This window comes from Bidens hawaiensis, unplaced genomic scaffold (genome assembly GCF_021521415.1).
Source record: "Bidens hawaiensis isolate Kalapana, Puna unplaced genomic scaffold, B.hawaiensis_p1.1 tig00005482_1, whole genome shotgun sequence".
NCBI classification, from domain to species: Eukaryota; Viridiplantae; Streptophyta; class Magnoliopsida; order Asterales; family Asteraceae; genus Bidens; species Bidens hawaiensis.
The window spans coordinates 701,005-773,093 of NW_027491351.1; the positions used below are offsets into that span (position 1 = coordinate 701,005).

The 72,089-nt window shown below is 37.4% G+C and overlaps 1 protein-coding gene across 1 annotated transcript; it reads left to right on the plus strand.

Moving 5' to 3' along the window:
- Nucleotides 1–16,603: 16,603 nt before the first annotated feature.
- LOC143629941 (protein FREE1-like) lies at nt 16,604–23,284 on the plus strand. Its single transcript, XM_077099085.1, has 9 exons — nt 16,604–17,485; nt 20,187–20,273; nt 20,360–20,491; nt 21,079–21,210; nt 21,381–21,446; nt 21,550–21,660; nt 21,773–21,868; nt 21,942–21,972; nt 22,895–23,284. The coding sequence occupies exons 1-9, from the start codon at nt 16,604–16,606 to the stop codon at nt 23,041–23,043; spliced, it is 1,686 nt and encodes a 561-aa protein (XP_076955200.1). The 3' UTR covers nt 23,044–23,284.
- The last annotated feature ends 48,805 nt before the right edge of the window (nt 23,285–72,089 follow it).

Here is a 72,089-nt window from a genome sequence, read left to right on the forward strand (position 1 = left end):
TGACTCGATTAAATAGTGTATTCTTGCCTACGTTTTTGATTAAATAAGTGACAACCTGTAAAATATGATAAATCTAAGTCCATAAATCGTCACTATTTTAGCTAAAACTAGCTTGATTTGTAGTTTCTAAATACATAGTTGGCGGTTCGGTCTGGAAAATCGAAACGGATCGTGAATGGCTTTAATTTAGGGTTTGTGTCCATGGAAGGGCCATGGAAAGATAAGTGGAAAGATAAGGTTGACAATATATTCGCACAAGGAAAATGATTAGTATAGAGGTAGGGTATCAAAAAGACTCAAATACCCTTAAGTACCACCAACGGGTTATAGAGGAGCCTCTCGCATATCACCCGCGGGACATACGGATCACCCACATATCACAGAAGAGGAAGAACGTCCTCATACCACGCGTGGAAGGATCCTGGCACCCTCATAAGTCATCCGCAGGACAAGACATTGGTCCGCCAATATGACTGGAGGGCAATGCCAACTGGACAGCTGTCAGCAACTAACTACACTCTAGAAGAACGTCCACGATTGTTACTTGAGGAATACGTGACTTGCCCACCAATGAAAGAAGGACACCTGGCCAGTTTGTTATAACCGTGCACATGGCCAGGGTGCAATTCGTCCTATCATTAGGTGACGCGTGTCCAGGTTGTTGTACCCATGCACATGGGACGTATAGCTCAACCTATCATAAAAGGACACGCGTCCAGGAAGTTATTAAGATCTTCTAGAAGAGGACAGCTGGCCCAATCACCTTCCTACCTCCTTCGGCTATAAATACATTGTCAACCTGCATGAGGTATTCATCCACACTCACTCACTTGCATTTTGACTACACTTAGTCTACTTTACTTCAGTAATATCTTGACTACGAACGTTACTGATTCTCACGCCGGATGGTAGTTACAGGAAGACCCCCCCCCACCTTGTCCTTCCTGTAACGAGACTCACGGTATCTGTTTTGCAGGTTCCGGTCATTGGACTTTGGGAAGTTGTGCTCATACTGTGTTAGTAGTTATCGTATTTTACCCTGTGGACTCATTGAATCCAGGACCCATACCAGGGAATTGGATCCGTGTTTCTTCATTGGCGCCATCCGTTTTGGTGTTAGAACTGCACAATTTTTTCTTCGTTGGTTTTTTCGGTTCGTTTAAAGTATGAGTAAACTTCCTGAAGGGCCGACAGGAACTCCTGTACAAACACCACGTGTCGATAATACTGAAGCACCCGAAGGTTTTGCTTTCAGTATTTTTGCACGTGGCTTGGCTTCGGGTTCACGTGCCACCGGTGTAACGCCGGAAGGTCGTACCCTTGAGCGTGTTGTTGCACCAGCCGGACCAACTCCCACCGATTTGGGACGTGTTACGGCTTCGGAGGGTTCCAATTTGGCAGGTCAAGGACGAATTACGAGAGAGACTCGCCGTACTAGATCAATTATGGATCTGGAAGGTGATCCGGAGACTCTGAACTAGCAAGATCTCATCGTCATGAATCCAGATCTAGAGGAATGTTGTCTCCGGATGAATGGTTCCGCCTGCAACAAGAAAGTTTGGCGGCCGAATAAGAACGCAGGGTGCGTAATGAACGTTATCATGCCCGTGCTTTGACTTACGAAGAGTCTCCTCAGTGATCTCTTTCTCCTCCTCCAACGGTGAGAGGAAGTCAAATTCGTTATAGCCAACAAACTGATCAAGAATTCATTGAGCCACGAAGGCTACAACCTCGTCCTCGTATAGACATGCGGATGCCTTCCTATTTGGACGAATATGACAGTTATGACTCAACCTATCACCCGGAAGACAACTTCTATATGGGTAATAGTAGGATGAGTTCAAGGGCAAGAAGCATTCGTCCGCGTGATGTCGCCCGCCATACCGAATATCACAGCGATGCTGAGGAAGATTTCACCAAGCCATATCGTCCGGCAGCTTTTGCCGAAAAGTCGAAATTTATAGCTAGCATTGCGACAACACCCTTTCCTATCAATGCTAAGATACCTACAACGGTGGGTAGATACAATGGCTTGACTGATCCTAGCGATCATCTGCAGAACTTCGTGGCAGTAGGTGGTGTGAGCGGATGGACGCTTCCCCTATTGGTGTCATATGTTCGCATTGACACTAACAGGGGCAGCGAGAGAATGGTTCGAAAAACTCCCTGATGGTTAAATTTCTAGTTGGGATGATCTGGTGAAGATATTCTCACAACAGTTCAGCCAACAGAAGAAGCACACGCGTGACCAATCAGAAATTCTAGATGTTGTCCGCCGGGATAATGAATCCATTGAAGATTTTATTACCAGGTTTAATGACGAAAGTCTGAACATTGGTGGGATAAGTAAGGACATGCTTCCCGGTGCCTTCCGCAAGAATGTCAAGTGTGACGAATTGATCCGCACACTCACTGGCCGTGATGGAATGCCAAAGGAGAGAGATGATCTTATGACCGCAGCAAAATTATTTTCTAATACTGAAAAAACATTAAGGAACAATAGTTCAAGACAAAAATTCAAAGTTGAGTTTCAAGCTCCACGACCCAATAAACAGGCAAAGGGGCCAATTTGGTCAAGACTTCAGCCAAATACAGAGGCATCAAAACCATTTGATGCAAGATCCCTCATCGGTAATAAGAACAAAACAGGACCCTCGAGTCGAGGTCCTCACAGGTGGACTCCTCTTTCGAAAACTCCTGCTGAAATCCTCACCACTGAAAACGTAAACTTCCGGAAGTCCCAGCCACTCATGAGGAGGTCATTCCTCGATACCAAAAAATATTGTTCGTTTCATAATGACATTGGTCATAATACGAACGAATGTAATGCTTTAAAAAGAGAAATTGAAGCGGCTGTAAAGTCCGGTAAGCTAGGACACCTAGTGAAAGATGGAAAGCCGGGGACTGGTAAAGCTCCTATGCGGGACAACCAGGGCCCATCCAAAAAACAAGTCAAGGACTTGAACGTCCATATGATCCAAGGCGGACGAAAGACGGGAGGAAAGAGAGGAGAATGTGATGAGGAAGAATGGAAAAACGAACCAGTGATTTTTCCACGAGTCAAAGGTGGTCCCAGTAACAAAAATCCCTTAATTATCACTGCTGCTTTTGGTCATTATCGTTCCCAATATGTTTTCTTTGACACTGGAAGTACATCGGACATCATGTACGAACAATGCTTCAATTGGATGACAAAGATAAAGAAACATTGAAACCTATTCATGCTCCAGTATCATGATTCAGAGGAGAAATAATGCATCCGCGTGGGGTGATTTCTTTCCCAGTTACCTTAAGCGATGGAGTTCGATCAAGGACTGAGGAGGTTTAATTTTTAGTTCTGGCGGCAATATCGAAACATGATATCATCCTCGGACGAGAAGCCATTGGTGACTTCAATGCTCATCCGTCAACTGCTCACGGCGCGGTAGGAGTTTTAACACCCACCGGCGTGGCAATAATTCATGTCAATTGACATTGCTTGGCAATTGAGAGTTCAAAGCCCAGCAAGATTCCAAAACAGACTCGACGAACTGAGCCCGAAAAGTGGGTTTTGAACAAGAAGTTCCCTGACCAAACTGTAACAATCGGATCTGCTGTATCCGAGATAGTAAGGACTTTTCGGAAGCAGCTGTTGTAAAAAAATATTGATGTCTTCGCGTGGCAACCCGCGGACGTGTCGGATGTCCCGCGGAGCATCGCAAAACACAAACTGAGGGTGAACCCTATGTTTACACCGATCATTAAAAAACAGCGTAAGATGGGTCCGGAACAAACAAAAGCAATGAATGAGCAAGTTCAGGACCTCTTGCAGGCTGGAATCATCCGACCAATTCAGTATCAAACCTGGGTCACCAATTCGGTTATAGTTCCTAAAAGCAACGGGACGTGGCGGATGTGCATAGATTTCAAGGATCTTAGCAAGGCGTGCCCCAAGGATTGCTATCCTTTACCCGAAATAGACCTCAAAGTTGATGTTGTGGCACCATTCAATTTCAAATGTTTCCTGGATGCCTACAAAGGCTATCATCAGATCCGCATGGCTGCGGACGATGAAGACAAAACAGCATTTCGCACCGATCAAGGCACTTTTTTGCTACAAAATGATGCCTTTCGGATTGAAGAATGCGGGTGCCACATATCAACGTTGATGGATGTAGCGTTTAAAGGACAAATTGGTTGTAATCTGGAAGTGTATATGGACGATCTTGTGATCAAAAGTGTTGAGGAAGACAAGATGTTGAGAGATATCGAAGAGACATTCGAAACCTTGAGAAACATCAACATGAAGCTGAATCCAGCTAAATGTTCGTTCTGGATGGAGGAAGGAAAATTTCTTGGAGTAATTGTCACGGGTGCGGGCTTCAAAGCTAATCCGAATAAAGTCCAAGCTGTAGCCCGCATGCCTTCTCCTTCCTCCCTCAAGGAAGTTCAGACACTCAATGGTCGATTGGTTGCTTTGAATCGTTTCTTAGCGAATCATGCAGCCAAGTCTTATCCTTTTGTAACAACATTGAGAAACTGCCTCAAGAAAGCACAATTCAGATGGACTGCGGAAGCAGAACAAGCTTTCTTGGAGGTCAAAAAATGTTTGATGGAACTGCCTACGTTGACAACACCTTATGCGGGAGAACTTCTAATAATGTATTTGTCAACATCAGACATTGCTATTGGAGCTGTCCTTCTGACGGATAGAAAAAACGTTCAAACACCGATCTATTACGTCAGCAGAACACTGTCAGACCCGGAGACGAGATATTCCATGCTAGAGAAACTAGTCTTGGCATTGGTCTATGCAGCACGACGCCTCCGCAGATACTTTCAGGGGCATCCCATCAACGTTTTAACCGGATACAAGCTCAAAAACGTCCTCAGCAAGCCGGAATTGTCTGGGCGATTGGCCAAATGGGCCATCGAACTAGGTGAACACGCGATAGAATATAAACCTAGACCAGCAATCAAAGGGCTGGTGTTGGCAGACTTCGTCACTGAAGTCCCGCAACACAAAGAGAAAGAATGTTGGATCGAGCAACAACCTCAAGCACCTCCGGAACAAGGACAGATTTGGTCTTTGTTTACGGACGGGGCTTCAAGCAGTGAGGGATGTGGCGCAGGCCTCAGGCTAGTCAATGCCATAAAGTTAGACTTCAAGAGTACTAAGAACGAGGCAGAATATGAAGCTTTTTTTGGTAGGCTTACGGATAGCCAAAAAGCTTGGGTTAAACATTTGGAAGCTCGTGTGGATTCCATGTTAATTGCGGGGCAGATTAACGATACATATGAAACAAAGAATGACATCATGGCTTCATATATATCATAGGCGAACTATTTGATGCTTCAGTTCTCCTCGTGCAAGGTCATTCACATAAAAAGAAGCGAGAACAAATCAGCAGATGCTCTTAGCAAATTGGCTTCAACAAACTTCGAACATTTTGCCAAAGATATCCGCATCGAAATATTGGAACGCCCGTCTGTCCCGCAAAATCAAGTTTTAGTGATCCAAACAGGAATAGAGTCTTGGATGACACCCATTACAGCATACTTGTCATCCGGAGCTCTCCCAGAAGGAAAAGCCACGGCTCGGAAGATTAAACACAAAGCCTTGAACTATCAGTTACACGATGGTGTTCTATACCGACGTTCCTTCCTCGGACCACTACTTCGTTGTGTGGACGCCGAGGACGCGAATTATCTAATTAGAGAGGTTCATGAAGGCATATGTGGTCTTCACGCTGAACCGCGCATGGTCGTAGCAAATATAATGATCGTCGGATATTATTGGCCAGGAACGCATGTGGATGCTGTGCACGAAATCAGAAAGTGTGACTCATGCCAGCATCATGCTCCTAACATGCTACGACCAAAGAACGAGTTAGTTCCAGTCACTTCGGCTTGGCCGTTCCAGAAATGGGCAATTGATATAATGAGACCTTTCCCCGAAGCCCCCGGACGTGTCAAATTCTTGATAGTAGTCATCGACTACTTCACAAAGTGGGTGGAAGCTAAACCGGTTGCTTCCATAACAGCAGCAAGTGTCAAGAAATTCTTGTGGGAATTCATAATATACCGGTTTGGGCTTCCTCTGGAACTCGTTAGCGATAACGGAACTCAGTTCGCGGACAGTGGGCTACAAGAATGGTTAAAAGAGTTACACATTTCTCAAGTTTTCACCTCTGTAGCCCACCCGCAGGCGAATGGTCTGGTTGAGAAAACCAACCGGACGATCAAGGAAGGAATCAAAGCAAGACCAGGGACTAAACAGACGGGTTGGGTCGACGAATTGCCCCACGTACTATGGGCCTTCCGCACCCAAAAGAATTCCAGCAATTCTGAAATCCCCTTTAGTCTAACTTATGGCACAGAGGCCATGATTCCAGCTGAGATTGGAATCCCATCCGCCCGAGTTTTACTGATTGAGGACAACGATCATGAACTCCGGATGAACCTTGACCTCCTCGAAGAGAGGAGAGAACTAGCATCGATCCGCGAGCACAGTTACAAACGACAGTTGCAAAAGTATTATAACTCGCGGGTCCAAAGATGTGAGTTTGATGCGGGAGACTATGTCTTCCGCAATAATGAAGCCTCCGGGAAAGTTGGCCCCAACTTGGGAAGGACCCTATAAAATTCAGAAAGTTTTATCTAAAGGTGCATACAAGTTAGAAAAGTTGGATGGGACTGAGACCCTAGAACTTGGAATGGGGCCCAACTAAAGAAATGTTACATATAGTTTGTTTTTCTTTTGGCCTGCGTGCCTAATTAGATATTCAAAATCTATGTAATTTCACTTCTTGTAATTCGGCTTAGGCCTCATTTATAGAAATTTTCATTTCAGTCGTTTAAGACTTGTATTGTTATGTAATCCTTTATTGGCCTACAAAGAAGATCCTCAAAACACTTATATTATGAAAAATAAACAAAGTGTACCGGATATAAAAATATGCATTCTTTATTCATACAAAAGGGATTCCAGAGATATGGAGAGGTTAATTACAAAGGAAAAGCAAAATCTATCTATGGTGCGACATCATTATGTCCCGCACCTTCGCCCTCCGCGTCCTCAGCATCTTCTTCATCTTCTTCGTCAAGTTCAAGAAAGGATTTTAGTTGCTTGATGCTGCCTTCCTTATCCGCAAGCTCGGATATCTGCTCCGTCAACGAAAATTTCAAAAAATCAAAATCCTTTGTCTTTTGTAGAAGGACGGCAGTAGTATCCTGGCAAGCCAAAATATACTCCTCAGGAATCCTGGAAGTTGAACCAAACTGGTAACCTTCCTCGAAACCCAGTTTGCACCCAGCTTGCTTGAATGCCTTCAGAAGAACAGCAACACAGTTTCCAAGCTCATCACTTACCCGAACATCGGCCATGACCTGTTGGAACAATTATGCATAAGTAACTTTAAACACTTTTAGATTATTTATAGAAAAAACAAGGTACATACCTTGGGGATAGCTTCCGATAGTAGCCATTTTTGGTCCGCCTTGGCCCAGACGAGATCCATCTTGTGGCCGGCACACTCTAAGGCCTATTCTCAGTTTTTGGCATTAAGGTCAGACAAACGCGTTTCCTTGGCCGCCGATTCAGCTCGTAGAGCCTCCACCAATTTGGCTTGCTCATCCATTGATTTGGCTTACTCATCAAACTGTTTCTGGAGAGCAATCATGGCATCCTCGGCAACAGATCGAGCAACCTTCTTCTCCTCCAAAGCCTGGCGGGCCTCTCGGGCCTCGTTCATAGCTTTAAGACCTTCCTCCTTGGCCTCAGACGCAGAGGCCGCCAGCTCGTCCCATTGCTCATTCATCGCCAACCAGTCCCTGGTTATTTCCTGGTTAATGGAAATAGTATTCGCCAAATAATAAGAATTGGAGTTCAATAATTCTTGGCGAATACTACGGCGGCGTCGCTCCCTCTCACCGGGAGGAAGACTCTCCCGCAAATATTCAAAACACAGGTCCACATCACGGAATGTTGAATCCTGACGTATGGACCAACGCGGTTGGTGCGGGGTAGGATCTTCCTCCTGAGGAGCTAGAGAAGTCTGAAGAGCGTGAGGAAACATGCTCACGCCTCCTTGATCCCTGAAGTGATGAACATTATAAGAAGGTGACATATTGACATGTTCAGTATTGTCAACCTCCTTATTCTTCAGAGGAGAATCATCCGCCACAACAACCGGATCCTTAGCAGTGTTAGGAGACGGCAGTGGAGGAAGAGAAGTTGAACCCTTCAATTCTGTGACACCTTCAGAAAGGTTATCCAGGTTCACTGAGAAACATTAACAGTGGGTTAGACACATTCTAATTCACAGCAGTCAGCAAATAAAAAGATTTTGCTTACCTAACGAAGGATCGTCCGCGTCAAGCTGATCCAAACGCGCTTCCAAAGCAGAAGGTTTTGCCTTCTTAGATTTCTTCTTAGGGGCGGCCTTGGCAGGATTCACCTTGCGCTTGCCAGCCACCTTTGAAACGTCCGCATCAGCAACTGGATGTCCACCTTCAGTGGTGACATCATCAGGTGGGGAACGGTTTTCCCCTGCAGCAGTGTCAACATCATCTTGACCCGCCGCCTGGCTAGTAGTGGCTCTCTGGCGGGTAAGACTTGCAGTTGAGTCCACAACGATGTTAGCATCGATTGAAAAACTTCCTTCGCAGAATGACGACTCTTCACTAGAGGAAAAGAGTACAATCACTCCGCTAGAAGTAATAGCAGTCACAGGTCGGGGTTTCAAAATGTCCTCACCTCTTTGGATGCAATCTTTAACATACTCCTCACCTTGGGCGTACATCGCCTCGGAATCTATTGGTTCCGGGCAAAACGCGATGGGAAACACAAAATTGGAGCAGGTGCGCTCAAGAAAAGGCACGTCCCTTTCAGTGATTGGGCGGCGCACCATCATCCCGCCCTCATGATCTAACAAAGTGCTGAAGGCGGAACCCTCACCTACACAAGTAATGATAACAGTCAGAAATCTGAGGCATATTAAAGGAAGAGAAAAAGTATTCCCAAACTTACTCTTGTTAGTCCACTCGTAGTAAGGTTCCAAAGAAGGAAATGGCCAAAGACGGCTCATCTTCGCACTCGCCATGGCTCCTTCATGGATTGGGCGCATGGGAGTTGGAGTGGTAGTCAAGGCTTTAAACCAGGAAAGCCCCTCGTGGGCGGAAGCCGGAACCACTGGCATGGTCTCTTCCGCGTTCCGACGGGTCATCGGGAAGGGAATAACCTCCTCCCGGATCCAGAAAAACTTAGGCTTCCAGCCATGAAGGCTGCGGATCCATTCCGTGCCTATAACGTTCTTCCCGGTGGAAGCAAAACTGTACCATCCATCGCGGAAGGTCATTTTGTAGAATACGACAAACATGCCGACAGATGGTTCGAAGTCTCGAACTTGACAACAGAATTCGAAGTGTCGAATTCGTAACATCCCGAAAGGATGGACCTGGGAGATATGAATCCCATAAGTTGTCAAGACCGACTGGACGAAGTTCGTCACCGGAATTCGGAAGTTTCCGGTCGTAAAATGGTCTATATACACAACCATCTTCTTAGGCGGTGGACTGGTGGAAACAGAACCTTTTGCCGGAAGTTCTAGCTCCCATTCAGGGGCCAGACCATAGACATTTACAACGTCATCAAAGTCCTTCTGTTTAAGGCCTACAATAACTTCACCAATGGTGGGAGTACCTTTGTTTTCTCCGGCCATCTAATATGAAGGAGAAAGAAATCTCAGAAAAGCTCTTATGCTTCGAGTGTTTGAAAGAAGAAGAGTTTGAAAATGATAAGCGTTGAATGAAATCACAAGTGGTATATTTATACTCATCGCAATTAATGCGACTGATGGAGTGCCAGAGGAGAGAGAAACTTCGGACCGTCAGATGACTGACACGTCAGGCGGGAGATTCAAGAAATTGAATACAGGCTGTCAAAAGCGTCATACACGTCTTGTCAATTACTCCTAAGAAGTCTCTTTCCGCCACGTCATCATGATTATCTAATTTTCAAAAATTTCAAATTTCAAAAATCTTTTAAGGATATTTTCCTTAAAATAGTTGGATACTAACAAAAAGACAGAAAAGCCCTTTCTCATTAGTTATCCAAAAAATGATTACAAAAGTGGAAAGGAAAATTGCAAGTTACATAACATCTAAACCTATTCTAAAGGGTTTGAGGTTGTTTTGTCTTTCGGATCCTTCAATGACGTTTCTTCCGAAGAGTCATCCTCAGACTCCTCCCCCAAATAGATCTTTAACTGTTGCACATTGTCATGAGCGGAAGCAAATTCCGGAAGCATGTCTTGAAGCGGGAAGTGTAGACCATCATGTTCCTTAACCCGTATCTTCCGCTCCTGCTTGACGTCAAGGCCGTGAAGAGGATGATCTTTGAATAAAAGGTTACTTTGAGCATAATTCATCCCTTCATGAAAGCCTATCACACGTCCAAGTGAAGAAGAGGCAGCCATTACATTGGCAAAGCTGTTAGTAAGCTCCTTACTTCCCTTGATATGGCGGACGACCTGTCATGGTAAAAATATAAGTTTTCATTATCAAATATGAGAAGTAAGCAATGAGCATCGAAGTGGAAAAAACTTACAGCATCAACCCCTCGAGTGAGGAACCACTGACGGTCCTGCTCCGCGCGTTCAGCTCGCGCCTGAAGTGCTTGGTACCCCCGCAGCCGTTCCTCATGATTCTGCAGGAGGGAGTCATAAGCAGCTTGAATCTCAAGAAAACTTTTGTCTTTAAGCTCAGTTTGCTCCCTCTGCAACTTCAACTCCGCCTCAAGCTCCTGGATTCGAGTGCCTTGAAGGGTCACTTGATTTTCCAAGGCCGAGTTTGCTTCTTGATCCCGGGCCAAATCTTCTTTCTCCTTTTAAGCCTTTGCCCGAGCAGCCTCAAGAAGGGAATTTTGCTTTTCACAAGCTTCATTCCATCGGCGAGCAGCTGCAGGATTGCGATCATGCTCACTCTTGAGGGCGTTCTCCGCGTCGGCCTGCTTCCATTTAGCAGTATGGGCCGCAACACGGTACTCCTCATTTTCTCACCTCGCAGCTTCAAGGGCTCGGGAGGATTCACCTAGCTTCCCGCCCATAGTACGCCATTCATGTAAAACCTCTTGATTACCGGCTAAGGCATTAGCCAGATGATAGGCTACATCGGTATGAAGGTCATGATGGGAAAGATCACGCTGGTGCACCATTTCGGCCGGTGGCACGCAGTGCTTCATAAAACCCATACAGACCCCAGGGTCAGTAAACCGGGATCCATTAGTAATGTCCCATGGAGGGACAAACAAATCATGCTTATCACCCAAGTTCGCGTCCCCATAATAGCGGGAACTTGAAGGTTCTTGGCGAACGGGGAAAGACGATGATTGTTGAGGAGGAGGTCGAAGAGGAGACCTATCGTCCTGAAACCTTCCTCATTAACATCAGGGTTGTCCTGCTGGTCTCCAGTAACACTCCTAGTCTGAAAAAGATAGTCGAAACGATTATCAGTCTCAGACTTGTTGTTGGGTTCTTCCGCCGAAATATCAACCGGAGGAGAGGTCGGTCGATCTTCCACATTAATATTTCCTGGAGGAGTAGAAGGCTTGTCCTTTGCCTCTCTTTCTGGAGAAGGAGATGGTTGCTTCTCAGTTTGAGGAGTTGGAGTAGGCAACTTCTCAGACACATCTTCCGGAAAGATCAGCGGATCTGCATAAAAGTTACACTTAGCTAGCAGCCCAAAAATAGTAAAGCATTTCAAGGGGTAATACATACCTTCCATCGTATCAATACGATCAAAAAGACTGTACTGTGGCTTCTTGGGACGATGAGTTTTTCGTTTCTTCTTTGAAGGTCCCGCCTCAGCGTCCGCAGTCTTGGTATCCGCTTGGCTTGCTTGAAAAGCCATGTAAGCTCTTTTCTTCTCCAATTCTGCCAATAAATGGGAGACATAAGAAGACTCAGGGGCATCGTCATCAGAATCACCCTCCTCTTGAGAGGCGGAAAAATCAGAGGCATCGCCATCATCATCACTCGATAAAATGGCGATCGTCCCATCAAAAGTACAAGCATTAAGCGGATGAGGGTTTAGAACATACGCACCTGTTTCAAAGGTCGCGTCCGAAACAATGGGTTCAGCCCGCACCTTCTTGGGAAAAAGGAATCAGAATTTGGTTTTCTCAAGGATGGGTAAGTCCCCCGCATCACGAATGCTCTTGCGGACGCAACCCCTATCCTCGAACAGAGCGTTAATCATAGAACTCCGACCTGAAAAGATAGAAGATAAGTCATAAAAAGGTCTAAGGTAAAGGAAAGGCAATAAAGGTAACTTACGTTCGTTTAGATCAACAAAGATGGGCTCCATAAATTCCGACGGCCACAAGCGGCTCATACCTGCCCACACCAGGGCTTCCTCAGGTAGCGCCCACATCGGTGTTGGTTCCGCCATTAGAGTACGGAACCAATCGCGCCCTTCCTGGGCAGCCGTGATAACATCTGGAGGAGCACTGTTAACTAGGCGACGGACCATAGTAGCAGGTACCATGTCCTCGGAGATCCAGAAAAACTTATTACGCCAGTCGGCGGACCCCTTTTCAACTTCATAACCAAGACTTCTATCGGAGAAGCCTTGGCATGTAAACCAACCGTCACGATTGGAAAACGGTAAAAGACCGGAAATCGGTCAACGTGTGGCACCAGATCACGTGCTATACATACAAATTCGTAGGGACGAATTCGCATGACAGCATGCGGGTGCAGCTGGGAGAGATGAATTCAATAGGCAGTTAGCACCTTCATGAAAAATTTCGTTATAGGAAAACGGAAATTCCTATAAACGAAATAATCCGAATAAACGGCCATTTTACCGGGCGGTGGTAAACTCGCTATGGAACCGGGAGAAGGAAACTTCGGCTCCCACTCTGGTGGAATACCATACGTCTCTAGCAATTTCTCAGATTCTGAATAGTTCCATGAAACTTCTATCTCGTCAATTTCAGTTTGAACATTCGACATTATCGAAGGATTAGGTAAGAAAATATGAGAAAGTTTAGTGATTTATCAGAGAGAAAGCAAAGGAGATAATCAACAAATAAAGGCGATAAACCTTTAATCAGAAAATTTCTCTCCCTATTTATACCCATCGCAATTAATGCGACATGATATGAACAATGGAGAGAGAAAGTCATCGCCTAATCATCAACCGCCACGTCACGCGGGAAAATCGAAAAAGAGAAAAAGTTACACAGTCGGTTACAGTGACAGCCGTCAAAAACGTTCCATCACCGGTTCACGCGCCTGCGAGTGGCCAACTTGTCTTTTTTTCATGATTATCTATACCAACAGAAGATATTTTCTACCTAACTTCAAAATTCAAAAAACCCCAAAATACATTAAGTCCAGAATTTCACCCGCATAAAGACTTCACACGGAAGAAACACTGGACTTGGGGGACTTATAGAGGTAGTGTACCAAAAAGACCCAAATACCCTTAAGTACCACCCACGGGTCATAGAGAGCCTCTCGCATATCACCCGCGGGACATATGGATCACCCGCACATCACAGAAGAGGAAGAACGTCCTCATACCACGCACGGAAGCATCCTGGCACCCTCAGAAGTCATCCGCAGGACAAGACATTGGTCCGCCAATATGACTGGAGGGCAATGCCAACTGGACAGCTGTCAACAACTAACTACACTCTAGAAGAACGTCCACGATTGTTACTTGAGGAATACGTGACTTGCCCACCAATGAAAGAAGGACACCTGGCCAGTTTGTTATAATCGTGCACATGGCCAGGGTGCAATTCGTCCTATCATTAGGTGACACGTGTCCAAGTTGTTATACCCATGCACATGGGACGTATAGCTCAACCTATCATAAGATGACACGCGTCCAGGCAATTATTAAGATCTTCTAGAAGAGGACAGCTGGCCCAATCACCTTCCTACCTCCTTCGGCTATAAATACCTTGTCAACCTGCATGAGGTATTCATCCACGCTCACTCACTTGCATTCTGACTACACTTAGTCTACTTTACTTCAGTAATCTCTTGACGAACGTTACTGATTCTGACGCCGGATGGTGGTTACAGGAAGACCCCCCCACCCTGTCCTTCCTGTAACGAGACTCACGGAATCTGTTTTGCAGGTTCTGGTCATTGGACTTTGGAAAGTTGTGCTCATACTGTGTTAGTAGTTATCATATTTTACTCTGTGGACTCATTAGATCCAGAACCCATATCAGGAGATTGGATCCGTGTTTCTTCAATTAGGTTTTGAGGTATGTTGGATCTATTTAGTGAACATGTCATGTTTTATTGTTTTGTAACTCGTTTAATTCAAAGAGGGTATTTTTGGACTCCTTGTCAATCCTAAGAATAAAAGGAAAAAAATTCCTTCTGACATATTTATCAATTATTTTATTTTATTCCAACCTCTCAAGTCTCAACTAACTTAAGGCCTACGTAAATTGCCTACAAATTATCTACAACTTGTTAACCCCTAAAATAAATTGTTTACATTGTTCATATTTAGGTTAGATATTTTAATTTAATTCGGTTTAATAGTATTTGGAGCCTCTTTATTCATACTTTTATACGCTATAAAGAAAAATAAAACAAAGAAAACAACTAAAATATCACTATATGGATTCTCTATAATAGAGAAAAGTTAATAGAAAACTATAATAGTCCTCTACATTTAGAGGCTCCTAGTCAACACTATATTCTATTATGAGTGTATAAAGGAAGAAAGAATAATAAAATAAGTTTTTATGAGTAGAATAAAACAAAAATGGAGAATTAGAGAATTGGATACGGAAGGTTTTGTTTGTAAGAAAAATATGTTTTTGAAAGGTTCCAATATGAATGTTCTAAGGTCTTTGTGACGAATAAATGTAATGGTCATGTGAGGTGAATAAATGTAACTGTCATGTTCGATTAATAAATTAACAATCTAACTCGTTAACCCGACGTAATTAACTTTCAATTGAAAAACTTAGCGTTTAACGAACCAAACTGGTTTTAAAAACTAGCTATTAGATGCTATCAATAAATGTGTGTGTATTATATATATATATATATATATATATATCTTAGAGTTATCGTATTCCTATGGATGAGTTAAAATAGTTGTCTAACTGTGTTTTGTTGTCCGTATTTCGACATTAGTTAGGGTTTATAAGGTTATATATGAAATTAAGTTTATAACAAGAGATACCAATAAATTATGAAAAGCACAAAAGCATTCAACATCAAAATACATTATGTTTTTTAAGCATTCTGAAAAAGCAATAGCTTTGACCAGAATATAGAACAATGTAGAGACAATCTGCAATAACACTATCATAATTCCTTATATTAAACCCTTCTAGATTGCTAAGATTTAGTTTTAGATATCAATAGATTTCTATTTCAACCTTGGATGGCTCAACATTTACCATTAATCATTAATTCTAGCCCTAATTCATCATCATCATCATTGATCTTTGAAGCAAGATCTACCCTTTCTTTCTCCTTAAAATAATGCCAAACCTTCAACAGATAATTGAAATCTACCCATGAATCCACTTCATTAACACTGAAATCTCATCTTGACCACCTAGAATTTTCAATCATTATTGAAGCTCACATACACAATTTTTGTTTATCGTGAGACTAAAAGCACTTTAGTTTAAAAAACAACACTTTTCTTCCAGTTCCAACACCATGATATACCTTATAGGCCTAATTACAAGCTACTTGTAGTTGTCAAACTTTTGCTTTTTTAATTGGGAGGTTTTAGGTTCAAATTCACGCATGAAAAATATTAGTTTGGAATGGTGTAAATGTAGGAATATGATATATTTGGCGCCAAGAGAAGGGAAGAAAAACACGACTTTAACTTGTTTAATGGTTTTATATTCTTTCTCTTATTTTTCTTGAACGACCAACAAACATGTTTAATGGTTTTATATTCGTACTCTTATTTTTCTTGAACGACCAACAAACATGGAATTGTCAGGGTACTCCGTATGAGGTAACGCAATGGAAAAAGGCTACCGCCAACTGACCCAATCAAGCCGTACAAAGTCCTTAAATGTCTTCAAGTTATCAATAATTCCCGGGAAAACATACCCGCCTGAAAGTCCACTGGTGGTAAAACCTGAACACCCTTAAGATTGTAACAGAGATCGCAAAAATCCCGGTTTTCCTTCATTGAGCCACACATGTCTTCTCTAAAGTATTATTTGTAGGGATTAGAGCATTCTCATCCAACCCCTATCCCTAAATCCAAAATTACAGTAAAACACACTACATTTTCTCTCTCATTTTTAATTAAATAATATTTTTTATATCTTTATCATTATCATTTCTCTTTCACACCCACAACCACTTTCAAAATATATTAAAAAATTATAGGGGGTGAACAATAGTTTTTTAAAGATAATAAAAAACAACTAGGATTTTTAAAATATAAAAGTTTTACACTCACAACACCATAAATCAGTCCGATCATTGCATTATCGTTTTTATTCTTATTAAAAAGTAAAAAAAAAAAGAAAAAGAAAGTAATCGGTGGGTCGTCGTTTACCTGTTGTACAAGAAAATCCAGAGTCTTCTTCTTCTTCTGATAACTCATGAATCAACCAGTCAATCAAACCACCAGCATCATCACCGGCGACCACCAATTTCCTCAAATCAATCAATCTTCAACCACCATCACCATGCATCAAGGCGATTACACCACTCCTTATTACCCCAATCACCCTCCAAACCCTAACTCCAATCCAACCACCGATCTCCACCACCAACCACCCTTAAATTACGCCTCTGCACCTCCCACCACCTACCACCCTCCACCGCCTTCTTCCGATTATTATCCACCTCCTCCTCCTACTCCCACTGCTCCCTCATATATCACACCTAATCCCCAATTCGACACCCCCTATCAATCTCAACCACCACCACCCTATAACAATCCACCTTACGATCAACAACACCCTAATTACACCCCTACCTCTCCGATCCCTCAATTCAATCACACCTCAACCTTCCAATACTCACCCTCACCCTCTCCCTCTCCCTCTCCCTATAATAATAATACTCATCCTTCCGTACCGGCTCAGGTATACGATACTTCTTATGACACTGCCTATGCTGGAAATAATCAGTATGCTCAACTAGGGGCTGGGGGAGATTATTACGGGAACCAGCCACCCGAGTCTAGTTACGGTGAAGCTGTTTATGCTTATCAAGGGGGTAAGGTTGAGCCTTACGGGTCTAGGGGTACTGGTTCCAAGTCTTCTATGTGGAAGGAACCGCAGCAGCAGCAGGTGTTGTTTGATGATTTTGGCCGCCCGATCGGTTTGCCCGGTAAGGATACGGACTTGCCTCCCAAGGTTGTGAAGGCGGTACCCAAGGCTGAGACGCAGGAGGATGTTAAAGGTGGGGTGCAGAAGTTTAGGGTTAAGTTGTTGGCTGAAAGCGGGGGGCAGAGTACCATGGATGTTCTTTGTCAGGTACGGTTTAGTGCTTTGCTGTTATTTTGTGTTATCGGGATACTATACGTTACATGTCAAGATAAGATTTTTCGTTTGCTATGAGTGAGATTTTACTGGCTACGCTTGTTTATTTGTAACAATTGAAAGGTAGTGACGCATCTGTACGTTCATTTTAGAGGGTGGAAATTATTTAGCTAATGATTTAGTACCTACATTGCTAAACAAATTTGTGGTACTGAACAAAGATATAGAAAAGTAGGGAACTTCATTGTTTGATTTATACTCTATAGGGTGAGAGGGTATTCTTTTGTCATGCTTATATCATTCCAATATAGTTGTAGAGTTGCAAGTAGGTAGGTATTAATATTCATCAATTCAACTTATGGCTTCTTATTGTATCAACCTTTAGAAAGCAGGTATCTTTTTGGACACGTAATTTATGGTGTGTTCATAATTCCTTGAACCAGACACATTAGAATTCTACTCTCTATTGCAACATTTAACTCTTCAGGAAAACTTATTCTCAGTTTAGTGGAATTAACTATTTAGAATGTCATTGAGATCTAGCCGGGGGTCTCACCGGAAGCAGCCTCTCTCTTTCTACGGGGTAGAGGTAAGGCCGTCTACATCTTATTCTCCTCAGACCCTACCATAGCTTTGCTATTTGTGGTATTTACTGAGTACAATGAGGATGAGAATGTCACCGTGATCACAATTAGAGTGAACCAGTAAACTGCATATTGTTCACCCAAACAAATCATTTGTACTTTTTATGATTACAAGAGGGAAAATGGTAATTTGTTAAAAGAAACTCAACAAAGTAATGTTGGAAACTTGCAGTTATTGTGGGACCTTTAAAGAGAAGAACACTGCGATTTCTGTGGTGGGCTGCAGTTATATTGCATGTTAAGAATATGATCTTTCTTATAGTTAACTTATTCATAGGAACATCAATTAATAAGAACTAAAAGTTTAATTAGAGTCTAAGAAAGGATAGCTTACATCAACTTGGTCACATTACTTAATGTGATTTAAGTGTTAGCATCATAGTTATCAAATGCGATAAGCGCTCGAAAGCTTTGATGGCGCTCCTAGCCCCCAGGTTAGAAGCGGAAAAAAAGCACATTAAAAAAACAAAATTTTAAATAAAGTAGAACATCTTAATAAGAAAACAAACATTCATTCTTAAAACAGTTCATAGAATATAAATTAGATAAGAAATAAGGAACATAAATTGCAGATGTTTTCTGTTGAATTGTGAGGTTCCAACATCAAACTAAGATTGAGAAGCCATTTGCTGAACAAAAAATATAAGTTAGATAATAAGAAATAAGGAACATAAATTGCAGAATAAATAAGGAACAGAAAGAAATATTAAATCCGAAAATAAGAAAAAAACTAAGATGTGTATATTGAGACTCTTGATGATTTTGTGCTATAAGATGGAATATGGAAGCCCTTAAATAGTGGGAGTTTTAGGTTTTACTTCAGAATTGGAACATGTGGGATAGATGCAATTTAATATGCATGGGAAACCAGGTTGGTGCTTTAATATCGTATGCAGTGTAATCGCATTTAATGCGCTTTGCCTAAATAAATGCGCTTAAGCGCCCAAAGCGCTCGCTTTTAATAACTATGGTTAGCATGCAGTGTACTAAAAAACAGGTTAATTGGCTGCCGAAGTATCTGTTAAGTGGCCGTTAAAACTGTGTAAATCTACTAAGGCAGGCTGTCAAAAGTATTGATTAAGCTGCGAAGCTCTATATTTATCGAAAGTAACAGATAGTTGAACCCAACGCATTATTTTGTGAAAGCTTGTTATGCTTCTATTGTCCAAAATGATATGTTGTAAAATGAAGTAAAAAACTTGATACCTTGGTACCACATGCACTTGTGTCGATCGCCCACATCTGCCATGAAATCTGTGGTGGATTCATGCCTTTACTTTTTGCAATTCTTTTTGTGCTCCATCTGCTCTTCATCTTACTGTACTGCCGCCTGCCGGACACATGGCAGTAGAAAACAATTGATACTATTAACTTACTACAATTTGGCATTTGCAAAGTCATAGTTGAATTTCTTTTATTTGCAATTAGCTGTCATCTACTAATATTTGTATTTACTACAACGAGCTCGCTGTTCTCTTATTTTTAATGTTATTCTTGGTAATCGGTTAATTACAACTTTACTACTATTATTTTGACATCAGCGGTGCGCAAAAATGCATCAGGACTAACTAAGTCGAGTGACTAAATCAGGGGCTAGTAATCGATTCTTGTGGTTTTATGTTTTTGATATTGCAAATTTTGTTCATTCAGTAGTTATTATTTTATCCATGTGACATTTTAGAGTGTGCATAATGATTGTAGTTTTTACTATGTGTAGTGAATTCGCACGCTTAGTTCATGCAGGAGGCCAGCACGGTAGTATAGTTCTGAGTTGATGAAACGATTTTCTCACTCTTTATTATATTTTTACAGTGAACATTTAAAACGATGGTTGACATAATATTATGGTTTTTAATGATAATTAAAAAATGTGATTTTTACATTGTTACACTTGTTTCTTAGGGTATATGTTAACATGCAATCTTTTTTATTTCTTATTTTTTTTTCGTATATATGATGTTTAACACAGCTTTATTGTCATACTTTTGTTGACTGTAAATGCTGTTTTCAATAAGAAGATGTGAAGCATATTGTTTCTTATTTTTCCTCAGGTCGGATTGGATGGAATCCGAATGCTTGACCCCTCTACCAGTCGGACTTTGAGGATATATTCTCTTGACGCAATAACGAGATGTGAAGTATGTTATTTCTTACCTTTTCCTTTTTATTCATCATTCTAATTTTGCTACCTTTATTTATTGAAGTTTTCTCATACTTTATATAGGTGTATGATTCATCCACCTTGGCGTTTTGGTCCAAGAGCTCTGTGGACATTGAGCCAAGGCGTATAAGGCTGCAATCCAACAGTTACACTACAAACACATTGTTGGACACAATAACTGCTGCAACCATTCAGGTTACAAATTGCACACTCATTGCATTAATGTATGCCTGTAAACGAACCGAACGCTCATTAACCCGTTGGGCGGGAGGTTCGCTTATTGAATAAACGAATGGACACAAACAACAACTTTGTTTATTTAGTTAAAAGAACGAACATGAACACATGTCCTGTTTGTTCAGTTATGTTCGTTTTTATATTTATTAAATTTTTTAGGTCGACCACAAGTCTAGTTTTTTTAGGCATAACAGATTGATGTTCACATTTACGTTTTATTGGTGTTCGCTCAGTTATGCTCATTTATGTTCGTTTATCTATGTTCAATCATGCTCGTTCATTTATGTTCGTTTGTGTCAATTTACATTCATGAACTGTTCACTTACTTTGTTAACGAACAAACATAAACGAACACAAGCACATTCATTTTCTTTCCTAACGAACAGGAATGAGAAAATTTTGTTCGTTTAATTGTATGCTTGATCGTTTTTCAGTTAAAGTTAAGTGAATGAAGATGAACATAACGTGTTCCATTTGGTTCGTTTACAGGCCTATTAATTCATGATCCTTATCCATTTCTGAATACTTTTTCATGGAAACAACAGGTTAAAGAGATGGGTGTAAGGAGCAGGCCCGTTGAGGCTGTTAAAGTTACCGAGCAGTCAACTGAAAAGAAAAAAGGTTTGGGTGACTGGATGAACAGAATTAAACCCGCAAATGAGGAGAAAGATCATTGGGTAAGTAAGCCTTTGTAAACTTCTAGCAAGTATATGTTATTTATTTATGTTTTATCAAAATTCTTTATATATTAACAATTATTCTTCAAATAATATTTACCAAACAAAAATCATATAAGTATTTTTTTAGCTTCTTTATCGTGGCTTATTTTGAATTATTTTTTGTGTAGGTACCTGATGAAGCTGTTACTAAGTGTACTGGTTGTGGATCCGATTTTAGTGCTTTCAATAGGAAGGTTAGTGGAATTTATCATATTGATTTTTAAAAGCCCATTTGTATTTTGCGAAATTTTCAAGTAATTTAAATGGTCTTTTTTTTTTATTATTTCTCGATTGTAGCATCATTGCCGGAACTGTGGAGATATTTTTTGTGACAAGTGCACTCAAGGAAGAATTGCTCTTACATCTGAGGAAAATGCTCCACAAGTTCGTGTTTGTGATCGTTGCATGGTATGCTTCTATGACACCACTATAATATTTAAATTTCTATGGTTATACCATTTGATGAAAGTATTATATAAACTCTAATTTTTATTATTATTATTATTATTATTTTTTTCAGTTAGAGGTTAGTCATCGGTTGAGCAGTGCCAAGGAAGTGGCTGCAAGCAGATCATCAGGATTGCAGAGTCATGAAGACCTTGCAAAGAAACTTCAGGTCAACTACTATACTCCTTTTGAGCTGATTAATGAAACAGTTTATCTTATGTTTTTTTTTTGGTTAAATACAGGAGTTGGAAAGAACTCACAGATCATCATCAGGTAGGATAAATTTTCGACCAATACATACGAATCTTGCATTTTTTACTTTTAAATAACCCTATAATTGTTGATGTTAGAGCATTCACAGCCCGTCCCTCATCCCTATCCCTATAATTACACTACAAAACACTACATTTCTCTTTCCTGTTTAATTAAATAATACTTTTTATACTTTTATCATTACAGTTTCTTTCTCCTCTACTCACAACCAATTCAATAAATATTAAAAAAATAAATAGGGACAAACTTTGTTTCCCCAAATTTACAAAAAATCACTACATTTCTCTCTCCACCCTATAATTTACACTCACAACCATTCAAAACTCCACCCTATAATTTACCAATTCCCCTCACATAATTATGGGGGATGGGTTGGGAATGCTCTTATACTGATTTAAAATGGAGATGTATTAAACTTTATTAATTAGTTCATGAAGATACAGAGCCCGGTTTGTGTATTATGAGTACCAATTATTGGAAAGATAAATTTGCACAAATAGTTCCTGTGGTTTGACTATATTGCAAGTTTGGTCCTCTAGTTTAAAGATTGCAAACTTAGTCCAAACATTTGGGAGAGGGTTGAGCGATGAGTCCCCACGGCTAATCCCATTCAGTTCTTAGTTGAAAAGTTATGTCGTATGATGGTTATTGTATCTTCTCAGTTTTAGAACTTAAAAAAAATACTCTTTTAAACTCCAACTCATAACGTTGACTTCATCACCTTCGATTTTGCACTGATCGAAGACGTTTGGAGTTCTGGAGTTTGAAAGAGTTTTTTATTTGTGTTCCAAAATTCTAACACACAATTACCTTCACATGTTTCCGTTAAACCACAGTGACCATTTGCGCAACTTTCTGTATTGGATATGAAAAAGATTATAGGTTTTTATAATTATTAAAAGTTTAATATTTGAGTCAACAGGTTCCAAGTTTGAAGGGTCTAGCAGGCGGATGAAAGAAGTTGCTTGTCCCACTTGTACCGTCCATTTGCAAGTTCAAGTTCCCAGCTCGGGTTCGGAGACCATAGAATGTGGAGTTTGCCAGCACCCATTTCTTGTAAATGCACGTTGATGGCCTATGTTTGTATTGATTATTTTATTTTCCTGTTCATTTTGAGGGTTTCGGTCTAGTCGGCATTGTTACCTGTATGTTCATTGTTCACTTGGATTTGTTCTTATTCGTGTGGGTTGGTTTCATAAATTCGGTTAAACTTTATTTGTGAATGTGATGTTATGAAGGGTATGTTTCATGTAAAGGCTTTTCATAGTGTAATTACTTTTAACATAACTGAAAAACTGATTTAGAACATTGTGGTTGTGTGTGAGAGAGAGAGAGAGAGAGAGAGAGAGAGTTGGTAAATTGTTCTTTTTTTTTCACTATACTTGTATTTTTGTCATTTTTAATGAATTGTATTTTATTACTTCGTCTTTATCCGGCTAACAAATGTCATAAAGAGCATCCTTGTTCAATTCATCAAACAATGTGAGAGATTTTTATAATATAAGAGATGGTTTACGGTAGAGGTGGCAAATGGGTTGGGTCGGGTCGAACGAGTCATGGGTTGAAATGAGTCATGGGTCAAAACGAGTTTGGGTCATAATGAGTTTGGGTCAGAACGAGTGAATTAAAAAAAGGGTTGTTTTGGTTTGGTCGGAATAGGTTAGGGTTGAACCGAGTTTTGAGTTTTTATTTTTTTTTATTTTTTTATTTTTTATGTACGTGAATAATGGAGGAAACATTATAGTTTTTTTAAAATTTTTGTTTTTTATTTATATTTTAAGTTATGATTTTTTTATTATTTTTTTGAATTTTTTTTTGAGGGGTTTTCTATTAATATCAAAAACTCTCAAAAAAATATTCAAAAATAATAAAAAAAAATTATAACTTAAAATATAAATAAAAAACAAAAATTTTCTTTGTCCATTTTAGTACTAATCTCATACGCTTTGGTACATGACTTAACTCATTTTCGGCATTGGTAATTTCTGATACGCTTTGGTACTAATCTCATTATTAAAAATAACACACTACTAATAAAATGGGTATAGCCAAAAGTTAATTATCGATGACTTAATTCCGTCAGTAATTACTGATGAATCCCTTAAACTTAAAAATAGGGATCGACAACAACCCCGCTTAATTTATTTTTGTGGGGCATCTTGCTGATGGAAAACACTCGGTATTTGAGGATAAATCGGAATTGGTGTTCTTGGAATTAAAAGACTCATCCGAGGACACGAATTATACCATGCACTATAACTTAGAAGTAGACCCATACTAGAGGTGGTTCCCCATGTGTGCGTATATTCTCTCATGTATGCACGTATAAAAATAATTTATAAGTATATATGTGTGTACCACAAATAATTTAAGAGAGAGAGAAGGGGGGGGGGGGGGTAAGGGTGTTAAAAAATCCGAATTTGAATCCATATATGAATTGTCCGAAATTCCGAATATCGTAAATATGAATTTGATTCCAATTGTGTTTTAAAATTTTTGGATATTCGAAATGTTTATTATAAAATATTATTATATAATGAATACCTATTAGATATTTTGAATAATTTTTAGATATTTCGAAATTTTCAAATATTTCGGATAATTTTCAGATATTTCGGATAATTTTTAAATATTTCGAATATCCGAAATATTTTTTTTAATTCTTAAATATTTTTAAAGTTATTAAATTATAAATATTTTTTTAGAATTCAGATATTCGTTTGGATACCTGAACCCATTGTAACACCCATAGATGGAGGTAGGGATGAGCATAAGGGTATTGGTACCGAATTTGTTACCGTCGTTACCAACTTTTTCGAGTTTTCGATGCCGGTATGAGTTAGATTTTGACCCAAGGTGAACCGGTTTGCCTGATCAGTAGATATAAATCGAAGGCTAAAACCCAAACTTCTTAATCTACCTCTAGGACAATGAATCCAAACGCCAAAGCGCCCATCGAAAATTTGGGCGAGAAAATTGAGTATTTGCCTGGGTTTAGTGATAAACTACATATCAAGAGTAATTTTGCTATCCTCAAGAAAGACTCATCACATTTGTCTCTTGAGGATAGGCTATATTCAAAGAAAGGAACGAGAAGATCTGTTCGAAATATCGCAAGAACAAGTATTTTTTAGGGGAATATCTCATAAAATAGTAACCAACTTTTAAAAGTGTTACAATTAGGTCACTCATGCATATTTTTCTCAAATTGGGTCACTAAATCTTCAAATCGAGTCTCACCGATTTTTGTATGCGTCAAGAAAGAAATGAAGGATAAGATGTGGGGGTCGGAATTTGCAATATATGTAGTTATACTTAAAAAATATTAAAAAACGTTAATTATTTTAAAATTCAAAAATAAAAAATAAAATCCACGTTGCCACTCAACGTCAACATAAAAAAAGATAAAAAGATTTCATATGTGAAACAAAAAAGATAAAATGCTAAAAAAACATGTTAAAACCTTTAATTTAATAAAATATGAAAATTGAGTGACTTAATTAAAATAATTTTTAAAGTTGAGTGACCTAATTAAAACACCTTTAAAACTTTATTTATGTATTTCAAGTGCTTTTGTAAGTTTTTTTATAGGCATCTTTTTAGCAGTACTTTATTTTTGTTTTGTTTTATTGTTATGTGATATTTTTGAACTAATTTTACTAAAAACAATGATTAAAAAATGATTGAACCATGTTAAAACCACTATACTAAAATTAAAAGAGAGTTAAGTTAAACTCCACCGTTTTAGGTGCTATTTGTTGTTCTTAAAATGCATGCAGTTTACGAACTATATTTGTAGACATCTGTAAAAGAAAAGGAAGGCACAGCCTATGCAGTCTGTAAGAAGAAGACTGTTTGTTTTTTAACGTCTATAGGCTGCTAAAATAAACTGGTGGTAGTGTACGAACTATGGTAGTGGGTAGTGGTGGTGGTAGACGGTGGTGATAGACGGTGATAGTGGTGGCGATGGTGGACTATGGTGCTGGTGGACGATAGTGGTAGGTGGTGGTGTGATGGGCGATGGTGGTAGACGGTGGTGGTGAAGGAAGGTGGGTGGTGGGTACATTGTGGTGGACAACGGTGGTGGTTGGTGGGTATTGGTGGTGGTGGACGACAATGGTGATTGGTGGATGTTGGGGGCGGCCGATGGTGGGTGGTGGTGGTGGTGGATAGTGGGAGTTGGTAAGTGGTGATGCTTAACCCTATGTAGACTTTAAAAGATCTTATAAGTGGATGCGTTAAGTCTGCAACAAGGAGAGTTCGCTCAGATTTTTTTTAAAAAAACGTCTTCAAATAAACAGTAGTGTGATCTGTGCAACATAGACAAAAAAGCCTACACAACCTTTTTAATAAAAAATAAACATCACCTAAGGTAAGTGTCACTACCATATGCCACTTTAACATGTTGCTTTTAATATTAAGAGCTCCACATAGCCTAATACCCTAAAACCACATGTTAGGCCAATTACCATAGCATTCCTTCGCCCGCTAATAACATTACACTTGTCACCATAATTGCCCAATTATTGTTTCACGTTGGGAAGCCAAGCTACTCGTCAATTTAAACACATATGCATCAAAGCTTAGCTGGTTAGAGGTGTCGCTATTAAGCTGATAAATGAACTCCCTGGCTCCAAATTATCTTTGTTAATTATTTCGTCAAAATATTTAATGCTTTTATTATTTGTCATCATTATTGTAGCCTTTAAATATATTTAAATATAGTTTTTATATGCTAAAACTCAACCGTTGTTAACTCATCGATGAACACTTTAAAATTTTTTAGAATTATTTAGTTGTTTAAGACTTTCCAAACTTAAAATCTTTTGTATAGAAACTTGGAAAATTGAATTTAAATAATCTCTACTATTGACCATTGACAAAAAAAAATCCTAATTAATGAAACACCTGTTAACGGTTTGCGACTAACATAATCCTAACGTCGTTAATCGTCGGTTGCCGGAAAACTCTACATTTTCGTCCCAAACCTCTTTATAACTTTTGATAATACCTTTAAAAACCTTTATCTAGTACAAGACCAATTATTGAGGTCCGCAGAACCCTAGAACCACTGTCAGAGTCAGTTGGTGGTGCTCAAGTAGTGAGGGTTGGTTGGTGGTGGGTGTCCATGTACGACGGTGGAGTTCAAGTGGTATTGGTTGGTGGTGGTCGTCGGCGGCGGTGGTGTTCAGGTGGTGATGTTCAAGTGGTGCTGGTGTTTAGGTTAAGTGTTCCGGAGAAAAATGTTGTATTTTTCGGGCAAAAACGTTTTTTTGATGACTAATAGCGTTAGGATTCTGTTAGTCACGAATCATTGGGATCAAATACGCTAAAAAACGGGACCTTCAGCAGTCATTCTGTTAGTTGAAATAATTATTTATCAATAGTCAATAATTGAGATTATTTAAATCTAATTTCTCAGGAAACTTTATAACACAGGACAAAAAAAAATTGCAAGTTTCAACATCCTTTTTTGTGAAAATGAAATTTGTGTTTCAGAAAGTAAAACCCATTTTAGATCGACACATATATTTGATGTGTATTCTTACTGAAATTATCTGGTAAAAAAAGTTTGTTTGTACTTTGTACAAGCTACAAAACAATGTGTTGTGAAATCGAGCCGCACATGCATGTGACTAAAGTTCATGTTGGAAAAGTAAGGAGACGTGGAAGTAGTTTGATAATGAAAGGAAAAAATGTTCATTTTGAGCCATGAATTAATACAAAAATAAATTAAGTTATTTCTAGTCTTTTATCAAAGTAGATGTGCCTTCTAACCATATGCTTAAAGAGGCAATCTCTCACTTTCATTCAACCACCATTCCTTCTATCGATTCTTCATAATTTCTAACTGATTGCTTCATTAAATTAATGATTTAAATTGTATTATATGTTATGTCTGGCATCTTGATCTTGAATCTATGGATTATGGTGTGGAATGATGATTGCATGAACGATTATGATAAATTGATGATTAGGAGATGTATTTATGGTGAAAGATAGCCCCAAAATCGCCCATATGTGATAGAGAATGAGTGATAATTGATCTTAGGATTTTTCCTTTTTAAATATGGAAGAAAACAAGCCAAAATAAAAACCCCGTCAGACCAGGCCGTAGCCTACGACCTGATCACTGTATCTTACGGCTGAGTCGTAGGCTACGACTAGCTGGTTCTGCCTTATAGTGGTCATATCAAATACCCAGACCATAGGCTACGGTCTGGCACTCGTAATCTATGGTCGCTAAAGTGGCAAACACATCCATTTCCGTTTTCTTGACTTTTGATCATCCAGTTAAGCCCTTGGTTACTCCTCTTATTTCAAACTTGATTTCTTTATCCTTAAATACTCCAAATTAACTCCGCTAAGCTCCGCAAACTTGTAAACATATAAAACACTCAAAGTACTCGTGTTCAATGTATATAAACAAGTAAAATACACGAAATTACACACTATAAATACATGCTTTCACCCACACATCAAACACCGAAAGCATGCCCCACATTTGTCAAAAGGGGATACGGGTATGCTTTCACAAACGTCGACCAAGTAGGGTAGATATCGACGGTAAGATAGTACCCCACATTTATATTCTCAACATATACAAGAAACATGGCATAAGGCGCGGTTCCATTTCGATGGGTGAAGAAAAGGAGGAGATCGTTGGAGAATAACGATGACATTCTTGGATCCAACGGACCACAAATCACATGCCAAATCCACAAATTAATTTAAGCCACCGCTTCAACCATTATCGTAGTGTACTCGTGATCACCTCTGTTGGTACATAAATGTCAGTAGTTCATAGTCTAGCGTTTGTAATCGAGTCTGTAATGTAATTATGTTTAAGTTTATGTTTATGTATGTAAGCGAAGTTGTCAACAAGTTCGCTTAGGCGAACTTGTTGAACAAGCGAAGTTGTCGACAAGTTCGCCTAGGCGAACTTGTTGAACAAGCGAAGTTATGGACAACTTCGCCTGAACATATCGGGCGAAGTTGTCGTGTCTATATATACTGTAGCCGACGGATTGTTTAGGTTACGAGAGAGGAGTCAGTTGTTGAGTTCAGTGAACGTGTCGAGAGTCTGTAATAGACGTGTTTCAAGTTATAATATATAACGTGTTCGTTTGTATCGCGTGTGATTGTTTTACGTATTCTACGCTCGTAACTACCTACGCAGGGATTCCGCACCTACGTAGATAGCGATATCCCGTGTAAGATCCGTCCGGGAACCTACAATTGGTATTAGAGCCGAAGCTAGGGTTGTGGTACCCGAAGGGAGGAGACGTGAAGGGTGTGAAGAGGATTCTGCGGTATCTCAAAGGCAAGCCGAAGCTAGGGTTGTGGTACCCGAAGGGAGGAGACGTGGAACTGGTTGCTTATACGGATTCTGATTATGGAGGGTGCAATCAGAGTCGGAAGTCGACAACAGGAGGATGTCAGTTTCTCGGTGGAAGATTAGTTTCCTGGCAGTGCAAGAAACAGACATCAGTCGCAATCTCTACGTGCGAAGCTGAATATATGGCAGCATCCAACTGCTGCTCTCAGGTTTTGTGGATTCAGCAACAATTGCGCGACTATGGTCTGAATTTCTTACTCACTCCTATTTTTATTGATAACACTGCTGCCATCTCAGTAATTAACAATCCCGTGAAACATAGTAAAACTAAACATATTGACATTCGTCATCATTTCATACGGGATTGTGCTGAGAAGAAACTGATTAAGGTCGAAAAGGTCGATACGCTAGAAAATTTCGCTGATTTATTTACAAAAGCGTTTGATAAATCCAGATTTCAAAACCTAATTGAGCTGAACGGGATGATCAATCCCGAGTAACCATGTTTTTTTTGTGTTTATTTAAAAAAAAAAAAACGTCACTATTGCTTAAAATTAGTCGGTTACCTCAGTTTGATGGACATATCCTCAGATATGTTTTGGTCCTCGTTTCTATTTGTAGAGAATGAGGGTCGCCATTAACCAGATGACTGAAAGTGACCGGGGCGGTTATGATCTGTTTTCTTTCTGTCGCTGAAAATTAGTCGGTCATACTTAGTTAGAAGGACACATACTTGTATGTGGTCGGTCCAGTTGATCCATTGGATCTTCAGGATGGCCGTTTACCTGAAGACTTTGACGTGATCGGGGCGATTGAAGTCAAAATTTCTTGAGGGAAATGAAATTACTTTTCAAGTCTGTTACTTCGTAAGAAGTTAGTTAGCTATGTTGAACGGAAAATTGATCCAACCATGGAAAATGATAGATATACTAACTTTGTGTGCTTAACTAGTGAAGTTATTAGGCTTAAAAGGCTTTAGGACAATCATTGTATGTCATGGTAACTTTTTATGGTGCGTAAAAGTAGATGTGATACAAATTAAATTTTACTTGATTTTATGTGGAAACTCCTTAAGAGTTTTGCGTGTCTTCATGTATATCTTTCCGAATGATAGGCAGAAAAGTGATTACCCAGTCATACACGAACCCATGTGTGTTCTGATTCCCGTGAAGATAGCGTTTCAAGATACTGCAGTGATCCAGATTCGGGACTTGCAGTTAATTTCTACTTTGAAGTCTATGTTGTTAAAAAAAATAAAAAATAAAATAAAATAAAATAAAATAAAATTTAGTACTTATGAGTTATTGTAACATTCGAGAGTTCAAGATATCGAGACTTCTCAATCTTGGAGTAAGAATGAGTACGGGAAGCAGACAAAGAATACTTACAAGTTAATCAGACACTATGGGTCGAAGTCAATTCGGGGTGACTTGGGGAAAGCCAAATACGCTTTGAGAATAGATAGGAGGCATCAAAATCTCTGAGTTGTTGCCCACTTATTTTTGAGCTTAATTGAACTTAACTCGTATCACAGAAACGATGTAAACCATCTTAAGTATATTACCTGCTTACAACCTGTCTCTATATGTCATAATACAGCTAAACACGGATCTATGTGACAGTCACGTAGTTAGTATGATTCCTGTTCGGATCTTTTCTAAAACGTAGCAGTCCCTATCAAGACTGAAATTTGATCCCTTATACTTTAAATTTTTTTTAAGTTTTTGTACTTAGATAGTTGTATGATTTTTTAACTGGTTACTTAGAATTGATCATGTCGTTTATTTCTTAAAGGAAAGTTATAAAGAGTTAATTTAAATTGTTCAAAATTATAAGGTTTGGTTATGAAAATATAAGCGAAGTTGTTGAATCAGGCGAACTTGTGGATAACTTCGCCTAGGCGAAGTTATCGGTAACTTCGCCTGACCAACTCTGACCCTATATAAGGATTTCAAACAGTAAAATATTCATTATTTCAAAATATCAGCGAAGTTGTTCCGAGAAACCCGGCGAACTTAACTATTATCCGGCGAACTTGTTTCGTTTCCGATTTCGATCCTTTTTCTCAGTTTCGTTCAATAGATTCAAGGTGTGTGTTATCGATTAACCGTATATCCAAAGACAGTGATGCTTTTCATAGGTCGTTTTGAACGGTTTCGTGACCTCGGTCCGGTGACCTTTCAAAACCGAGATTTACAAACTTGTATTACGTGTTCATGGACGATCTTTTCATCTAACCATCCGTAATATCATGTGTTAGAGTCTCCTTGATCGTCAAACTTTGCCGAATCATCGGATTCCGGCTGTTAGAATCCTAACAGTCGCCTATTCTGATGCAGGCGAAGTTAGGGTTTAGGCGAAGTTATCCGCAACTTCGCCTGGGGCTTAATTTCGCCTGAGGCGAAGTTATCCGCAACTTCGCCTGAGACTTAATTTCGCCTAACCCTTATCTTCGCCTGAGGCAATGTTGTGAAGAGGCGAAGTTATCACTAACTTCGCCCAGACCCTATTACTTAAAATTAATTAGACGAACTTAAAGATGAAGCGAAGTTGTTCCCAACTTCGCCTCACCTTTAACTTCGCCTATACAGGTTTGATCACAACTTCGCTCCTGGTAATCAAGCGAACTTGTGTAACACTTTAACGTTTATCTAACTTGGTTTGTTTAGTGCAAATATGGCTGCTGTCGGAAGTGCAGGAGGTGCAGGTGATGACGGTGATGATCACAGACAATTCTTCCCAGCTCATAACCAGTTCATAACACTTGACCCAGATGCAAATGGCGTAGAGGACTATAGGGAGATAATTACTTTTCTCCTACGCTCACGGATATATCACGCAATAACAACTACCCTGCCTATTTCCCTACCGAATATTGAAGACTTTTGGCACACGGTAGAGTACGATTGCCGGGTTGAGCCCCCGGTTATGCGAGCCACCGTAAACGGTCAAGTTGTTCAGTTTTCTTCTGAACAAATACGGGTGGCGTTGCGGTTTGGTGAAGAGACGAGGGATGACCCAACGGAGTTTGTTGCGCCATTCCGTGATGGGGCGTTCCTCAGGATGGGGTATTCTGGTCCCTTAGGGGACACTCAACGGAGGAAGGGATTCCTTTTAGATCAGTGGCGCTTCCTTATGCACGTCATGATCGTATGTATGTCAGGACGGAAGGCAGGCACTGATGGTATGGGTGCGACAATGCAGTCTGCTATGACTGCGTTGACTTATAATAAAAGATATTCTTTCAGCCAGATGATCTTTTACGAGATCGATAGGCAACGAAAGGCTGTGGCGCGTGAGCGGTTTACAATGTATCCACGATTCCTACAGATGATTTTCAATCATGTGGCTCCGACGCTGCCTCAACGACGCCCTATTCGATACGTGGAAAGTGTGACAAAACGTATCTTTGCACAGTGTCGCACTTCCAGCGCACGAAGCAAGCCTGAGCTGCGTCCCAGGCATACTCCGCTCTTTGGGTACCTTATAAACCCGGAGTATGTGCCTGCGGCAGGGGACGAGTTCAGAGACCCAAGACCACAACAGGCGGCAGCAACCCAGGCTGTATCAGCTGCGCCTACTGTATCTGCTGCTGTGTCAGCTGCAGAGATTGACCTTGATGCCATGTTGGGAGGCCAAGGAATGTTTGATATGGACCGAGTTGATCCACAAGAGAATATTCAAGTCTCGGGTCCACAGGCTGACTTTGATGATGTGATGGAAGAGGCTAGAAGGATGATGGTAACGCATGAGAGAACAGTTGGGAAACAAAAGAGAACTGTTGACGACGACGACGAGGAAGATGATGAAGAAGAAGCTGTGCAGCTGGTGAGAAAGCGTTCACGAAGGGAAAGGACAGGTATGGATGTAGGAGCTGGAGAGACTTCACGGTTGGTACGTTTTGCTCCACCTGCCCTGTCTGGTATGTCCATTGTTCCTACCTCTGTGCAGGTATCGAGTACAAGCGCTACGGTTGTTCCCGTAGTGGCTACATCGTCGGCTGACATTCCATCGATCACGGCCGTCCAGACGTCGACTCCAGCGATTGTGTCTCTACCACCTCAAACGCTTACTCCATCGGTGGTAGTAGCACGATTTGTCGAGTGTACGGTCACCACTACTGCAGGGTTATCGGGTACGGTACCACCTGCGGTCACGCCCACTTCAGACTCGGAACGAATAGCTTCACTAGAGCGGATTGTAGCTGAGCAGTCCAAGACTATTCAAAGCCTAGTGGAAGCAAATCAACTGCAGGCATCCCTCCTGGTTGAGCACGGGAAAGTTATAGATGCCTTGAATGTGTTCTTGGCATCTCAGGGGGAGATGAGCTGTAGAGGAGATGAGCTGAGGACCAAAAGAAGAGAAGACCGAGACGATGATCCCAATGCATCGAAAGATGCAGGTGGTGAGTTGCCAAGATCTACTATAGCTCTTGGGGCTTCCAAAGCTGAGGGGGAGTCTGCATCTGGTGATGATGTGGTTGCTGTTGGTGATGATGTGGATGTGGTTGAAGATGTTGAGATTGTTGATGATATGATTGATGCGCTGAAAGAGATAGACGATATGTTAGAGGATGATGAGTTGATAAATGAAGAGGATGTTCTGCCAATCGATGAGATCGAAAAGATTGGTGCAGAAATTGTGGTTGAGAATGTGATAGAAGAAGGAGAGATTGTTGAAGAAAATGTAGAGCATGAGATCCCTGTGGTTGAACAGTCGACTATATGTGAAGATGCTGTGGTTGACAACACTGAGTGGGAAGATCAGCCAAACTGGAAGGAAGGCTGCGCTCAGTGGTTTGTAAAGACGAAGAAGCCTGCAGTACCGACGATGTTCAAAAAGTCGTATAATATAAAGGGATATGCAGAATCAAAGAAGGGAATCATATGCTGGTTGTACGATGAAGAGTTGAAACTATTTGTGATCAAACGTTACGACGGCATTCAGTACTTCAAGAAGATGTTAAGATCCCTGAATACCTTACCGGAGTGTGAGGTGAAAGACTTAGCAAGACTGGGGCTGATAAACAGAAGCGATGATAACATGGCGAGAGTAATTGGGAAAATTGTTTGGAAGGAGGCCATTAAAGATAAAAAGTTTGAACTTCTGAAGCCTCAGAAAGGGAAATTAGTAGAAGACAAAGATAGAGGGATGAGGGCAGACGGCAAACCATGGATGGTTATGAAGTATAAACCAGTCCGTCATTTAAAAGAAGTGCCGATGAAGGTGATGCCCAAGAATGTCTTGAAAGACTTGAAGTGGTGGTACGTGGATTGTGAAACTGCTGAAGCGGTCATGGAGGATGAAGATGAGCAAGAGATCATGAGAGTGTATGATCCTATGCACTTAGTCAATCTGTCTCAAGCTGACTTGCAGGTACTACATGCTAAGAAGATTTTCTACATTCCTGCTTGGAAAGAGGAAGCTAAGAAGTACCAGAAGTTGGTTTCTGTATGTGTTAGACAGGGAGTGCATGCTTGAAGAGATGAAGAGAGAAGACGAGAGATTACAAGACACAAGCTTTGAAGATCAAGATATGAAGCTACTGCCAAGGGGGAGTCTGTTGGTACATAAATGTCAGTAGTTCATAGTCTAGCGTTTGTAATCGAGTCTGTAATGTAATTATGTTTAAGTTTATGTTTATGTATGTAAGCGAAGTTGTCGACAAGTTCGCCTAGGCGAACTTGTTGAACAAGCGAAGTTATGGACAACTTCGCCTGAACATATCGGGCGAAGTTGTCGTGTCTATATATACTGTAGCCGACGGATTGTTTAGGTTACGAGAGAGGAGTCAGTTGTTGAGTTCAGTGAACGTGTCGAGAGTCTGTAATAGACGTGTTTCAAGTTATAATATATAACGTGTTCGTTTGTATCGCGTGTGATTGTTTTACGTATTCTACGCTCGTAACTACCTACGCAGGGATTCCGCACCTACGTAGATAGCGATATCCCGTGTAAGATCCGTCCGGGAACCTACAACCTCTCATATATTGGTCCCGCAACTCGGTATGACACATTTTCCAAGTGAGACACGTATAATCAAGACTACCCCACATCTTGAAAGGTGATGTTTTGTTTCAATGGCTTGATACGAAACGAGAATGTCGTGTTTCAATGATCTACTTAAGAACTCTCGGCCGTATAAAGGAACTACAACATCGCATAAAACTATTGGGATTCACGTAAGGTCCTTACAGACATGCATAAATACTCATCGATTCTTCTAGGGGATTACCGGAAGAGATTTGTTAAATGGCCGAAGTGCATTTTTGTAAAGCCAAAAACATGTCTTTGATATGTCACACCCCAACCTAGAAGTGTGACCAATAGTTGGCACATATTTTGTAAAAATATATCGGATTTTGTAACATCCTACTTTTGGTTATAATAATAATAATATAAATTTCGTCTATTTTATAGTGGGACGTTATCGGTTTAGATAACTAGAATATGAGTTCGGCTAGTGTTGGGGTAAATGGATATGGGTTATGGACTTGGGTATGAAAGAAAGAAGGAAAGACCATGGGCTAAGCCCATGATCCATAAATATATAAATCTTTAATACCCAATTTTCATTCATTTACACATATTCCATACACCTCTCAAACACACACTTAAGCTCTCTCTCTCTAGCCGAAATATAGAAGAATAAACGGATCCCGACCCAAGGTATGATAGTATTTTGTTGTATGAGCTTAAATCCGTTAGTTATGGTCACGAAACGACGAGCCGTCACCGTTAAACCGTTTAAGTCACGAGATCCGGGTGGAATCGGGTATAAACCGAACCTATGATGAGCTTAGGGGTCACCCTAGCTCAGATCTGGATCGAACGGGACGAAAAACGGCGAAAAATGAGTTAGAACTCGTTTTTCCGGCGAAAACCTGATTTTCCGGCAAAGGCGGCGCTGGAAAGGTGGCGCCGGAATAGTGCTACGAGGATAAGAAATGTCAGGGAATGTTCTGACATTCCCTGACCTAACCTAGTTCGCTAAGGGTAACTAACGAATTAGAAGTAATTCGCTAAGCTGATTCGTCTGTGGGAATGTAACGAATTAGCTTCAGTTCGTTAGGGGAAAAGATAGCGAATTACCCTTGATTCGCTATAGTTAAAAGATAACGAATTAGCCCCAATTCGTTATAGTTATTCGTTATAGGAGATAACGAATTAGAAGGTCCAGTTCGCTACTTGGACTGGTTCGCTATATGGACTGATTCGTTAGAGGGTCCAGTTCGTTACCATGACCAGTTCGTTAAAAGAAATGTAACGAATTAGAAGTTTAACAAAATGACAATAACAGTCCCTGGACTTAGAAAAGAATGATTTAATTACAAATAAGCCCTTGGACTTTAAGTAGCAAATTATGTAATGGTTCAAAGAAGCCCTTGGCTTAACCCCAGCCAGGGGCTCTGCCCCTTGGACCCCGCTAGGGGCTGCCGACCCTAGAACCCCGCTGCCAGGGGCGCTGCCCCCGGACCCCGTTCGTTGAGGGTAATAATTAAACTAGAAAGACGATATGTGTAGTGATAGTTTACTGAAACATATAATTATTATACAGTTAGTCGTGCACAGCTCAAGAAGGGAATAACCGTAAACGGTGAACGCAACCGCATTGAGGTGAGTTTCTAGCCCCACTTCCTTGTTATGTTTTCGGGGCTGTGTGCATACTCGATGTGATAGTTAATACACTTACCTTAAGTGGTAAGTGTATGCCTTGTAAGATTTATGTATGATGATTGCTTGATGGTGCGTGAACGATCTTCGGATATTGCATGTACCTTCAGGTGGTAGCTAAAGATGTGATTGCCATGTATGATGTAAGATAAGATGCATGTATGATTATATATGATGTATGCATAATGTATGTATGATATGTTAACGGTACGTGAACGCTCTTCGGAGATTGCACGTATTGTCAGGAAAAGTACTTAAGAACAGGTATAGTATGAAGCTATGGAAGAAAGGGTACCGGACCCTAATAATATCCGAGGATGAAGGGTATCGGAACCTAATAATATCCGAGGATGAAGGGTACCGGACCCTAATAATATCCGAGGATGAAGGGTGACCGGACCCTAATAATATCTGAGGATGGAGGGTACCGGACCCTAATAATATCAGAGGTATGTAGGGTGAAACGCCCTTTATAATGTATGGTTAGATATGAATGTGTATGGACGAATGCTGAACATGATATGTATGTAATGCGTACCTTCGGGCACGTATATGTGTATGAAAAGTAAGTTATGTGATTAACTAAAACTCACTCAGCGTAGCTGAATTTTAGTATGCACGCAGGCAAATAGGTTGAGGCAGCTCGCGTGACTGAAGACGCATGGCATGGAATCGTAGATACTGGCATCTCGGAGAAATGTTGTGATGTTTTAAATACTATGTTTTGTTTTAATTGATTACAAATGTTTTACAAGACATGATTTGATGGTTATGTAAAATGTTATGGTTGAAGTTTTATATTCGCGAAAGTTTTTATTAACTATGATATTTAGAACTGCATTTATGAGTAATTCCAACGTACAAAGTAGGGCTACCGGTAACGGGGCCTTACAGATTTTAAGGTTGTAAAGCAGAATTCTTGATTAAAGTATTAATATACTTAAAAAAACGGGGATTAAACACCCGTTAGTTGTTACAAAAGTGTTTGAAGATGAAAACCCATAATTTACATTATTTTAATAATAAAACCGGGACTGAGTCATCAGATCGTCTAACGGCTATCCATCATCTTCAAGCATCTAATCTTGATTACCTGTAAAACAGTTTATAAAATACGTCTGCAACACATGCTGGTGAACACGTTGACAAAAATATTTTAACACTTAATTATCCACCTCGAGACGTAACTTAGGCTTCGGCCCAACGTGACTTAGGTAACAATCAAGTTCAAAAATTCTGAATAACTATTCCAAACTCCAACTCAACTTGAAACTATTACAAACTCCAGCTCAACTCAAAACCGCTTAGAAAACACCGCAGTGTTCGAGTACTTAGCTATTATCAATATACACAAGATTATCCCCTCTCGGAATAACATAGGTCCGGTCCAATGTTGCGGAGGCATAACCAGGTGTGGTGTGGTGTACCCACCGTCTACCCACATATGTAAGGATTCAGACAAACGTATACGTTAGCCTAAGGGCCAACGATAACTTTTGTTTATAACGTTTTAGGGATACATAATCCCATGTACACATTTAATGACTCGATTTATAAAGTTATAAAGAGTTTGGACGTATTCACTTTGTTATATCCGGCGTGTCTCACTGATTTATGCTTCTTCTTACCTTAGACCTATAGTACGAGAATAACCTTTATAAATACCAGATCAATGATCCATCTTTAGACCTTTAGTGTATTTGCATAACCATTACCTTGATAATAATTTCTTTTATAAAATACTTGGACCTCTAGTCCAAGATGTTTACCGGTTATACACTACGTTTCTTGCTCGTGAAGAAACGTATATATTAAGTTTCTTCATTCTTAGGAAACATTATAAAATCTATATAATCATAGTGAAATAATATTTTACCTATATACTTGTCTTATGAAAACTATATTTCACTTATTATTTGATCAAGGTATGGGCTATACCCTCGACTAGGGTCTAAGCTATCTATAATAAAATTTTCGGGTATAACCCCTACCTTGTAAGACTAGTTTATAAGAAATGCTCAGGATTGACGCGGGCAACACTCCTATATGTCGTCGGTTAATTAAGAGAATAACGAACATCACTTTGATTCCTCACACATACTTCGAGAAACGAACGTCGGAATGTCAAGATCGGGTACGTATTTCAAGGTAGTATGAGTGTGAAGTGGATTTGGGATGCAGAATGCAGAGCCCGACTTCCTATTTATAGATTAAGTATTCTGAGCCATCACGTATTGCGATGGGGCTTACAGACGATCCATCGCGTATCGCAATGGATCTTTCGACCGCCTCTGAATATCATATTACATCGCGTAATGCGATGGAAGTTTGGGTTTGCCATCGCGTATCGCGAAGCCTCCAACTAGCTATCACACCCCCATCGTAGGCCTAGGCGCGTGACTCGATAGTTGGTACCACATTTGTAATTAAATCAGAGTTGCGGGTTAATGCAGTAGACTTTAATAAACATGTGGATTTAAAGTTTAATATTTACATAACAAAAGTCGAGACAAAAGTCTCGTTTAGTTTTACTTGTTTATATGTTTTACAAAACCACCGTATTTTAATATTTATACAAAATTATCCGAGCCATCGGATTCTTGAGCCTTCGTCCTTTAGCTCTAATCTTGGTTACCTGCAAAATGTTATGAAAATACGTCTGCAACGAATGCTGGTGAATATGCTGATGCGAAAATATTTTCCTTTACTTTGTTACCCCTCGAGGGTTACGCGTGCCTCTGCCCATCTTGGCTTAGGAATAACAAAGTTAAAACAACATCATTATAAACTCGAGCCTCTACCTAGGTTACCCCAGCAAGACACCGCAGCGTCCCGACATACTTAGGTACCATAAATATACACAAGGTCATTCTCACTCGAACATACTTTGGTTCGGCCCATCGTGGCTGGAGGTCGTGACCAGGCGTGGTGCGATGTGCCCACCGCATTTTACCACATATGTAAGGATCTAGACAAACGTATACTACAGCCTAAGGGCTAGGCCTTTACTCTTATTCATAATGTTTTTAGAGACACTTAGTCTCATGTAAAGTTTTACACATAACACCCTATTTATTTGAAAACAAGTTTGTAAAACTGGGGCGTATTCACCTTTGATCGGGATCGGTTTTCAACACCGTCCTTGCGTACTCTTTCTTGCTATCTCGCACCTATAGTACGAGTATAACTTTTATTAGTCGGATATACCATCCGGCTTAAGACCTTTAGTCTTATTTATCTCGATGAACCTTTAGTTCAATAATCTTTTACTTTAAAACCTTTAGTTTTAAAAGCAATATTTATAAACCTTTAGTTTATTATAAAAACCCAACGTTTCTTCTTTTCTAAGAAACGTATTCTTTTTCTTTTATTATTTAAGAATATCCTTATTACTTAAATAATATTCACAACAAAGAATTATATATATATAATTCACACACATATATATATACCTACATTTTTATATTTCTTTCTTTTCTTTTCTTTTCTTTGTTGTATAATTTCTTTTTCATAAGCATCGAGTATATTTCCGCCTTAGGGCATTAAGCCTTTATAATATTTTATTATTATTTTAGTCGGGTAGTAAGCCTTACCTTTTCTCGGCTTATAATTCACTAGATACTCGAGCGGCACTTCTACGCCGCTTAGTCCTTTCAACACTCGCCTTGATCGCCACTTCACTTCGGTACGTAAATCGAGACACCCAATCTTCTTGGCACGCACTTCGAGACAATCGTCGGGTTGTAAAAACAGCACCACCTTCTTGTTCGGAACGTCGTTGGGGAGTGGTACGAATATCGAGGTATGGCATGTATATCGAGGAATCGGGGCACGGTTTTCGAGGTGGATCGTTGGCACGAATTTTGAGGCTTGGAGAGATGTTTAGAGAGAGAGTTGTAAACTGATTTTGGCGTGGTTTATGAAGACCCCGGACCTGCTATTTATAGGCAAAATTTTGGATCCTATCGCGATACGCGATAGGCTTCTTGTAACCCATCGCTTAGCGCGATGTAGCTTCGCACAGTCACAACGTAGGCCTGCCATGTGTTGCTACGTGGCAGACGGTGTGCCACGTGTTAACACGTGGCGGATGATGTGCCACGTGTTGTCACGTGTCGGGACACGTGGCGAGAGGTGTGCCACGTGTGGACGCGTGGCACTCTTGTGCCAGAGGTGTCAGGACACGTCATCGCGATAGGCGATGACGTAGGTTCAACCAGCGTTCGCGTATTGCTGTTGACCTTTCCAAAAGGTTTGACCAAGCCCCTTCGCGATACGCGATGGCTTGTCCTTTGTCCCCATCGCGTAGCGCCATAGGAAAGAAAATAGATTTTTCATTTTTAACCTTGGAGTTTGGATTTGGTAGAATTAGTCCCTTAACTTTGGAAAGTTGACATTTTTGGCCCGAAATTTCCGTGATGTTACACTAGCCTTGTTTCGTCGACATGTAGACCTGCCACGTGTGCCACGTGGCCTGTCACGTGTCACGATTACTTCGCTTGTATCGAGGTGACCCAAAAGTTTAGGTGGGCGCGTAGCGCAACACCGCCCTTTCCAGGGTGTTGTGAAGTACCCATTGCGTTACGCAATGGGTTGTCTCCTGATCCATCGTGTATCGCGATGGGTCTTGAATTGTCTTTTCAAAGTTATTCAATCTAGTCCAAAATTTTAGAGATGTTACACGATGTATTTCTGGTAGTCGTTAGTATAATCATCCTTTAGAACTTGGTGACCTTTTTCATGACTACGTGGCAAGTATCTTTTTTTAGATGTCCTAGTATCTTCTTCTTCTTCAGTGGAGAGAAAAAAATTAGAGACTACTATCGCTAGAGAATCCATCTCGTAATCATTAGGTGGAATATACAAGTTTAACTTTATGTTCATTTTGAATAGTGTAGGTGGAAAATAGTATAGGCATGGTTTTGGAGGAGTGGACATAAAATTTGTTGAGTAAATTAGTTTATTTATAATGAAAAAAGTAAGAATTAAATGACTGGTCAAACTAGTCGTTGAACGGTTAGCCCAATCCCAACGGTCATATAGCGAGCAGGTTATATAACCCGGAGTTGGAACCCGGCCGGTACTTTTTTGGGGGTGGTGGCAGTGTTCAGTGACGAATCTTAAACATCTACTTTAGATTGGCCAAAAAGTTACGAGACCCAAATTGTTTTCATACTTCTAAGTTTCAGGTTGACAATCCGCTCGGGTCAGATCAAACAATAAAAACTCCTAAACATCAATTCAATCATTCAACTCTTAATTCAATCATTTAACTTGTAACATCCCGTTTCTCGAGTTTCGGTTAATAAATGAAAATACAAGTTATTATGAGTCGGGCTAGTGTTGGGTTAAAAAGATATGGGTTATGGACTTGGGTTATGAAAGAAAGAGGAAAGGACCATGGGCTAAAGCCCATGATCCATAATTATATAAACCTTAATTACCCATTTATTTCTCATTTCACACATATTCTATATACCACCAAAACACGCACTTAAGCTCTCTCTCTCTCTCTCTAGCCAAAATCTCCAAGAAACCGAGCATCAACCCGAGTTAATGATATTATGATGTTGTAGATATCCAAACACGTTAGTTATGGTCACAAAACGACGAGCCGACACTGTTAAACCGTTTAAGTCACGAGATCCGGATGGAAACGGGTATAAACCGAACGGGATCGAACGGGATGAAAAACGGTGAAAACAATGGTGAAATAAGCGAGATCTCGCTTTACCGGCGAGATCCCGGTTTTCCAGCCGGCGGCGCCGGAAAAACGTGTACGAGGTTCAGAGAATGTTTCTGACATTCTCTGACCTAACCCTAATTTGTTAACAGAAAGTTAATGAACTAGGGGTGATTCGTCATGTAATTCGTTAATGAAATCTTAACGAACTAGCCTTAGTTCGTATCCAGATTCGTTAAGGAAAAGATAACGAATTAACCCCAATTCGTTATAGTCATTCGTTAAAGGAGATAACGAATTAGAAGGTCCAATTCGCTACTTGGACTGGTTCGCTATATGGACTGATTCGTTAAGAGTCCAGTTCGTTATAAGTCCAATTCGTTTAAATAACCAGTTCGTTAAAGGTTTCAATTCATTACAAGAACCAGTTCGCTAGGATAAGCCAATTCGTTAAGAACCAAGTAACGAATCAGAAGTTTGATAAATGACAGAATGGTCCCTGAACTTAGAAAAAGAATGATTTAATTACAAAGAAGCCCTTGAACTTTTAAGTAACAAATTAATTAACGATTCAAAATGCTAATGGAAAATGAAATAAGACAGTTAATGAAAATAAAATTTTTCATTAAGAAGCCCTTGGCTTAACCCCCAGCCAGGGGCTCTGCCCCTTGGACCCTGCCAGGGGCTGCCGCCCCTAGACCCCGCTTTTAGGAGCGCTGCCCCCGGACCCTCGTTCGTTGAGGGTTATAACTAGACTAGAAACGCGATGTGAGTGGTGATAGTTAATTGATACGTGTAATTGTTATTCAGTTACTCGATCACAGCTAAGGAAAGGAATAACAATTAACGGTGAACGTAATCGAGTTCAGGTGAGTTTCTAGCCCCACTTCCTTGTTATGTTTTCGGGGCTGTGTGCATACTCGATGTGATAGTTAATACACTTACCTTAGGTGATAAGTGTATGCCTTGTGTGATTTATGTATGATGATTGCTTGACGGTGTGTGAACGATCTTCGGATATTGCACGTGCCATCAAGTGGTAGTTAAAGGTACGATTGATATGTGTGAGGTATGAATGATGTTTGTATGAATATATATGATGTATGAACAATGTATGTATGATATGTTGATGGTACGTGAACGCTCTTCGGAGATTGCACATATTGTCAAGGAAAGTATGTAAATGACAGGTATGTTATAGTAGTACGAATGTAGGGAACCGATCCTAATAATATTGACGAATAAAGGGAACCGACCCTAATAGTATCGCCGAATGTAGGGAACCGAACCTAATAATATCGGCGAATGTAAGGAACCGACCCTAATAATATCGGCGAAGGTTATAGGGCGGAATGCTCTTTAAAACGTATATGCGTGAATGAAAGTAGGTATGTAAGTATGAAAGAAAGAATGAAAGTACGTATGTATGTAAGTATGTAAGTAAATATGGAGGTATGTACCTTCGGGTGCATATGTAAGTATGTGGATGTATTGTATGTCGTCTGATTAACTAGAACTTACTCAGCGTAGTTGACTTTTAGTATGCACGCAGGCTAACAGATTTAGACAGCTGGTTTGAGCAGGACACATGGCAAGATTGAAGAGGCTGGCATCTGAATATTTGTCATAATGTTTCGATACTATGTTTTATTTATGTTTTAAAAAGACAAGTATGAATATTTGTAATGAATGGTTGACTATTAATATTATTCCGCGAAATTTTAAGTAACTCTGATATTCAGAACTGTGTTTATGAGTAAATCCAACGTTGAAGTGAGGCACCGGTAACGGGACCTTACATAACCTACCGTTGTTACACATAAAGAACCAATTTTTAAACAAATAAAAGGCAAAGTGCGAGGGGAAAAAGATGAGTACCTAAGGAGAATCACAACTCAGCATGGAGACCTTTAAGAACTTTAAACTCATCATTTATGGATGTCTAATCAAAACTATCAACAAGTTCTCTTTTGATGTAAATCACCAAGTTAATCACAAAGATAATAATCTGACATCTTATTGTGAAGATGATTCTTGAATATTTTCGTTGCCAAAAATCTCCTCTCTGTTGTTACAGTAGAAGGTAGAAGTGTCAAGATTAGCTGAACCACTCTATCAAGCAGATAATAGTTGTCACGTAATTGAGTTACCATAAAACTTTTACTTGGATCAACAATAGGTGATGCACTCCTTAGCATGAGATTATTTGATGTATGAAAATTAAAAGAATTCAACTGAACCCGTAATTGAATTCTTTCTTGCTTCGTGAAATCTTCACGATAATACTTCTCAACCAGAAGAGAAATCTGATCAACGTTGATCACTTTTGGATCTTCTTTAGAAACTAAAGTAGAACTAAGATTTAACAATTCCATCTTGTGTTCATTGAATCTAGCATTCAAATCATGCAACGGTGTGTCCACCCACCACTGTAGCTGTAAACAAATCTTCTTGGTAGTGATGTTCGAAAGTAACATGATTATCTTTTTTACGAGGATTGGATTTTGAGCTTTATGTTTGTTTTTTTTTCCTTTTAATTTGGCATGGGCTTGATATTATGGAGTTTTATTTCTTAGTTTTACAAGGATGGGTATGACTCAAATAATCTAGCTGTGTCAGACCCAATATATGTACTACTTTTTTGATTTTTCTGAAAAAAATACAATGTTGTGCGAAAAACCTGGTGACGCCGTGACCGATGAACCAACATGATAAAAATAAAGTTTTAGACTCACACTTAATTATTAATTAAGTTTTCCAAACTTACTTATCTACCCACCCACACAAACTTACACCACAAAATAGAATAAAAACAATATCAATGTGTATTGAAAACTGTGCAAAAACAACAACACAACCGGGACACCAAGGATGGAACATATTTTTTATGCCCTCAAGGTTAGCTTGGTAGTTTAGAAAATGTACTGTTCCAATTTCCAAACGTGTTAGACACGTAACTTGATACACCTCCGCACTAATCTACCATATGAATCCTTTATTTTAACGTGTATAAAGCTAAAATAGAAGATGGGATTTTTTTGGGTTATACTTTCAAGTTTTGGTTTTATTGACTAGGGTTTCTCGGGTTTGAAAATTTTAATTCTAGTACTCATACTTGACCCTTATCTTCCCCGGGTTATCGAGTTTGGCTTTATGGGTATGGGTTAATCGGGTTTTGAGTGCTTGATTTAGAAAACTAAAAAAGTGTGTCTATACTAAAATTCAAGAAAAAAAAGTTATATTCAAATTTTAACTTGCATAAGCAAATATCAAACCATGTAATCCAAAATACACAATCCTAAACAAGTGAACTAAATACTCCAATAACAAACAATGACGGACCCATGAAATTTTTTCACAGGGGTCGGAAAATTTTGGGTCAATACTCAGTTGAAAGTCGGTATTTAATTTTTTGATCGGTCTTGTTCAACCATTCGGGTCGGGTCAAATCAGTATATAAATCTTTTTCGTCCGGTTCGGTTGTTCCGTTCAACTCATGTAAAAAGAAGATAAACCAACAAAATATCATATAACAAAAAAAATACGTGAAACATCATTAAAAAGACAAAATTAAAATACAATATATATACAAAATTATAAAGGTTTTCAGATTTTGAAATCAAACAATATCATCATCTAATTTTACATTTCTAAACAAAATTTTTTCAATGAAACAAATACAACTGATTACGCAAATCGGATTTCAGGTACTCTATCGTTTAATTTTTTTAAGGTTGTCTATAGCTAGATATTAAACAAATACACCTATCGTTTCTCTATTACCTTCTTGAATTTCATGACATGTAATTTCTTATTAGGGTCACGCTTAATAAATTTTCAATTCGAGTTGAGTCAAGTAGTCATATATTCATCTTTCTTGTTCCATATATATATATATATACACACTAGTTTTTATCTCCCGTATTACGGGTGCTGTTTTATATTATGTATTTTTAGTATTTATTTATTCTTTAAAATTTTATTTTTTCTTATTGTATGAAAGTTAATAATATACTTATGGATTAATGATAAATTGTTACACAAATAAATGAGATGTTATAAACCGGTTTAAAAGCTATATGGGTTTTTGAGACCCAAGACCCGTTTATTTTTACTATAAAATTGGTTTTTTAATTATAAATAATATATATCTTTTCTTTAAATAAATTATATATTAATTTTTAGTATATCCCTACTTTATAGAATTTTTATATCAAATATTTGGTGAGATTAGTCTTTAATTTAGTGATATGTTATAACTCGTTTAAGAAATATCTAGGTTTGATGCGACCCATACTCGTGAATTCGAGTCAAATGCATGAGAAACCTCCATTTAAAAATCAAAAAAATCTGGTGACTTCAAAAAAGGGGGTAACGACCACATCGCGATACGTAGAATTTTTATGGTTTCGTTTATATATATTATAGAGATATACACTAAACATTAAGATTTTTAAAACTAATAAATTTACTAGTCAATAAAAGAATAAATAGTGAATGAAAGAAACTAAATACAACTTGCGAAGGAAAAAATAAGAAATTTATTTTATCAAATCTAAAATCTTAAATCTAAATAATTAAGAAAAAATATAGAAAAACTAATAATATTTAAGAAAAAATGAAAAGTTTATTTTATCAAATCTTAAATCTAAAATAATTAATGTAGAAAAAAGAAATAACTAATATTAAATAATATTGATATTGATGATAACTCTTAAAATCATGTACTTTTGCATTAATGGACCCACCTTTTGAGGATAACTCTTCTTCTTCTTCCTAAATCCACAACCAGTGTAAGGTCCCGTTATCAGTTCCCTACATTTCATGTCGGACTTACTCATGAACACAGTTCTACAAATCAGAGTTAATTAAAACTTTTCGCGGACATGTTAACTTCAATCATTTGTTACAAAACATACAAACTTGTCTTTAAAACGTATCATAATACATCACATTTAAAACATCATTTCTTCCGTCTTCAGATGTCAGTTGTTCAATCCTTGCAATGTGCCATCCTCATGCTAGCTCCATATACATATTTATCTGCGTGCATAATAAAAGTCAGCAACGCTGAGTGAGTTCTAGTTAATCAGGAAACTTACCATACAACCATTTAATGCATTTATATATACACATGTGTCTGAAGACACATTGTCGTTCATCTAACCTACTCACCTCACCGCTAACTTATTTACTACCCCTACTTCTTAGCCACTTAATTATGGAAGCACATTGATGCTTGCCCTCCCAAGTACTTACATTTTGCCACTTATTTAACGAAGGCACGTAGAGGCTTGCCCTCCCACGTACTATCGTTATGCCACTTAATAACGAAGGCACGTATAGGCTTACCTTACCACGTACTATCGTTATGCCACTTACAACCTTACCCACTTGTTACCTCTCCTACCACACTCTAACTCGACTTGTCTGCAGCACACTTCTTATCGTTACATTAGTTACATAATAAACAAATTACAACATAACATTCATACATACTGCTTATTACCTGGAAATCATTCTCTTTGGCGATACGTGCAATATCCGAAAAATCGTTCACGCACCGATAAACATTACTTTCCATGTCGTACGTGCAATATCCGAAGATCGTTCACGCATCGACATACATTCATTCATAACATATATATATATATATATATATATATATATATATATATATATATATATATATATATCACATCAAACATTATAAAAAACACTTACCACTTAAGGTAAGTGTATTCACACTTCACATCGAGTATGCACACAACCTCGAAAACATAACAAGGAAGTGGGGCTAGAAACTCACCCGGGTTCTGTTACGTTCTCCGTTAATCGTTAATCCTTTCCTTAACTGAGCTCGGCTGACTGTACATTAATTACATGTATCAGTACTTGTCCAATTTGCATTACTCAATTCTTAGCCAAAAATTGCTAAGTCTGGTCTATTCTAACGGCCTTATATTAGGATACATTTTACTTAGAATATAATGCATTCAAATACTTGGTATTCAATTACTTTATCATTCTTTTCTTTTTTTCTTTCCTTTCTGATCAAATAGGATTTGTATTCTAACCATATGGGATTCACAAGACATGCAAGCATACCATCTAACTATGCATTCGAATACATTGGTGTATTCGAATACTTTATTGTATTTGAAAACATTAATGTATTCAAATCTTCACTTTGTAACCGAGTCATCCATGAATGTGAGTCCTCCCATGTATTCGAATATATACATGTAAGCGAACCTTGCAGTGTATTCGACTTGTATATGTATGCGAGTACAAGCAGTGTATTCGAACCCCTAATGTCATCGAACTTACATTTGTATTCAAATTCTTTCAGTGTAAGCGAGTCATACATTGTAATCGGATGTACCCTTTGTATGCGAGTTCCTTATGTATTCGAGTAGGCCAAGTATGCGAATATGGCTAATGTAATCGAATCCAGGGTGTATTCGAATGGCCAATGTAATCGAACCTTAGTGTAATCGTTTATGCATTGTATTCGAACCATGACAGTGTATGCGAGTTTATCATTGTATTCGATCATAGCCTTTGTATTCGAGTTTCCATATTGTTTTCGATTATACGATTGTATGCGAGTCTTAATTGTAATCGAACCATCCAATTGTATGCGAGTATTAAGTTGTATTCGAATGTTGCTCATTGTAATCGAACGAGCTGTAGTGTAATCGAATGAGCAGAATTTGTTTGGTTCTTTTATCGCTATTAATACTACGTTTCATGACCTTAACACCCTTTTATGGTTCGGTATTAACCCATAAACGTTCCCGGTTCTATTTTCGGCCAAGACTTGACCCGGGTAACCATAAAGCTCGAACCTTTATGGTTTAAAACGTTCAAAACTAGATCTAGGGTTTCTTTTATGAGCCATTTATAACCATGAGTTCGTTAAGTTCATTTTAATCATCAAGTTTTCAACTTCATGCTATATCTAGACCCGATCTACTCTAGGTTTAAGTTTCATGGTAAACCGTTCATAAAAATATAACCTTTAAGGTTAAAGTACGTACCTTTACTCATTTTAAGTTACGGGTTAGCTTGGTTATGAACAATAGTGTCACACCCCTACCAAATGCGGCGGAACATGCCGGGGTGCAACGAATTGCCCAAATACACAAGACACTATTTAAAGTGACAATATTTAATAACTCATTTAATTTCACCAAATCATAAGATTTCACATAACAATATTCATACGATAACAAAATATAGCAAATAATATATTGTTCATTTTTGCTAATATCCTAACGGTCTTTGATAGCGTTTTCTCCAAGTCTCGAGTCAACCAAAAGTCAAACCTGTAACATTGCATAAAATCAAGTTTATCAACACAAAGGTTGGTGAGCAATTCATAGTTTTGAAAAAATATGTATATAATAGGAAATTCCACAACTTGTATACAAAACAATAAATAATAACAATAATTTGGATAAAGAAATCGTTAATAAGAATACATTAACGACACCTTGCTATAAGGGGATGCCAAATAGTCTAGGATTTATATGAAATCGTCAATAAGAATACACTAGCGACACCTTGCTATAAGGTGATGCCAAATAGTCTAGGATTTATGAATCAACCCTCCAAATGCGGTAAACGCATTAGCATATAAGCATGTAAGCATAGAACACCAAATTGAGCATTTATTTAAGTAAAGTAGACAATTAAGGTTGTGGTTTAAGACTCAAGTATAAAACATTTAGTTTAAATAAATATGCAATATCACCCCCAAAACGAAAGATGAAAAATGGGGTATGAAAATACTCACCTTTCAAGTATAAACTTGATCGGTTAAAGACGAGAAATCGGAAGGAAGGGGTTTAACGAGCAAAGTCTAAATAAAAAGGAAAAGCCTTGAATTAGAAATGTTGTTTTAGGAAAACTTTAAAATATAAAATAAGAAATGTAATCAATTAAAGTTTAAGGTTTAAAATGTAACTATTTAAGAAATTATAACAATAGTCCTTTAAAAATATAAGTTTGCTCGAGACCGGGTTAAAGTATCTAGCCTTAATATTTACTCAACCTATGTTAAGTAATAAGGTGGGTAAAAATGCAAGAATGCAAATCCCTTTATAATATAGATAATAAAACAGGTTTTAACGAGTGTTCAGGTTGTTGGTTCAGGTCTTGATAATTGGTCAAACCCAAAGTCAACTTTCCAAAATATTAAATGTTATGAGATAACTCATAAAAATTAAGTAAGACTTAACCAAGTATGTAGTTCTACTGTTTTAGAACTAATAACGTACGTTAAGCGAGTGTTCGGTTTTGTCGGTCCAAACTTTGTTATGAGATCAAGTTGGATCCAACATTTCCAAGTACTTAAGAAAATAATTAAAATCAGTTTATAAAGTATTTCTAAAGTTTTATACAAGTCTTGATAGCTAAAAACACACTTGTATGTCTTAAGCGAGTGAAAATCGGTTTAGTTCGGTTTCCATCTTACAATAAGTTCATAGATGGTTTCCACATGTCCAAATATCAAGGAACTTGTATAATAATTTATAAATGAAGTTACTTAAGTTTTATAGCCAAAAAAGTTAACAATAGAGTCTTTAAACGAAAGTTCGGTTTTCGGTTCGGATCTTGTTTCGGGTTAAGACTGAGGTAAGATTCTACAAGCCCATAACCGTTGAACTTATATAAATGATTTTAGAAATTTAAATCTAACAATAAGCATGTTTAAACAATTATTTAACAAAGTTCTATTTACGGTTAAACCGAGGCTAGTCTCTTCAAACCCATAACCATGTAACTTAATAAATAAGCAATATAAGTATAAGTTAAGCATGGTTAGTAAGCAATAATAAAGTTAGATGGTTAGATGCGGAAAATATATAACAAAGACCACGAAAGTCCTCTATGTAGCCTTGCCTTACGAGGCCCGACACTCAACCGACCGAGACCGGAAAAGTGACCACCAAAGGTAACAAGGGGGTGTATATTATATATATGTGTTGTATAACAAGCTTCAAGTATTAATAAGAGTTAGAAAAGTTAGATAAAACGAAAGACTTGGTCAGTTTGACTTTTGAAAGTCAAACTTATCAAGAACACGAAAATAATCTCAAATAAGCCTTGAATTTGAGTGAGAGAAAGAGTTATGAGCAGGGATTAGAGTGGGAGAGGGCCTTGTATATATAGGATAAGATTAAATGGGTTAAACAAGAGATTTAGTGGGTAAAAATCGAATTTGTTGGATAATAGCATAAACCACAAAACAAACAAAAACATGCAGCAGGTTGCCTAGGCGCCGCGCGGCTGTGAGAAGGGAGTTGGTCGCGCAGCGCGGAGACCCTAGGGGGGAGTTTAGTCCCAGCTCCTCTTGCGTGGTTCGTTCGCGTCCCGAAAGTTCGTTTTTGATGTAATTTGTGCGTTTTAAAGGCGTTTTCGAATCCGTAAAAAGGGTTTTTCAAATTGAACAAGTGGGAAATGATATAGTAACATAAAATCCAGTATTTTGATTATATCATAAGTTTCGGTTTACAAAACGGGTCGGTTAACATAGTAAATGGTTTTAAAACGAATACAAATCGGACCCGAATTTGACGAATGTCACAAATAGTTTTGTATCTTGCTTGTATAACCAAGATCTTCAAGTATTAAGGCTCGGTTTTGTTCCTGGATCCCTCTCTAGCTCGCGGCCATATGTGTAAGGTTATGTGTGTGTTTTAGAGTGTGTAGGGAATTATAGGTAGAATGAGGGTTTTTAGGGTTTTAGGGAGGTTTAAGGGAGTATTTATACTCTCTTAGGCTCATGGACCTAAGGTCCATCCCATCCTTTATTTCATCTTTTAATAATCAAAGTCCATACTCTTTCAACATACTTAATCTTACTTATATATTTAACACACATTTAAATAAATGAAACTCATTTCCCCTTATTTATTATTATAAAATTTAGGATGTTACAAGTCTTCCCTCCTTAAAGAGGTTTCGTCCCCGAAACCTCACTAGTTACTCCAACAGGATTAGTTCCTGCTCTGGCCTCTTCGTAACGCGTCCTAACTTTCTCTCTTACCCCTTTACCTCTTGTCTTAAAATTCATCGAGTTGACCATGGGCTTTAGCTTTATTACACTATAATGGCATACTACCCTACTCATTACCGTCCACTTTTGGCCCGATATGTCAATCACAAATTATTCACACGAAATCATAAGTCATTCATAAAGTCATAAACATAAATCCTTTAAGCTTACCATTAAACATTAGTTCATACTGTAACATAAGACACCCCTTAACAAGCACTAATATGAAACAACTACGAAAAGCCACTTATTCTCATGCAACTTGCTTGGTGACTGATAGACCATCCTTCTACGTGTCCCCCTTCCTTCCCCCCCCCCCCCACTGCTATGACTTCTCCACAATCTCTTGCTATATGACCTGACTTACCACAACTGTAACATTTCTGGTCCTCGGTGCATTCACGAGAGATGTGTCCCTTCTTCCTGCATCGGTAGCACTGGTTTTGACCAGCCTTGCATTCTCCCAAGTGCATCTTCCCGCATACCTTGCATGCATCCTTTTTTCCAACTTTAGACCACCTCTTATCAGTTGTTATCACCATATCGCCAGACCGCTTAGCAGGGGTAGCCCCTTTCTTCTCTTTCTTTTTATCCACTACCACATCGTCCACAGCCAAGTCGTCATAAACCATTTCTGCGAGCCCAACAACAAAATCAAAGGTTGCCGGTTTACTAGTCCTAACTAACGTGCGAACATTCTGTGTAAATCCTCTGACGTAGCACTTGATCCGCTTCGCTTCGGTGTTCACCTTATTCGGAACTAGCATGGACAGGCGGTTGAATTCAGTGGTGTACTCGCGGTGCATCATCTTACCCGCCTTCAGGTTCAGAAACAACATCTCAGTCCTCTCAAATCAGCATAAGCACAAAAACATTTCATGACCATATCCTTCAAATCTTCCCACCTCAACGCTATAATCTCATTTCGACTCTTCCTCTGCTCCACAGTCTCCCACCTGTACATGGCTTCATCTCCAAACGATTGAGTGGCATAGCCCACTGCTTGGTCGGGACGGCATTCGCTAATTCGGATAACCGTGTCCATGGCGGTTATCCACTGGAGAGTAGCGATTGTGTCTCCTAGACCAGTCAGTTTTGGCGGGTTGCAACCTTTGAACGACTTGTAATTGCACCCACATCGGCCTCTCTTCCTGTCATTAACATTCACAGATTGGACTTCGCTCGAGTCACCCTTCTCCCCCTCGTCATCTTTCTTACCATTCTCCCCTGATCTCTCAGCAGTTCTTGCATGACTTCCAGCAGACTTCTCAGGATCCAAGTTCTTCATGGCAGCTGCTACAGCTTGAGCAATGGCATATTGAACAACAGAGTCAAGTTGATACCCTTCGTTGTTACTCGGATTTTGACCAGCTGCACTTCCTTCTTCCTCAGTGTCAGTGGTTGTTCTTACAGAAAGTTCTCGGACAATGTGTGGTCTACCACGACGTCCCGTACGCCCTTCCTTTCCAGCAACTGTCCTAGCTCCAGCCATTCGTATTCTATAAGGAAGACACAAACATCATCACTCAAGAAACTATTTAGTTCAATGATAGTAAGGCTAACAGGTAATAACAATGATCAGCTGTGATTAGCTGATCAGATTACTTTCCGTGTCCTATACACTTCCCTTTATTAGTATATTTGTACTAAGTTCTACATTTAAGCAGTTAATCAATCAGACAATCAATTAATCCTATCCCTAACATTCACATATCTTTTCTTTAGCAATTAAGCTAACTTCATTATACATTATTATTTAACCATATACTTTACCTTTTACTGAGCTTGCTTGAGTGATACATGACTATCTTGAACTGGCACCTTCTTTCTTTTCTTAATTTAATCCTATTCTCTGTTCGAGTCTAAGCATGTACGATGCTTAATTCTCTCAAACTTTGCTCTGATACCAACTTGTAATGCCCCGTTACTAGTGCCCTACATTTCATGTCGGATTTACTCATGATCACAGTTCTACAAATCAGAGTTGATTAAAACTTTTTGCGAAAATTTTAACTTCAATCATTTGTTACAAAACATACAAACTTGTCTTTAAAACGTATTATAATACATCATCTTTAAAACATCATTTCTTCCGTCTTCAGATGCCAGCCGTTCAATCCTTGTCATGTGCCATCCTCATGCTAGCTCCTTACACATATTTACCAGCGTGCATACTAAAAGTCAGCTACATTGAGTGAGTTCTAGTTAATCAGGAAACTTACCATACAACCATTTCATGCATTTATATATACACATGTGTCCGAAGACACATTGTCGTTCATCTAACCTGCTCACCTCACTGCTAACTTCTTTACTCCCCCTACTTCTTAGCCACTTAATTATGGAAGCACATTGAGGCTGGCCCTCCCACGTACTTACGTAATGCCACTTATTTAACAAAGCAAATAGAGGCTTGCCCTCCCACGTACTATCGTTATGCCATTTAATAAAAAAGGCACGTATAGGCTTACCCTACCACGTACTATCGTCATGCCACTTACACCCTTACCCACTTGTTACCCTTGACTTGTCTACAACACACTTCATATCGTTACATCAGTTACATAATAAACAAATCACAACATAACATTCATACATACTGCTTATTACCTGGCAATTATTCTCTTTGGCGATACGTGCAATATCCGAAGATCATTCACGCACCGATAAACATTACTTTTCTTATAGATACGTGCAATATCCGAAGATCGTTCATGCATGGACAGACATTCAATCATAACATATATATATATATATATATATAAATCATATCAAACATTATAGCATACACTTACCACTTAAGGTAAGTGTATTCACACTTCACATCGAGTACGCACACAGCCCCGAAAAGATAACAAAGAAATGGGGATAGAAACTCACATGGGTTCTGTTACGTTCTCCGTTAATTGTTAATCCTTTCCTTAACTAAGCTCGGTTGACTGTACATTAATTACATGTGTCATTACTCGTCCTATTTACATTATTCAAGTCTTAGCCAAAATTGGCTAAGTCTGGTCTATTCTAACAGCCTTATATTAGGATACATTTTACTTAGAATAAAATGCATTCAAATACTTGGTATTCAATTACTTTATCATTCTTTTCTTTCTTTCTTTCCTTTCTGATCAAATAGGATTTGTATTCTAACCATATGGGATTCACAAGACATGCAAGCACGCCATCTAACTATGCATTCGAATACATTGGTTTATTCAGATACTTTATTGTATTCAAATACATTAATGTATTCAAATGTTCACTTTTTAATCGGGTCATCCATGAATGTGAGTCCTCCCATGTATTCGTATATATACATGTAAGCGAACCTTGCAGTGTATTCGACTTGTATATGTATGCGAGTACAAGCAGTGTATTTGAACCCCTAATGTCATCGAACTTACATCTGTATTCGAATTATTTCAGTGTAAGTGAGTCATACATTGTAATCGGATGTACCCTTTGTATGCGAGTTACTTATGCATTCGAGTAAGCCAAGTATGTAAATATGGCCAATGTAATTGAATCCATGGTGTATTCGAATGGCCAATGTAATCGAACCTTAGTGTAATCGATTAAGCATTATATTTGAACCATGACAGTGTATGCGAGTTTATCATTGTATTCAATCATAGCCCTTGTATTCGAGTTTCCATATTGTATTCGATTATACGATTGTATGCTAGTATTAAGTTGTGTTCGAATGTTGTTCATTGTTATCGAACGAGTTGTAGTGTAATTGAATGAGCTAAACCCGTTTGGTTTTTTTATCGCTATTAATACTACGTTTCATGACCTTAACACCCTTTTATGGTTCGGTATTAACCCATAAACGTTCCCGTTTCTATTTTCGGCCAAGACTTGACCTGGGTAACCATAAATCTCGAACCTTTATGGTTTACAACATTCAAAAATAGATCTATGGTTTCTTTTATGAGCCGTTTATAGCCATGAGTTCGTTAAGATCATTTTAATCATCAAGTTTGCAACTTTATTCTATATCTAGACCCGATCTACTCTAGGGTAAGTTTCATGGTAAACCGTTCATATGAACATAACCTTTAAAGTTAAAGTACGTACCGTTCATAAGAACATAACCTTTATGGTTAAGTTTCGTGTATAACCAAGATCTTCAAGTATTAAGGCTCGGTTTAGTTCTTGGGTCCCTCTCTAGCTCGCGGCCAAATGTGGAAGGTCATGTGTGTTTTAGAGTGTGTAGGGAATTATGGAAGGTAGAATGTAACATCCTAAAATATTATAACGTTAAATAAAGAAAGTTACGTTTAGTGATCTCGCGTTATTAATTAATATCGAGTAAAGAACGGATCATGGACTTAGATTAATTAAGGTGGATTAAGTGGTAATGGGCTTTAGGTCCATGGGCTTCAAGAGGTATAAATACCCTCTTAAACCACCCTTAAACCCTAAACCATCATTCATTTCCATCTTATTCTCTATACATTCAAAACACACACATACACTACACTATATTTCGGCCGAGAGAGAGAGAGAGAGAGACGCCCGAGACCAAAATCAAGCCAACCATTATTAGATCTTCGATATACGAGCTAAATACGAGATAACCACGCAAACCGAACACATAAAGGTAAGATTTCGATCTTAAAGTTCATGTTTTTATAGACGGTTTGCCATGAAACTTGAAACGATAATAGATCGGATCTAAACGAAGCGTAAAGTAGCGAACTTGATGCTAGAACAAACCTAATAAACCCATAAACATGTACGGTTCGTTTAAGATAAACCGTAGATCTTGTATTGAACGTTTCTGAAATTAAAGGTCCAAACTTTACGTGTTTTCGGGTCAAATCTTATCCAAACACGACCATAGGAATTATCGCGGGTTAGTCAAATACCATACCCATGGATTTCTTAGTAAAACGATGATGATTTTGGGGGATTAAGATTGAACAGAGGCGTAGCTGGACAACTTTGTCTGCAAGATTAACTTCGCCTGCAAGCTAAGTTCGCCAAGCCATAACTTCGCCTGCAAGCTTAACTTCGCTTGAAAGCAAGTTCGCCTAAGGCCAAGTTCGCCGAACTGATAACTTCGCCTGGTGACAAGTTCGCCTAACTGATAACTTTGCCTGGTGACAAGTTCGCCTAACTGATAACTTCGCCTGGCATAAGTTCGCCTAGGGTTAACTTCACCAAACACTAATTTCGCCTATGCTTAAGTTCGCTTATTGTTAAGTTCGCTTAATGATAAGTTCGCTGGAGTTAGCAAATGAGAAAATAAATTAAAACCTAATGAAAAATGTGTTAAGACAAAGCCAGGGGCTCTGCCCCTTGGACCCTGCTAAGGGCTGCCGCCCCTAGACCCCGCTGCTCGACCCCAACCAGGGGCTCTGCCCCTTGGACACTGCTAGGGGCTGCCGCCCCTAGACCCCGCTGCCAGGGGCGCTGCCCCCGGACCCCCGTTCGTTGTGGGTTATATAAAGATAGAAATACAACATGAGTAGTAGTAGTTAATTGATACATGTAAATATTATACAGTTAGCCGTGCACAACTCAAGAAGGAATAACGATTAACGGAGAGCGTAACAGGATTCATGTGAGTTTCTAGCCCCATTTATGTGTTATGTTTTCGGGGCTGTGTGCATACTCAATATTTTTGTTAATACGCTTATCCTAAGAGATAAGTGTATGCCTTATGTGAATGATGTGATATGTATGAATGATGGCTTGATGGTACGTGAACGATCTTTGGATATTGCACGTACTGTCAGGTTGTAACTCTATGTATAAGGTAAGTATGATATGTATGCTTATGTGTATGAACGTGATAAAGTTAATAAAAGAAGGAAAGGATGGTTGTAAGGTTGTATGGTTACGAACAGGGTACCGAGCCCTAATAATACTCGAGGTATGATGTATGGTGGTATGGTAACGAAGAGGGAATCGAACCCTACTAATATTCGAGAACTAGGGAACCGAACCCTACTAATATTCGAGGAAAGAGGGTACCGAGCCCTAATAATACTCGAGGAAGGAGGGTACCGAGCCCTAATAATACTCGAGGAGGGAGGGTACCGAGCCCTAATAATACTCGCGGAAGGAGGGTACCGAGCCTAATAATACTCGAGAAAGGAGGGTACCGAGCCCTAATAATACTCGAGGAAGGAGGGTACCGAGCCCTAATAATACTCGAGGAATGTAGGGCGTAATGCTCTTTATAACGTAAGATATGAAAGCAAGTTAGTATAAAAGAAAGTAAGAAAATATGAAAGTAGGATTGAAATAATATGAGTTTGTGTGTATTGTATAATGTATGATTAATTAGAACTCACTCAGCGTAGCTGACTTTTAGTATGCACGCAGGTGTGTAGGATGAGGCAGCTCGCTTGAGGGGACACGTGGCGTTGAATAAGAGACTGGCATCAGAAGGCTCAAGACGTGATATGTTTTAATTACTTTGTTTTTGAAAGACAAGTTGTTTGTTTAAGACAAGTTTTGGATTGTTACGAAATGTTTTATGAAAGTTTTTAATGTTCCGCGAATGTTTTAATTAACTCTGATATTTAGAACTGCGTTTATGAGTAATTCCAACACGAAAGTAGTGCTACCGGTAATGGGGCCTTACATAGAATGGGTGGTTTTTAGGGTTTTAGGGAGGTTTAAGCGAGTATTTATACTCTCTTAGGCCCATGGACCTAAGGCCTATCCTATCCTTTATTCCATCTTTTAATAATCCAAGTCCATACTCTTTCAACATACTTAATCTTAATTAAATATTTAACACACATTTAAATAAACGAAACTCATTTCCTCTTATTTATTATTATAAAATTTAGAATGTTACAACCAGCGTCGGCATCTTCCACAGACACTGGAAAATTTCCGGCGAGTAAAAGTTCAATCTTTTCTTGCATCTTAAACTCTCACAAGCTTCACAGGGGTTGGTGTCAATATTTATTAGGGGTCGGTTGAGATTTTAACACCTATATAATACTAAAATAAATAATTTCACAGGGGACGACCGACCATTGCACCATTATAGTAGGTTCGCCTCTGATAACAAAAGGCTGATCGATTGAATTAAACAAATTATAGTAGATTAGAATAATAATCTCTTGAGTAGTCGGTGATATTGAGGTGGATTAAAATAATAATACATTCAATGGGGTTGGAATATGGATTCGGAGTAGAATATGTTGCCGATGATATTGGAATCGGTGATATAACATAGAACCAACAGAACATGAATCAACGATATAATAGCATATGTTGCAGTCGACAAGGTCACATAGGTTTTTCGAGTTTGCCACGAACCCATTAAAAAGTACTTGGTACTTGCCTTGAATTAGAACGGGTTGGGTTTGGGTTTGTTAGATTCGAGTTTGGTTTTTATGAGTATGAATACTTTCGGGTTCAGGCTAAAATTTATTCAAGTCGGGTTTCGGGTTACGAATAAAAATGACTACCTTAGTGTACTGATAGGAATCTTGTAGAATGATTATGAATCCAAGCAAGTCGGGTTGTGGATTACGAATAAAAATGATGCCCAATACTCTAAACATCAACTTAAATGATTATGAATACAAGCATGTTGATGAGGAGATTTTTGAGATCCGTGACAGGAGGGTAGAAGAAGCAAGGGAACGGGGAGAGAGGTGGGTGCGAGTTTGAGTGTGGGTGTTGACATCATATACCAATCCGAGGAAATGAACAGTCAACTCCAAGATATACTCGACCTTATGTATGAACGTCTTCAAGTCAAGAATGAGGTCGCCGATGTTCTTACACTGAGGCAAAATATGGACATTGATCTCAAAATTTTAAGGAAGTTTATCACTGACATTGACTCTCGAATGTGGGCTCTAGCAAAAAAAAAAAAAAGAAAAGAAAAGAAAAGAAAAACAAAAAAAAGTAATGACATTTATGAAAGATACAAACTTTAGGTTTATTTTTTTTAAGTAGTATTATTTATTTTATAGTACTTTAGTTTTTTAATTTTTAATTTTATTGCATTTTTTTATAATTTAATGTAACTTTTATTTATTTAATGAAATATTATATGTTTAGTTTAAATTTAGAAAATTAGAAATGCAAAATCAAAATTAATAATAATAATTGAGTAACGATGCTACAGAGTCTTGAGGAGAGTTTTGACTACATAGCTTTTTTGCAAACTTTAAATAGATGATTGGACGCCACGTGACATGAAATGGCCAAGAGTGAAGAGTTTTGACTACACATGGTCTAGTAAGCGTATCAAAGCATTCACAATAGGTCTTTTATATTTATGTGAGCGAGTTCTCTATATTGTATGAAGTATGTTGTAAATGGTTGTGAAAGGGTCATGAGTAAATTTGAAAAAAACACTATTTATATTCTATAATTTTTTAATATTTGTTGAAAGTGTCTTTAAGTAAAAGGAGAAAAGATAATGATAAATGTATAAAAATATTATTTAATTGAAAATAAAAAATATAATATAATAATTTTTAATGAATTACATAAATAGAAACAAAGGACCTATAAGAACTGCTTTGTTCTCAATTGAAAAAAGGTTGAATCATTACCGGTTTAAACAAGTCCAAGCATACTAGCAATTAAATGAAAAAAAAAGCATTTTCATAGTTTCCACATTCCTTCCACAAGAGTGGAAGTTAGTTTTTTTTTTTCTTTTTTTTTTCAAACTTTAAAATTAAAATTAGATGTTTTTACGTGAATTACGATTTTGATGATTATATGATAGAATGATTCTTGCATTTATTATATTAAAAATGAGTTCTTGATAAAAGTTGAGATTGAAAATGTAATGAAGCATTTTCAAAACAAGAAAACCTACATGAAACAACTTATAAAATGTGGTCGTTGGTGTTGCCGACGATTATAGAATTTGGTGCAGGTGAGGGTGGCAAATGTGTTACACATTTGGTGCCGACGATTAAAACACATAATAGACATATATACCCCTTACTTAGTAGAATATAATTAATAGTGTTAGTGAGTTGTATCAAGGACGAAAATGAAATAAAAAAATGAAAAGAAAATTGGACGACAGTGACAACAGTAATTAAACCATAAGAACAAAAATAATCACAACCTACTCTTATAATATATATGGTAAATCTTAATATTCAAAATTTAATACAACTAAAAGGATCGAGGATGATATAATTATGTTATCTATAATATATATAAACGAAAACTCAAAAATCATACGTGTCGCGATGTGGTCGCTCCCCCCCTCCCTTTATGGAAATCACCATATTACTTGATTTTTAAACGGAGGCTTCTCATGCATTTGACCCGAATTCACGGGTATGGGTCTTACCAAACTCAGACAGTCTTTAACGGGTTATAACATCAAATTAAATTAAAAATTAATCTCACCAAATATTTGATATGAAAGTCCTATAAAATAGGGATATATTAATAATTAATATTTATTTATTTCAAAAAAATATATGATTTATTATTAAGTAACAATTTAATATTAAAAAAAAAAGAAACGGGTCATGGGTTTTACCGAACTCATATAACTTTTAAACCGTGTTATAACATCTAATTTATTTGTGAAACAATTTTCATCATTAAATCCTAAGTATATAATTATTAACTTCCTTACAATACATAAACTTAAAATCAAATATATATATATATATACTAGTTTTTATCCCCCGTATTACGGGGGATTGTTTTATATTTTTGTTATAATATTAATTTATTTTTTGAAATTATATTTTTTTATTGTATGAAAGTTAATAATATACTTATGGTTTGATGATAAATTGTTTCACAAATAAATGAGATGTTATAACTCGGTTTAAAAGCTATATGGTTTTGATGAGACCCAAAACCCGTTTATTTTTTTTACTATAAATTTGGTTTTTATGTATGAAAGTTAATAATATACTTATGGTTTGATGAGACCCAAGACCCATTTATTTTTTTTACTATCAAATTGGTTTTTTAATTTGAATAATATACATATCTTTTTTAAAATAAATAAGATATTAATTTTTAGTATATCCTATTTTATAGGATTTTTACATCACTAATTTGGTGAGTTTAATTTTTTATTTAATGAGATGTTATAACCTGTTTAAGAAATATCTGGGTTTGGTAAGACCCATACCCATGAATTAGGGTCAAATGCATGAGAAGCCTCATTTAAAAATCAAGCAAATCTGGTGACTCCAAAAAAAGGGGGAGCGACCATATCGCGACACGTAGGATTTTTATGTTTTCGTTTATATATATTATAGATATATATTAGAAACGAGTAATATAAAAAAATCCTTAATACGAATGAAACCTTTAATATCCTACGTGTCGCGCTCTGGACACTCTCCGCTCTCTTATATTAAAAAAAAAGAAAAGGGTCATGTGTTTTACCAAACTCATATAACTTTTAAACCGTGTTATAACATCTAATTTTTTTGTGAAACAATTTTCATCATTAATTCCTAAGTATATAATTATTAACTTCCTTACAATACGTAAAATTAAAATCAAATATATATATATGTATATATTAGAAACGAGTAATATAAAAATTCCTTTATACGAATGAAACCTTTAATATCCTACGTGTCGCGCTCTGGACACTCTCCTCTCTCTCTCTCTCTCTCTCTCTCTCTCTCTCAAGCCACCAGATTGCTTCATTTGTAAAATGAGTCTTTTTATGCGTTTGAACCTCTTTGACGGGTATGAGGCTTCTAATGAAACCCGGATAGCCCACGGGTCATAACAACTCATATTAACATTTTCCTCTTTCCTCTGCTGCGAGACCTTGCTCACACCCACCTTATAGCTTGTGTGGATTGAAACAGGGGAATACTGAGTGAGGTCATTGTGGATTGAAAGTATTTCTCTATCTTCACAATTGCAAAACCTTATCTTTCAATCAACGATTCCATGGTGTGATTTCATCGCTTTAGCAACACATTAATTGCGCACTAATTTTGAATTCTTCTTTTTGTAGACGTCTTTTTCGTATTATGCTAATTTCAAATCGAATTCAATAAGTAAGTTGTATCATTGCCCCTAATCTATATGTATACCTAAAATTGATTGGTTTTTTTATATATTTAAATCGGCCTTTGTTAACTATTAAAGATTCATTGTTCTTTATTAATTAGGTTTTTCATTAATATTTTTATGGTTTTATGATATATATTATTATTATTGTATTTAATTTCAAAAGGTTATTTCCGTTAGCGTTCTGAATAGGGTTATTTTTCGTTATGCCTTTGTTAGTTATTGAAGATCATTTGAGGTTTATGATCCCGATAACAAAATCATGTCTGGATAAGTTACTGGAACTTTAAACCCTTCTAAATCATGTACATTTATTATTATTATTATTATTATTATTATTATTATTATTATTATTATTATTATTATTATTATTATTATTATTATTATTATTATTATTATTATTTTGTATATGATTGTAGCGGTTTGTTACAATGAAACTCTAATTGATCTAGAAGAAAGCCATGGTTGCTATTCATCGATGTTAAAATATCTAATTGCTACAAGTACTATGTTTTAAAACTATTCATCTTTGTTTCTATAGATTTGACCACATCCAGATTTGTCTTGATTTTATGTTAAATGCTTTACTGATAAACTCCAAACTAGTGATCTACAAATTTATGTTTAATTTTAATCAGAGGCTTCAAGCTTAAGTAAATTAGGTTTTGTTTACTTTCAAAGTTAAAGTATCAGATTATTGAATATGGTAGCTTTAATGTTTTGGGCTAAACATCTCATTAGGTTATTCTGGTGGAGTTTGACTTTGATGATCAAACAGTTATTTTTAAAATTTAATTTCATGTTGATTGGTTTTAATTTACTTAAGTACATCAGTGGGGTATTCCAGTAAACTTTGGGTTTCATGGTCAAATAATTTCTTTTATGTAGATTGGATATAACTTATTTTAAGGATTTGTAAATTGTTTTATCTCCGGATTTATTTGTAGATCAGAACTCACTTTAATTTATATGCTTATTTAATTTGCAACGTTTTTGTTTTTTTTTTCACATATGTTTGTTTGACTTTTGGATTAATATAGTTTTGTTTAATAATATATTTTTTAGATAACGATATTATTGGTGTCTGAAACTTCACTTTCAACTCAATATTACTATATGTTTTACTTATTTGTAAGTTTAAGTATCTAAATTGAACGAATTTGTTATCTGCAGTTTTGCACATAAATAAAGAAATAATATAATTTCACATATTAAAAACGAATAATTGTTCTTGCAACTTGAGTTGCGTGCTATTTCTTTGAAAAGTATCAATCTTATGAGAGTGTCTTGGTACTCCACTCAAGTTCAGTTGTTTCTACTCAATATGTAATCTGTTTTTATGATGTGCTCTTCGGTATGTACACTGCCTTTCTATGTTGTTAATATGTAGTTTAAAACCTTTTTTTACATTAATCTTTTAATAATTGTAGTGTCAAATATGTGTTTTATCTTTGAAGAAGTTCGTAAAAAATGAGCAAAGAATACATTTGTGTGAGACAATACATGTTTTATGAAACGGTAATGAAGTTTCTATAATTAGGTAAAATGAAAAGACATGCAACTTTATTTTATCTTTGATAATTATTTTTGTTGCAACACTAGTATGATAACTACCATAATCTGTTTATTAAAAAACTAAAAAAAATAATAATCACTTGTTCGCAGGTAATACCAACTTTCTATTGCAAAAGAATCCCGAATGTTGAAGCATTTGACATGATAAAAAAAATCTTATTTAAAGAACATTACTAATGTTGTTTTGGGTAGCGAGTAGCAACTTACTAATATTTTATCATTAGATATCAAGCATGTTGAAAACAAGGTCAATTCTGGAATAAACATCTTCATGCATCAATACAACCAGTTCAGAAAGTTAAAGTTTAAGGTGTTGGTTTCTTTCTCAATTGATGCAGGTAATAAATCATAAACGGTCCTATGTTAACAAGAAGCGTATTTGATTGGGATTCGATCATAATGGAGGTTACATATTTTTGTTTACATTTAGACCAAAATATTTAGCTTCATCTTTCATAAAATGGGAAACCCTAGGCCGTTGGCATAATGGAATCCTTGGTATTCCAAGGTTCCTTATTATTACTTTGTTCATGTTCGTTCATAAAAAATAAGGGCATGTACGTGTGGATTCATGTTCATTCATTTAAAATCTAAATGAACAATTTGCAATGGAAATGAACAAGTCTAATACATCACAATTTATCCAGAAAATACATCTAAATTAGTAGCTTAAATTTACTTCATTCATTTTAACGAGCCCTTTTTATTTTCATATATATATATATATATATATATATAACTAGTTAGATGTTTATAAAACATAAATAAACGAACATAATCGGATGCTCACGAACATAAATGAACAAACAAAATGCACGTTCATGTTTGATCGTTTTTTAAATAAACGAAGATGAACTTCCATCCGAACAGTTCGTTAATGTTCAGTTCTTTTATAGGCTTAAATTAGCATGTAAGCTGATTGGAAATACATCTAGAAGTTATAATAAATAGCGTATATTTTAGAGAAGTAACTATAGATATATTTATATAAACACTTTTAGAAAACTTTCTACATTTACAAGCTCTACTAGAAGAAAGAATAAAACATAATCCTAAAAGGGTCATATGGGTCACACAGATTAAAAGTCGTCTGAAATTTATTGCATTGTGTTTTTGTAATCATGCTAACGTGTTCAAGCAGTCTGGCCTAACCTTGACAGAATTTTATGAATACCTTGACAGAAGATGAATGCTATTTTAGTTCCATTGTATCCTCAAAATATAATTTGATAAAGAAGAGACAACATGTATACACAATTTCTTTGTGATCATGCTTTGTAATGGACTATTTTGTTTATAAATGAGTCATAATATCAACTTCATATTTGACAAGAGGAGCCATCAAGGTTAAAGCTTGTATTATCATTTGATTCATTGAAGTACCACGTGAATTCTAGAAGTTAAGTGACAAGATTCATATTATTAGTTCTATCTTTTTAAACTTGTTGGCTTGACTTCAAAAGTCAAAATTCACCCAATAAAACATATATATAATATTTTCATATTTTTAGGAAACTGATGGTGGTGGCGGTCGTGGTGGTGGTGACTGTCATGATGGTGGTGTTGGCAGTGCAATATGTCACATAAGCATACCACATATATGCCAAATAAGAATGTCACATCATGAAAACTAACGACGTTAGGATTTCGTTAGTTAGGGTTTATTGGTAGAAAAAAAAGATAAAAGGTGGGACTCTCATTAGTCATTTCGTTAGCTATGATCGACAGTGGCCAAAAGATGATAGTTGAGATTATTTAAAACCAATATATTATTTTAAAAGTGGTTGTAAATTGTTATTGACATGATGTTTGATTAAATAAACTAAGAACAAACACAAATCCCTTCAACAACCTACAAAACTTTCACTTAACAACAAAATTCGTCCTAATTAAGTGGAGGTGTGGAATATTAACTTAGGGTTTTTAATTGTTAGATGAAACGAATGATTTGATAAAGAAGGCGAGAAAAGAGTTTCTCAAAACGGTTTATTATCATTATAGCGTCACTTTCAAATGACGACTTTCAATTATTACCCATTTTAAAATATAAAAAAGAAATAGATGCACAAAACTTCGTAATACAAAAATTTATGTATAAAATATTAAAAACATATACATTATTAATAAAAAATAATTTTAAAGATTAGGTTTTACATATGATCATAAAGTTTTCGTTAATATAATTCATAAACTAATATAACTTCTATTATATTTAATAAAAATAAAAACTAATTAACAAATTAAATGTTCTTTTAATACACATCAATAAGTAAACTACAAAATCTATAAATACAACAAATACATACAAAATAATAAGAAAATCACAAACAAAACACATACTAGAAAAAATATAATAAATTAATAATTTACCCAAAAATGAAATGATAACACATGACGTACCCATTTCAGATAGACGTGGAACTAGAACTGGTCTATAGAAATTCAAATACATCAATTTATTAAAAGCTCAATTCACTATTAAGCACAAAATACATATTTTAAACAACAAAAAAATAAAATGTTGGGCTACATTAATTGACAGACACATGAGAGCCTATTTTTGGTGATCCATTAAACAACATATACATTTTATATCACCAACGAACCTTAACAACTCAATACAAATGAAAATAACACAAACCATATAAATTTCTTTATGCATTCATGTATATTAAGACGAAAATTGGCATCTTAAATAACAAATGTTCGGCCACGTTAACTACTAGACCAATGAGACCCATTTGAGATATAAACAAAAAACAAAACAAACTATATTCAACTACAACTAATAAATATAACATATTTTATAAGTTCATGTAACATTTAAGTTTAATATCTAAACACATCCTACATGAAAAATATGCATAAATAATAATAAAAAAAACAATTACTAAAAAAGAACTAAAATTAGCACGCGTAACACGCAGGCTAAAAGCTAGTGTACTATATATTGTTAAACCCATTATCATATTAATTTAAAATCTTATCTTTTAAGAAAGCATTGAACACCTACTACACTTTACCCGTCAATACTCGTAGTAGATTTAGGGTTTGTTAATATATATGTAATACAATTTATATATATATATATATATATATATATATATATATATATATATATATATATATATATATATATATAGATAATGTGTTGTCCTTTAGGTACGGATTTTCTATCTTCTACTTCTACTTCTACTTCTACTTCTACTTCTACTTCTACTTCTACTTCTACACAACACACATATGCATTTTCAATTTAAGAAATCGTGGCATGTTGTGAATAATGAGCAAGACAGGATCAACTTTTTGCCTAGCTACGCGGCGATGCAAAGCTTACTTTACATTATGTGATTTAGGTGAGAGTGTCGTGATGTTAAAAAATGGATCTTTCCATAATGTTATCAAGTATCAACCTAATTTAAGATTCTTGTGACCCATTTGTTTCTTTTCTTTTCAGGGGTTTGTATTGTAAACAATTTACGAGAAGCCATTCACTAGATAATTGTGCTTGAGAAAACATATTTAAAAAAACAAACAACTAATTAAGTTCTCTTATTTACTTTATTTTTGGGTTAATTTGGCTTTTATATATTTATATCATGTTATTCGAAAGTAATTCAAGTGCCTTGTAAAGTGGTGCCCACTCTCAAGTAGGGTTACGAGTATGTGATGAACACTGATCCAGTATTAAGAGTAAATTAGACTGGCGTTAAAAAAAATAATCAAAAGCATGTATACTTTTAGTATTGTAATTAATTGTTGAAACCATAATTGAACTGGATATGATTGTGTGAGAGTTCGATGATGGGTTTTAGTGAGGAGATAAGACTGGCCATTTTTATTATTGAAGGTTTTTGTTACATGAATATGCCCTCCTTGCAATACATACTGTAGAAACCCTAACCCTGAATGAAATCATTATAAAATCGAGTGTGTTAGTGTGTTTGAGTGCTTGAAGGTTCTTAGTTGATTTTAGCATGAGATCACAGTAAAAATGAAGTATGGTGTTTTATTCATGTTGTGCATACATATTACAAAAAGGATGTACACATATAGAGGGTCCTGGAGAAATCTTTCCGTGGACCATTACTCCTAGGGTTCCATCTATTGTCCACTGGTTTCTCCTCTTCCTCCTCACTTTGGCAGAGGGCTGGCTATTATCCGCTCGACACTTTCTTTGCTTTAGGAGTACGTCAGCATTAGTTATGTGCAACGCCCAGATTAATAGGGACAGGTCAGTTGTTGACCTAGGCTCTTTTCTAGAGTGCACTATATACCATTGGGCTGGGCTTTACATAACTTTATCCTTTGGTTTCTTCTCTTCCCCGCTGGGGATGTAGCTGGCCTCCTTTTATTCTCTGGATATTGTCTCGCCTCCAGGAGCATGCGTGACTTTGGACCTCTTCCAAGTCAGGTGCAGAGTAACTTCTGACCCCTTTGACTTGGTATTTTATATTATTATACCCTTTATCCTTGGGACTCTTTTCTTGGGCTAGGTATCATGTTCTTCACTTAAATAGGTTGTGACCCAACTCAAAGAGCCCAATTCCCAGGTAGGCTCTTCAAGTCTCCCCAATTCATTGTGCTCGTTATTTATGACAAGTATAATGGACTCAAAACAAGTCTCTATTCGACCTCTTGTGTGATCCACCTTAAACTCCGATCGACTAAATGGTTGTGAGTATTTATTCTTTCATGTGGAAATGGGTGAGTACAAATGGAAGATCCCCACTGTCACACCCCGACCAAAGGCGGAACATGCCGGAGCGTAACGTATTGATTGGACAGTAGCTCAAAAGACACTAATTAAAGCGACAATAATTATTTAATTCATTAATATCAAAACGAGTACACAATTATACTAATAAAATCAATACATCATACTTCTTGGGTTTTAAATAATATCCTAAAGTAAAACTAATTTCTTCGATCTTGAACAATGTAAATTTCTTGTACCTGAAGCATGTATAAAAATAGAGTTTGTCAACACGAATATTGGTGAGAGTACATAAGTTTTAGTTGATATATATATATATATATATATATATATATATATATATATATATATAGATAAAAACCACAATTCATATGTAAATGATGAGTATTACAATTCATATAAAAATGTAAACAACTAAATAGATGTGGGCCCATTCTTATTGATACGAAATCAAAGTACTTGGGTAAGTGTATGATCATACTAGATGAGGATGAGATACCAACCACCAAACATAAAATAAACAATTAAGCACATAGAGCATTATCATAGAGCATGCAACAATCACTCATAAACATATATTGAATTGTGTTATAAAAAGATAAATAAATAAAATGAGTAATTTAAATAGGGTATACATGTCACCCCCAAAATTTAAAATATGAAAATGGGGGATATGTAAACTCACATGTTAGGGAGGCAAAAACGAGCAAATAAGCGAGAAAGGCTTAAGCGAGTGAACCGACCGAGTCCGGTTCAATGAGCGACCCTAGATAAATAAATAACTAGGTTCAAAATAAAAGGCTGAGAAAAAAAATAAGAAAAAGGTGGTCGACATGTTCGGTTTATAAATATTAAACGAAAAGTTTGTTAACAATATATTTTATTCTACTTTTTATAAGTTACGAGAAAAAGGCTAATTACTTGATTTATAGTCAAATTATTTTAGTTTTAGGAAAAATATATGTTACAATATTTATTAGTTAATTTTTATGCGTTCGTTTTATTTTCGAACCAAAAATTATTTAAGAAAATAAGTTAAACGAGTGGTTCATTTTTAGTCGGACATGAACCCGGTTTTGAGTAGGGTATATGTCACACATATTTGAAATGATAAGATGAAGTGACATGTTGGAAATGTTTTATTTGGTTTTATTAGTTTTGTAAAAGTTAGTTTCTTTTTTTTTTCATTAACATAAAACTTTTATAACCGAATGTTTGATGAGCCGAAAAAAGTGGTAGTGAAACACAACCATGACTATCAACAAAAAGTGACAATATGGTGATGAACACAGGATAACAGTAGGGAAAATAATAACTTACCCGATGATGAAAAATAAATAAAATAAAGAAGAACTTGACCGTTTTGACTTTCTTGGTCAAACTTGCTCTTTAGCACAAATTGGGAAGCAAGAACACAGTTGAGAGTGAGAGAGAGAGAGAGAGAGAGGCTTTGAGTGAGAAATGAGTTGTGGTGCAAGATTTGTAGAAGTAGAGGTTAGTATATATAGGCCAAGAATCGTTAAAAACAAGGTCAAAACGAATTAAATTGATGGCTAGTCAAGTGACAAGTCTTAAGCAAAAGTTAATAATGAAATTAAATGGTTTGACCGATAATTGATGAAAGATAAAGATGTATACATTTGAATATAGTCTAGTTGAATTAATGATCTTCAAAACCAAGTCAAAAGGCGAAACTCATAGGAGAAAGTAATGAAATTGGTCAAAATAAATAAATATAATTGAATGTCATCAAAAAAATATGAAATTAATCATATTTAGTGAAAGAATAACAAATGAAACGTAATCAAAACATAAATGAACCAAATTGATATTGACTCAAATTTAATGTTTGAGATAACAATATTAATAAAACATCATGATAATCATAAGCAACATAATGATCATAAATATTCAACAAATTAACCGTATTTAATAATGATTGAATGTCTGAATTACATCGAACACCCTCTTTTTATATAGCCATGGGGGCATCTTTGATATAAAAAGATTATCCATAGAACTATTACATACTGGTTATTGACCTAGGAGCTTTCTC

Bases quoted from the DNA above. Each gene is read 5' to 3' on its own strand.
- LOC143629941 (XM_077099085.1), top strand. From the start codon at position 16,604: ATGAATCAACCAGTCAATCAAACCACCAGCATCATCACCGGCGACCAC. The intron at 20,492-21,078 runs GTTACAAATTGC...TGGAAACAACAG, and splicing joins TAACTGCTGCAACCATTCAG to GTTAAAGAGATGGGTGTAAG. The intron at 21,447-21,549 runs GTTAGTGGAATT...TCTCGATTGTAG, and splicing joins TTAGTGCTTTCAATAGGAAG to CATCATTGCCGGAACTGTGG.